Source organism: Triticum urartu, chromosome 2A (genome assembly GCF_056163025.1).
Source record: "Triticum urartu cultivar PI428250 chromosome 2A, HENAU_Tu73, whole genome shotgun sequence".
Classification (NCBI taxonomy): domain Eukaryota; kingdom Viridiplantae; phylum Streptophyta; class Magnoliopsida; order Poales; family Poaceae; genus Triticum; species Triticum urartu.
The window spans coordinates 665,561,062-665,633,150 of record NC_141874.1 but is presented as its reverse complement, the minus strand read 5'-3'; the positions used below and the strand labels follow the sequence as shown (position 1 = coordinate 665,633,150).

At 47.2% G+C, this 72,089-nt stretch overlaps 1 protein-coding gene across 1 annotated transcript; it reads left to right on the top strand.

Moving 5' to 3' along the window:
* Nucleotides 1-50,491: 50,491 nt before the first annotated feature.
* Nucleotides 50,492-62,765, top strand: LOC147986534 (B3 domain-containing protein Os03g0212300-like). The gene is made up of 5 exons (XM_087542043.1): nt 50,492-50,554; nt 51,346-51,452; nt 51,542-51,827; nt 51,908-52,099; nt 62,710-62,765. Exons 2-5 carry the CDS (start codon nt 51,348-51,350, stop codon nt 62,763-62,765), a joined length of 639 nt encoding a protein of 212 aa, XP_087398169.1. The 5' UTR covers nt 50,492-50,554; nt 51,346-51,347.
* Nucleotides 62,766-72,089: the final 9,324 nt, after the last annotated feature.

Sequence of the window (72,089 nt, the reverse complement as noted above, 5' to 3'; positions counted from 1 at the left end):
AAAATGTGAATTTCAAGAAGACGGAGAAGAAGATGAGTGCTGTACCTGAACGATTACGGATCCAATAAAGAGTTCGGAGAATTTGGCAGACGAGTAGACCAACGCTGTCAATTTCGGCGCGTCAATGACCCTGATTTTTGTTGGACCTTCTAGATCTGATACAAGCAATCTCTCAAGGAAAGGCGCATTCTCAATGACCATAATGTGGAACAGCTGGAGTGATCTCTTCCCAATTGATGTCTTGTTGCGGGGCCAGCAAGACACATAAATCCATCAGAGATTCATCGAGGCGATGTGGAGGCTAATGAACCCGTGGATCTGCTCAAGACGAAGGTACTCGAGCGCAGTACAGCTGCGGAGCAGGTGCTCCATAGCCTTCTTCGAGATGACAACATCGAAGAGGTCGAACTGCTTGAGTTGAGGGAGAAGAAGAGCGGGCGCGGCATTAATCTGGGGAAGATAGCAGGAGTTGAAGCTGGCGCGATGCAGCGTTGGCGTGAGGCGGAGCGCGGACGGCGGCAGAGAGCGACATCGTCCAGCTTCAAAGCTGAGCTCCTCGAGCTGATCTAGGGCGGGGGATAAGAACCACTCGTCGAACTTGGGTTGGACCTTGCAGTTGGTACTGAACATGCGGATGTCAAGGCGTTTGGCTGGCCCAGGGTGCGATGAAAGCATCTTGGAGACTGCGGCCATGCGTTTGCAATCCTCGTCGCAGAGGCAGCTGTCGACGGTGAGGTTGAGGGGGACGCAGCGCCAGAGGGGGCGCCACCACCGGGAGAGCAGGGCAGTCCACACGGAAGATTTGGTGGGGAGGAGGCCGATGATGACGAGCGGCGTGTCGTATGGGAGGCTGCTGATGAAGTCCAGGCTCGCCGGATGCGGTTTTGGCTCGAGCCGCTTCCACTTGTTGGCTGCCTCGCCGTCCATCTCAGCTGGCGGCGATGCCGGTGTACACGTGTGCTGGTGTGTGTTGTGTGCTGGGTGTGCGCAAGTGCGTCCTTCTGTGCATGCCGCCGCGGAGTGGTGAATTGTGCGCGAGTGCGTCCTTCACGCGCAAGAAGTTTGTCCTCAATGTGCCCTCAATTTACTAGCATGCGGGGTGCTACCCCGAGAGGTTTCAACTTTGTTTACTTCACCGCGTGTCAGATGGGCCTCTAGTTTACTTATTTTCACCCACTGCCACATGGGCCAGCACATGAAGATACAGAACACGAGCTGACAAGGCAGCATGTGGATTGGTTGACTGGTCAACTAAACAATATACGGAGCTTTACGCTGACACAGTGAGCATATAATCCGTCAGTATAGAGAGTTCGAGTGAGAGGGGAGGCCCATGAGAGATAGCAGAGAGAGAGAGAAAGAGCTACTCCCTCCATTCGATAATGTAGTTCCAACATTTTTTAAGTCAAACTTTTGAAACTTTGACCAAGTTTATAAAGAAATTACTTATATCTACAATACCAAAGATAAATGATAGTATGAAGTAAGTACATGTTGTGATGAATCCAATGATCATTCCAGATGTAAATGTTTTTCTCCACATATACCTGGTCAAACTTTTCTGAGGTTTGACTTTTCAAAACATCCATATGCTTAGGGACGTGACAGAGTCCCTAACAAGAGAGAGAGAGAGAGAGAGTGAAAAAAGTGTGTGTGCGTGTGTGAAAGAGACATGGACAACACACGATAAAAGTAGAGAAAAGGCGTGCGTGTCTTATGCAAACATATCACACATGCATCTTCGACAACGGAGGCAAGGTGAGGAGATAGTGTGTGGTTGTTTGGAACCGGGAGAGCAAGGCCCCTAGCACGTGGCCAAGAGGGGCCTGAGAAACAAGGGAGAGAGGTCGAGAGAGACGCACGGAGAAAATGCAGACATGGGGAGGAGAGAGTGTATGTTTGTCATAGAGAGATACCTTGGAGATCATGATGGGACTACATGGGTGGGAGATCGAGTGACAAGGTGTGTGCGTGATAGAAGATGCCCCGAGAGATATCGATATAGACGTATGGATGGAAGGAGACAATACGTGTGTTCCTGATGGCTAGTAAGATATAATCATACTTAGGCGGGGGGAGTGCTTGCGCCTATGATGGATTGAGGGATTATGGTACTTAGGGGGGTGCGTGTCACATGGAGAGAGAACAAGGGCGAAGAGTGTTGGATGGGTCTATATGTATAGCGCGAGCGAGACATGTGTATGTGTGAACCAGGGAGATATAAGGCCCATTTGGCTTGCGTCCTGAGCATCTTTTTCCTGGCCTGGGGTTGTGGCTGGATTTAATGCACGCTTGTTTGGTTGCTACCCTGTGAAAAAGAATGCCCGCCTGGCCTGGGTTCCATTGCACTTTAATTAGCCTGGCTGAACTCCAGACACTGCAAGTAGCCTGGCCCAGGCGACCGATTTCGAACGCCTTGCCGTGCCTGGTCGTGTGGCCACGAGGCTAACAGCAACATGGATGGATATTAGCATTAAATAATTGATGCATGGATTGATTGATGGCACGTTGATGCTTTGCCTGGCCCAGGCATGAACCAAACAAGGCATGAGGGTCAGGTCACGAACCAAACTGACCAATAAAGTTTGAGAGAGATTGAGGAGTGATACGTCCATTTTGGATCATGCTTTTATATCGATATTTATTGCATTATGGGCTGTTATTTCACGTTATGTCACAATACTTATGGCTATTCTCTCTTATTTTACAAGGTTTACATAAGGAGGGAGAATGGCGGCAGCTGGAATTCTGGGCTGGAAAAGGAGCAAATATTAGAGACCTATTCTGTGCAACTCCAAAAGTCTTGAAACTCCACGGAATATCTTAAAATAAATAAAGAAAAATCCTCGCCAAAGATGAAGTCCAGGGGGGCCACACCCTGCTCACGAGGGTGGGGGGCGCGCCCCCCTCCTAGGGCGCACCCCCTACCTCGTGGGCTCCCTGGTGGGTCTCCGACGTCCATCTTCTGCTATATGAAGTCTTTTGATGAGAAAAAAATCAGAAGGAACTTTTTGGGACGAGACTCCGCCGCCACGAGGCGGAACCTTGGCGGAACCAATCTAGAGCTCCGGCAGAGCTGTTCTGCCGGGGATACTTCCCTCTGGGAGGGGGAAATCATCGCCATCATCATCACCAAACGCTCCTCTCATCGGGAGAGGGAAATCTCCATCAACATCTTCACCAACACCATCTCATCTCCAAACCCTAGTTCATCTCTTGTATCCAATTCTTGTCCTAAAGTCCGGGATTGGTGCTAGTAGGTTGCTAGTAGTGTTGATTACTCTTTGTAGTTGATGCTAGTTGGTTTATTTGGTGGAAGATCATATGTTCAGATCCTATATGCATATTATTACCCCTCTGATTATGAACATGAATATGCTTTGTGAGTAGTTACGTTTGTTCCTGAGGACAAGGGAGAAGTCTTTCTATTATTAGTCATGTGAATTTGGTATTCGTTTGATATTTTGATAAGATGCATGTTCTCTAGCCTCTAGTGGTGTTATGTGAACGTCTACTACATAACACTTCACCATTATTTGGGCCTAGAGGAAGGCATTGGGAAGTAATAAGTAGATGATGGGTTGCTAGAGTGATAGAAGCTTAAACCCTAGTTTATGCGTTGCTTCGTAAGGGGCTGATTTGGATCCACATGTTTCATGCTATGGTTAGGTTTACCTTAATACTTTTGTTGTAGTTGCGGATGCTTGCAATAGAGGTTAATCATAAGTGGGATGCTTGTTCAAGTAAGAACAGCACCCAAGCACCGGTCCACCCACATATCAAATTATCAAAGTACCGAACGCGAATCATATGAACGTGATGAAAACTAGCTTGACGATATTCCCATGTGAGCGCTTTTCCTATTATAAGAGTTTATTCCGGCTTGTCCTTTGCTACAAAAAGGATTGGGCCACCTTGCTGCACCTTATTTACTTTTGTTACTTGTTGCTCGTTACAATTTATGTTGCCACAAAACTATCTGTTACCACTTATTTCAGTACTTGCAGAGAATAGCTTGCTGAAAACCGCTTATCATTTCCTTCTGCTCCTCGTTGGGTTTGACACTCTTACTTATCGAAAGGACTATGATAGATCCCCTATACTTGTGGGTCATCAAGACTCTTGTCTGGCACTGTTGCCGGGGAGTGTAGCGCCTTTGGTAGGTGGAATTTGGTAAGGAAAAATTTGTATAGTGTGCTGAAATTTACTGTCACTTGTTACTATGGAGAGTAATTATCTGAGGGGCTTGTTCGGGGTATCTTCGCCCCGTCCAGTAGAGAAAAGAGTTGCTCCTCAACCTACTGAACCTATTGAAAATGAAACTCCTTTTGAATTTCCTTCGGGTATGATGGAAAGACTGCTAGCTAACCCTTTTACAGGAGATGGAACAAAGCATCCTGATGAGCACTTATTATATGTGGATGAAGTTTGTGGATTATTTAAGCTTGCAGGTGTACCCGATGATGTTGCTAAGAAGAAGGTATTCCCTTTATCTTTGAGGGAATACGCATTGATATGGTATAGGCTATGTGATACGAGATCGTGGGACTATAAAAGATTGAAATTGGAATTTCATCAAAAGTATTACCCTATGCATCTTGTTCATCGTGATCGCAATTATATATATAATTTCTAGCCTCGCAAAGGAGAAAGCATCGCTCAAGGTTGGGGGAGGCTTAAATCAATGTTATATTCATGCCCAAATCATGAGCTCTCGAGAGAAATAATTATGCAAAGTTTTTATGCTCGGCTTTCTGAAAACAATCGCACCATGCTCGATACTTCTTGTGTTGCCTCCTTTATGATGAAGACTATTGAATTCATATGGAATTTATTGGACAGAATTAAATGCAACTCTGAAGATTGGGACCTCGACGAAGGTAAGGAGTCAGGTATGACACCTAAGTTTGATTGTGTTAAATCTTTTATGGATACCGATATTTTCCGTAAGTTTAGCACTAAATATGGACTTGACTCTGAGATAGTAGCTTATTTTGTGAATCTTTTGCTACTTATGTTGATCTCCCTAAGGAGAAGTGGTTTAAATATCATCCTCCTATAGAAGTAAAAGTAGCTGCACCTATTAAAGTTGAAGAAAAGGCTGTCACTTATAATGATCCTATTGTTCCTACTTCTTATGTTGAGAAACCACCTCTCCCTGTTAGAGTAAAGGATCATGCTAAAGCTTCAATTGTTGTTCGTAAAAGAAATATCAGAACTTATGTACCCCCTGAGCAAGTTAAAGTAGAACCTAATATTGATATTGTTAAAGATCTCTTGTCTGATAATATTGATGGGCATGTTATTCAGTTCAATGGTGAAACTGCTAGAATTGCTAAGCCTTGTGATAAAGATAAACATAGACCTGTGGTAGGCGTGCCTGTTATTTCTGTTAAAATAGGAGATCATTGTTATCATGGCTTATGTGATATGGGTGCTAGTGCTAGTGTTATACCTTATGACTTGTATAAAGAAATCAAGCATGAAATTGCACCTACTGAGTTAGAAGAAATTGATGTCACAATTAAACTTGCTAAAAGAGATACTATTTCACCAGTGGGAATTGTTAGAGATGTTGAAGTCTTGTGTGGGAAAACCAAATATCCTGCTGATTTTCTTGTTCTCAGTTCTCCGCAAGATAACTTTTGTCCCATTATATTTGGTAGACCCTTCTTGAACACTGATAATGCTAAGATAGATTGCGAAAAGAATGTTGTTACTATTGGCTTGGATGATATGGTTCATGAGTTTAATTTCTCTAAATATAGTAAACAACATTGTGAGGAAGAATTGCCTAGTAAGGATGATATTATTGGTCTTGCTTCTATTGCTGTACCCCCTAGTGATCCTTTAGAACACTATTTCCTAGACCATGAAAATGATATGTTCATGAATGAAAGAAGGGAAATAGATGAAGTATTCTTTAAACAGGAACCTATTCTGCAACACAATTTACCTATTGAAATTTTAGGGGATCCCCCTCCACCCAAGGGTGATCCCGTGTTTGAGCTTAAACCGTTGCCTGATAATCTTAAATATGCTTATCTCGATGAAAAGAAGATATATCCTGTTATTATAGTGCTAACCTTTCAGAGCATGAAGAAGAAAGATTATTGAAAACATTGACGAAGCATCGTGCTGCTATTGGATATACTCTTGATGATCTTAAGGGCATTAGTCCCACTCTATGTCAACATAAAATAAATTTGGAAGCAGATGCCAAACCAGTTCGTGATCCTCAACGACGTCTGAATCCTAAAATGAAAGAAGTGGTAAGAAAAGAAATACTCAAGCTTCTGGAGGCAGGTATAATTTATCCCGTTGCTGATAGTCAGTGGGTAAGTCCTGTCCATTGTGTCCCTAAGAAGGGAGGTATTACTGTTGTTCCTAATGATAAGGATGAGTTGATCCCACAAAGAATTATTACAGGTTATGTGATGGTAATTGATTTCCACAAATTAAATAAGGCTACTAAGAAAGATCATTACGCCTTACCTTTTATCGATCAAATGCTAGAAAGATTATGCAAACATACACATTACTGCTTTCTAGATGGTTATTCTGGTTTCTCTCAAATACCTGTGTCGGCTAAAGATCAATCAAAAACTACTTTTACATGCCCTTTTGGTACATTTGCTTATAGACGTATGCCTTTTGGTTTATGTAATGCACCTGCTACCTTTCAAAGATGCATGATGGCTATATTCTCTGACTTTTGTGAAAAGATTTGTGAGGTTTTCATGGATGATTTTTCCGCCTATGGTTCCTCTTTTGATGATTGTTTGAGCAATCTTGATCGAGTTTTGTAGAGATGTGAAGAAACTAATCTTGTCTTGAATTGAGAAAAGTGCCACTTTATGGTTAATGAAGGTATTGTTTTGGGGCACAAAGTTTCCGAAAGAGGTATTGAACTTGATAAAGCCAAAGTTGATGCTATTATGCCATGTCCCAAGTACATCAAAGGTATAAGAAGTTTCCTTCGTCATGCTGGATTTCATAGGAGGTTCATTAAGGACTTCTCAAAAATTTCTCGGTCTCTGACTAATTTATTGCAAAAATATATACCATTTGTCTTTGACGATGATTGTGTAGAAGCATTTGAAACACTTAAGAAAGCATTAGTATCTGCACCTGTTGTTCAGCCACCTGATTTGAATTTACCCTTTGAAATTATGTGTGATGCTAGTGATTATGCTGTAGGTGCTGTTCTAGGGCAAAGAGTTGATAAGAAATTAAATGGTATTCATTATGCTAGTAAGACTCTAGACAATGCTCAAAAAAATTTGGCTACTACTGAAAAAGAGATTTTAGCAGTTGTATTTGCTTGTGATAAGTTCAGACCCTATATTGTTGATTCTAAAGTAACTATTCACACTGATCATGCTGCTATTAAATATCTTATGGAAAAGAAAGATGCTAAACCTAGACTTATTAGATGGGTTCTCCTGCTGCAAGAATTTGATTTGCATATCATTGATAGAAAAGGAGCTGAGAACCCCGTAGCAGACAACTTGTCTAGGTTAGAGAATGTTCTTGATGACCCACTACCTATTAATGATAGCTTTCCTGATGAACAATTAAATGTTATAAGCATTGCTCGTAGTACTCCTTGGTATGCTGATTATGCTAATTATACTGTTGTTAAGTTTATACCGCCTAGCTTCACATACCAACAAAAGAAAAAGTTTTTCTATGATTTGTGACATTACTTTTGGGATGACCCACATCTTTATAAAGAAGGAGTAGATGGTGTCATTAGACGCTGTGTACCCGAGCATGAACAGGAACAGATCCTACGCAAGTGTCACTCCGAAGCTTATGGAGGACACCACGCTGGAGATAGAACTGCGCATAAGGTATTGCAATCCGGTTTTTATTGGCCTACTCTCTTCAAGGATGCCCGTAAGTTTGTCTTGTCTTGTGATGAATGTCAAAGAATTGGTAATTTTAGTAGACGTCAAGAAATGCCTATGAATTATTCTCTTGTTATTGAACCGTTTCATGTCTGGGGCTTTGATTATATGGGACCTTTTCCTGCCTCTAATGGATACACACATATTTTAGTTGCTGTTGATTATGTTACTAAGTGGGTAGAAGCTATTCGAACTAGTAGTGCTGATCATAACACTTCTATTAAAATGCTTAAAGAAGTTATTTTTCCGAGGTTTGGAGTCCCTAGATACTTAATGACTGATGGTGGTTCACACTTTATTCATGGTGCTTTCCGTAAAATGCTTGCTAAATATGATGTTAATCATAGAATTGCATCTCCTTCTCACCCTTAGTCTAGTGGTCAAGTAGAATTGAGCAATAGAGAGCTCAAATTAATTTTGCAAAAGACCGTTAATAGGTCTAGAAAGAATTGGTCCAAGAAACTTGATGATGCATTATGGGCTTATAGAACTGCATATAAAAATCCTATGGGTATGTCTCCATATACAATGGTATATGGAAAAGCATGTCACTTACCTCTCGAACTAGAACATAAGGCATATTGGGCTATTAAAGAGCTCAACTATGATTTCAAACTTGCCGGAGAGAAGAGGTTATTTGATATTAGCTCACTTGATGAATGGAGAACCCAAGCTTATGAAAATGCCAAGTTGTTTAAAGAAAAAGTTAAAAGATGGCATGACAAAAGGATACAAAAGCGTGAGTTTAATGTAGGTGATTATGTATTGCTATACAACTCTCGTTTAAGATTTTTTGCAGGAAAACTTCTCTCTAAATGGGAAGGCCCCTATGTTATCGAGGAGGTCTATCGATCCGGTGCCATAAAAATCATCAACTTCGAAGGCACAAATCCGAAGGTGGTAAACGGTCAAAGAATCAAACATTATATCTCAGGTAATCCCATAAATGTTGAAACCAATATTATTGAAACCATAACCCCGGAGGAATACATAAGGGACACTTTCCGGAACGTTTCAGACTCCGAAAAGGAATAGGTATGTGGTACGGTAAGTAAACTGACTCCAAAACAATTTTCAAGGCAATATTTCTCCATTTTGGAATATTTAGAAAAATAGAAAAATAAGTAGCAGTCCGGGAAGGACAAGAGGGCCCCACAAGGGTGGTGGGCTCGCCCTACCCCTCTGGGCGCGCCCCTACCTCGTGAGCACCTCGTGTGCCCTCCGGACTTTGTTTTCTTGCACGATACGTATGTTGGTCGGTAAAAAATCATTATATAACCTCCTGAAGGTTTTGACTCCCGTATCACGCAAATATCCTCTGTTTTTGTTTCAAGCTGTGGTGCTGCAGATTACATCAACATGTAGTCTCAAGATTTAGAGGAGGATTGCCCAGTTTCTTACCAGCCTTTGGATAAGAACATATTCAAGGACACCTACCCATATATATGGTACCCCGATGAGGAAGATGAAGATGAACCAGTTCCCCGTCGTTTCAAGCAAGAAAGCAAAGAGGCATTATGCAAAAGGATAATAAAGCTTGAGATCGAGAATGATGAGTTGAGGATTGATAATTTCACCCTCAGACACAAGTTGGGGAAAGAGAAGGGCAAGCCTGCATCATCGACAACACCTCCATCACCTTGTTCACCGACAAAGGAGACATAATCACATGGGTATGGGCACTCCCCTTGGCAACTGCCAAGCTTGGGGGAGGTGCCCCGGTATCGTATCACAATCACAACTCCTATCTTAACCGTTTTTCTTAGTTTGATCCTATTAGTAGTGTCTTGATCTAGTAGAATAAAGTTTATGGCATGATCTAGTTTTGAGTTTTGCTTTATGATCTCTCTTTGTAATCGAGTCCGTGAGCTACATAGGAAAGATTAGTGTTGATCAAGGGCCTGATTATCTTACCATGATCTTGGGTGAATAAAAGAAAAAAATATAAAAAAAGAAACAAAAAGTTCATATTGATCTTATTGAGAGTAATGACTTCACATGGAAAGAGTATGATGATTAAAAGCTGCTGGGAGTTGGCAGACATAGCTTTGGTCATTGTTGCAATTAATAGGAAGTAATAAGGAAAGAGAGGTTTTCACATATAGATATATTATCATTGACATCTTTTATGATTGGAAGCACTCATTAAAATATGACATGCTAAAGAGTTGATGTTGGACAAGGAAGACAACATAATGAGTTATGTCTTCCTTATATCTGAGATATAGTATGTTGTCATGGATCCTCTAACTTGTTGAGCTTGCCTTTCCCCCTCATGCTAGCCAAATTCTCAGCACTAAGTAGAGATACTACTTGTGCTTCCAAATATCCTTAAACCAGTTTTGCCATGAGAGTCCACCATATCTACCTATGGATTGAGTAAGATCCTTCAAGTAAGTTGTCATCGGTGCAAAGCAATAAAAATTGCTCTAAATATGTATGATGGATTGGTGTGGGAGAAATAAGCTTTATATGATCTTGTGATGTGGAAGTAATAAAAGCGACGGACTGCATAATAATGGTTCACATCACAAGGGGCAATATAAAGTGACGTTCTTTCGCATTGAGATTTTGTGCATCCAACCATAAAAGCGCATGAAAACCTCTGCTTCCCTCTGTGAAGGGCCTATCCTTTATTATTATCTCCTACCTTATGCAAGAGTCATGGTGATCTTCACCTTTCCTTTTTCATTTTATCCTTTGGCAAGCCCAGCATGTTGGAAAGAACATGATATATATATATATCTAATTGGATGTAGGGGAGCATGAACCATTATTGTTGACATTGCCCTTGAGGTAAAAGGTTGTGGGGCAAAACTATAAGCCCCTATCTTTCTCTGTGTCCGATTAAAACTCTGTAACCACAACTATTGCGTGAGTGTTAGCAATTATGAAGGACTAGATGATAGTTGAGTATGTGGACTTGCTTTTAAGCTCGGACATAGACTCTTTCCGATGTTATGATAAATTGCAATTGCTTCAATGACTGAGATTATAGTTTGTTGGAGCCCAACAAGGTTTATGAAACATACTTTTGCATTGTGAAAAGATCATCGCTTGAACATAAGTAATCATATGACAAAATCTATATATGTTGCTGTTATGAGAATAATCATGATGCCTTCATGTCCGTATTTTATTTTTATCGACGCCTCTACCTCTAAATATGAGGACATATTTATTGTTATCGGCTTTTCGCTTGAGGACAAGCAAGGTCTAAGCTTGGGGGGGTTGATACATCCATTTTGCATCATGATTTTATATCGATATTTATTGCATTATGGGCTGTTATTTCACGTTATGTCACAATACTTATGGCTATTCTCTCTTATTTTGCAAGGTTTACATAAGGAGGGAGAATGCCAGCAGCTGGAATTCTGGGCTGGAAAAGGAGCAAATATTAGAGACCAATTCTGCGCAACTCCAAAAGTCCTGAAACTCCACGGAATATCTTAAAATAAATAAAGAAAAATCCTCGCCAAAGATGAAGTCCAGGGGGCCCACACCCTGCTCACGAGGGTGGGAGGCGCGCCCCCCATCCTAGGGCGCGCCCCTACCTCGTGGGCCCCCTGGTGGGTCTCCGACGTCCATCTTCTACTATATGAAGTCTTTCGATGAGAAAAAATCAGAAGGAACTTTTCGGGATGAGACTCCGCCGCCACGAGGCGGAACCTTGGCGGAACCAATCTAGAGCTTCGACAGAGCTGTTGTGCCGGGGATACTTCTGTCGGAGTAATGGGCCACGGGTAGGCTAACCCAAGACCCAGAACCTTTCAAGACATCGGGGCAGGCTTTGCCCCTCAAGAATCCCAAGATGGAAGGGCCGCCTCTGGGAGTCGGCTGCAACATCGCCGACTACCCGCTCATGGCCGAATCCCAGAGACGGCTACGAAATGAGCCGACTCCCAGCTGGCGGCTTCTAGAGAAGCCGACTATGGGGAGTCGGCCCGCGACTTCACCACCCTCTGCCTTCAAGGAGAAGGACGGGACGGGGGATGGCCGCAGTACAGCCCTCCCCCACCCCGATTACCAAGGGCGGGTATGGCTATAGTGCGCCGTACCGAAGGAGATCTCCGTCCGGCGCGACACTGTTGCCATGCCGGCCCTGGCATCCGCCCCAGCGGCGGAACCCTGTTCCCACGTTGGCCCACCTGTACGGCCTGGAGACGGCGGGTCCCGCTGGTCGGCGGGGGGACAAAAGACGACGAGAGCACCATAAGACGGATCCCGTGGGAGTCGGCCTCTGAGAGTCGGCCAGCTCCTCCCACGGGCCCCGCACGCCATTAACCAAACAAGACGGGGAGTGGCGACAGTGATCGCCCGTCAGGCGGCGGCACTATTGCCACGACCCCATGACCAAGCCAACGTCACCAGAAGCACGGCTACAGTGGTCGGGTCAGTCGGCGGGGCCCACCAGGCGACGGGCCCCAGTAGTCGGCGGAGAAGACGGCGGCCTGAGAGACAGACGGCTGGGACCCGCGCCCAGCTGGATTACCATTGTACCCCCGGGGGGTAGGCCTATATAAACCCCCCGGAGCACCCATGCAAAGGGTTCGATCCTTTTAGCACTAGACCAGAGACACAAGAGGGAGAGAGCTAGCCTTGCCCTCTCCTACCTCCAGAAAATAGCTCGAGGAGCAACTTTGTATACACATTGCCATAGAGATCATGCGGAGACCCCGCAGAGCAGCAGTAGGGGTGTTATCACCTCGGAGAGCCTTGAAGCTGGGTAAGATTCGTCGGCGTGCATGTCTACGCCTCATCCCGCTTCCAGGCACCGGCAATGTTCTACTCGCCCCCACCATGATAAGCCATGCTTTGGCATATGTCGCATCCAACCCCCGACATTTGGCGCCCACGGTGGGGCGAGGTGCACCGACGTCCGGAGACCTGTTCTGGACAGGAACCCTTTTCCTCGCTGGCGAGCGCAGCCAGCCCGGCACGCCAGAGGGAGTCTGCGCCGACGCGCTGCACGGCGCTGAGATCGCCTGCGCGGCCAGCTGCCTCGCCGAACTTGTCGGCGAGGTTCGCCTCTCCGACGAGCCTGCATCTGACGCAGGCACCGACGGCCCCGAGAGCCTTCTCGCGGGCCTCCTCGACAAACTCCATGTTGCCGGCGAGCCTGCCGCTGACCTGGAGTCCATAGGCTCCACCGACCCGATGCTGGTCGATTCCGACACCGTGTCGCTCGACGCGTTCCCCACCAACGTTGTAGTCTACGACGAGCCGCTCCCTCGCGCGGAGAGCGGTGGAAGCACCGTCACAGAAGTGCTCGTCATCGGCCATGGCGAGCACTCCGACGGCAGAGCTCACGACCCGCTCGATGCGGCACTACAAGACCTGGATGCACCCATTCCAGAGGACGCTGACGCCGAGACGCTGGAGGCACGCCGCCTCCAGCTCGTCGAAGGTGCAAAGAAGCTGGCAAGCATGAGACGCTTGTCAGAGGCCTACCAGCATGAGATGGATCGCGCTGTGGGCAGCTCGCCGGCCCCAACGGGGCCTACCCGCCTAGGCACGGTCCGGCAACGCGGCGCGGACATCGCCAGCATGTTCGAGGCCAATCGCCCCATATACGCCACGCCCACGCAGAACATCCGAGCCGCCCAGGCGGCAGCAGACGATTTGGACAACCTCGAAGGCGAAGAGCGTCGCCTAATGACGGAGCGAGTCCAGCGACTCCTCGACGTGGCTACCGCGCAGAACGCGGTGGCTGCCATACAGAGGCGCCGCAATGATAGAACGACGACCTACCACCCCGCCGAGACCAAGGCGCGACGTCTCGGACGCCGACTGGCGACGTTCGTGGAAGGAAAGACAAGGATTCGGCTGCTAGCCACAGTCGGACCCACATCACCATCGAGCGCGACCAAGAAGGCCGCCCGCGAGCAGTGGAGCGGCGGGACGACTATCTGCCTCCTACGCCTCGCAGAGAAAGGCGAGTCTCTCCGCCGCCCGTTGAGCATCCGACACTCGGCGGTCGCCTCGGCCGCCGAGAAGGAGTCGGAGAGAATGATGCCCGCCACCGGATCGACCGACTCCACCGATCCCTGGTGCTGGAAGAAGAAGACGAGTTGGGTCCGCCGTGTTTCAGCCCCCGCATCCGAGATGAGCCATTTCCCAAAGGGTTCACTCTCCCCAGAGATACTTCCAAGTACACCGGCTCCGTGAAGCCGGAAGATTGGCTGGTTTACTACGCCACGGCCGTCGACATAGAAAGCGGCAACAAGCGCGTTGCCGTGAAGTACGTTCCACTCATGCTCCAGGGCACGGCGCGGACATGGTTGAACAGCCTGAAACCCCGCAGCATCAACAGCTGGGTCGACTTCACTGAAGCTTTCGTCCGCAACTTCACGAGCACATACAAGCAACCTCCCAAGCCTCGCCAGCTCTCCTTGTGTGTGCAGGGCCCCAACGAGTCGACTCGCGACTACCTCACGCGTTGGGTCGAGCTCCGAAACTCCTGCGAGGGCGTGCACGAGGTGCAGGCCATCGAGTACTTCACCGCCGGGTGCAGAGAAGGCAATCTTCTCAAGCACAAACTCCTCTGCGATGAGCCAGAGACCCTGGACGAGCTGCTGATCATAGCAGACAAGTACGCCACAGCCGACTCCTCCATGAAGACGAAGATCCAAGTTAGTACAACCGGCAAAGTGGCCCCTCAGGCTCCCAGAACTCCGGCTGGAGACGCCAATCGGCGGCAGCAGTAGAGCGACCTCAAGCGCAAGGCCCCGCAGCCGGCTTCCAGTAGCCGGCAGGTGGCGACAGTCGAAGACCAGCAGCCGGAGGGGCAGCCTCCGCCCAAGCGGCAGAAGGGCGGCAAGTCCAACTGGTTGCCGGCTTTCTCCTACGAGCAGACTCTAGATGGCCCATGCAAGTTTCACAGCGGCGCAAAGCCGTCAAATCACACCACCCGAAAGTGTCACTGGCTCACCAGGATTGCCAAGGGAGACGGCCTCCTGCCTGCTCCACCTGCTGGGCAGTCGCAGCCGCCTCCACCCTAGCAGCCGGCTGTCAGGCCAGTCGGCGCAGTACAAGACGAGTACCCAGAAGAGCATGGGGCCTATGTGGTGTTCACCAGTGTGGCAGACGACAAACGCAGCAAGCGGCTGCAGCGGTAAGAAGTGAACGCAGTGGCGTCGGACACCCCAGAATTCATGCACTGGTCCGAGAAGCCTATCAGTTGGAGCAGAGCTGATCACCCAGAGGTGATGCCGAATCCGGGTTCCTATGCCCTGGTCCTGGATGCCACCTTTGCCACGGATAGGCAGGCCGCTCGCTTCTCGCGAGTTCTGATAGACGGAGGCAGCAGCATCAACATCCTGTACAAGGATACCATGGAGAAATTAGGAATCAAGCAAAGACAGCTTCAGAGCAGCCAGACTATATTCCATTGCATTGTCCCTGGCCTTTCCTGCTCCCCAATCGGCAAGATTTTGATAGATGTCCTCTTTGGAGACAAGGCTCATTTCCGCCGAGAGCCAGTTTGGTTTGAAGTGGTGGACCTTGAGAGCCCGTACCATGCGCTGCTTGGCCGACCTGCTTTGGCCAAGTTCATGGCGGTCCCCCACTACGCCTACCTCAAGATGAAGATGCCGAGTTCCAAGGGGATTCTGACTATAGCCGGCGACTACAGAAAGTCGTCTGCTTGCGCGGCCGAGAGCAGTCGGCTGGCCGAGTCCCTGGTTATCGTAGCAGAGAAGCGGCTTCTTGATCGGGTTGTGGCGATGGCTGGCAAGCAGCCAGAGATGTCGCCCAACCCCAAGGAGTCGGAAGCTGAGGGCTCGTTCAAGCCGGCCAAAGAGACTAAGAAGATACCTTTGGACCCAGAGCACCCGGAGAGGTACGCTGTCATAGGTGCAAACCTTGACAGCAAATAGGAAGGCGAGCTCATCGATTTCCTCCGTGAGAATCGGGACATCTTCGCATGGTCCCCCAAAGACATGCCAGGTGTACCGACGGAATTCGCCGAGCACAAGTTACATGTTCGGTATGATGTGAAGCCCGTCAGGCAGCCTTTGCGCCGCCTGTCAGAAGAGAAAAAGAAGAGTTGTTGGAGAGGATATAGCCCGGCTCCTTGCAGCCGGCTTTATCATGGAAGTGTTTTTTCTAGAGTGGCTAGCAAACCAAGTCTTAGTGCTGAAGAAGAACAAGCAGTGGCGGATGTGTATTGACTACACAAGCTTCAACAAAGCTTGCCCCAAGGACCCGTTTGCTTTGCCAAGAATCAATTAGGTGATACACTCCACAGCCGGATGCGAGCTGTTGAGCTTCTTAGATGCCTATTCAGGATATCACCAGATCAAGCTGAACCCGGCAGACAGACTGAAAACCGCATTCATCACGCCGTTTGGAGCCTTCTGCTACTGACCATGACGTTCGGCTTGAGGAATGCCGACGCCACCTTTCAGCGTTGCATGCAGAAGTGCCTCCTCAAGCAACTCGGCAGAAATGCCCACGTCTACGTGGATGATGTGGTGGTGAAGACGGAAAAGCACGGAACTCTGCTGGAAGACCTCAAGGAGACCTTTGAGAACCTGCGCCGATTCCAGATCAATCTTAACCCTGAGAAGTGCGTTTTCGGAGTACCAGCTGGCCAGCTTCTCGGCTTCCTGGTCTCTGAACGCGGCATAGAGTGCAACCCTGTGAAGATCAAGGCCATCAAGAGGATGGAGGTACCCAGCCGACTGTTGGATGTGCAGAAGTTCACCGGCTGCCTGGCGTCCATCAGCCGGTTCATCAGTCGGCTGGGCGAGAAAGCTCTCCCCTTGTACCAGCTCATGAAGAAGACCAATTTTTTCGAGTGGAACCACAAGGCAGACGAGGCTTTTCTCCAGCTGAAGAAGATGTTGGTTACTCCCCCTGTGCTGGCGGCTCCGACTCCCAAAGAGCCCATGCTCCTGTACATCGCCGCCACCAGCCGGGTAGTCAGCACAGTCATTGTAGTTGAGCGCAAGGAGGAAGGCAAGGCACTACCTGTCCAGAGACCGGTATATTACCTGAGCGAAGTGCAGTCAACTTCCAAGCAGAACTACCCCCACTACCAGAAGATGTGCTACGGCGTGCACTTTGCCGCCAAGAAGCTGAAGCCTTACTTCCAAGAGCATCCAATCACTGTGGTCTGCACGGCCCCACTAGCTGAGATCATCGGAAGCCGAGATGCGTCTGGCCGAGTGGCCAAATGGGCCATAGATTTGGCGCCCTACACAATCTACTATCAACCCCGCACTGCCATCAAGTCGCAAGCGCAGGCCCACTTCCTCGTTGACTGGGCCGAGACCCAGTACCTGCCACCAGCGCCCGACTCCACCCATTGGCGGATGCATTTCGATGGCTCCAAGATGCGCACTGGCTTGGGAGCTGGCGTTGTTCTCACTTCTCCTAAAGGCGACAAGCTCAAGTATGTGCTGCAGATCCATTTCGCTGCCTCCAACAACGTCGTTGAATATGAGGCGCTCATTCACGGGCTCTGGCTTGCCAAAGAGCTTGGCATTCGCCGGATCCTGTGTTATGGAGACTCCGACTTGGTGGTCCAGCAGTCATCTGGCGACTGGGACGCCAAGGATGCAAACATGGCAAGCTACTGCTTCCTCATGCAGCAACTCAGCGGATATTTCGAGGGGTGCGAGTTCCTCCACGTGCCAAGAAATGACAATGACCAAGCAGATACTTTGGCATGAATCAACTCCACCCGCCAAGCAATACCATCTGGCGTCGCTCTTCAGCGCTTCCTCAAGCCGTCCATCAAGCCTTCACCAGAGTCAGATTCCATTTTTGTGCCGGCTCCTCCTGAAGAAGTCGGATCGGACTCAAGAGCCTCAGTAGACGGCACAAAAACCCTTGCAAACGACTCCAAGAATGCCGCAGTCAGAGCCGGCCCGGGGACTTCAGAACCCGGCCCGGGGACTGCAGCGACCAGACAGAAGACTCCAGAGCTCGGCCCAGGGACTGCACCAGTCGGCCCGGGGACATCGTTGATCCAGCAAGTGGCCGCGGACTCCAGCCCGCCGCCTCCCAGGCCAGCCGCCCTCGTCCAAGTCGCAGTTCTGGCAGTTGAAGAAATAGCAGGACCTTCATGGGCACAACCTATCCTCAAATTCCTGGTAAACAAGGAGCTGCTGACAGAAGAAACCTTGGGTCGGCAAGTACAAAGCCAGGCGGCAGCATACACCATAGTCGACAGAGAGCTGGTCAGGCGCAGCGTCACTAGTGTCTACCAGCGCTGCGTTGAGCCGGAGCAAGGCCAAGAAATACTCAGAGACATCCATCAAGGCGAGTGCGTCCACCATGCGGCTTCAAGAGCACTCATCGCAAAAGCTTTCCGGCACGGTTTCTTCTGGCCGACTGCCCTAGAAGAGGCCAAGGAATTGGTCCAGAAATGCAAGGGGTGCCAGAAGTTCCGTTCCAAGCCGCATCAGCTGGCTTCTACACTCAAGACTATCCCAATTGCCTGGCCCTTTGCAGTTTGGGGCCTGGATATGGTGGGACCATCTAAGACGGCACGAGGTGGCCTAACTCATCTACTTGTCGCGGTGGACAAGTTCACCAAGTGGATAGAAGTAAAGCCCATCAAGAAGTTGAATGGTCCGACTGCCGTGACTTTCATCTCAGACATCACGATTCGGTATGACATACCGCACAGCATCATCACCGACAACGGCACCAACTTTGCCAAAGGCGCCTTGGCCCGTTTCTGCGCGACACAGGGCATCCGACTGGACTTAGCGTCCGTTGCCCATCCGCAGTCAAACGGCCAGGTGGAGCGGGCGAATGGCCTCATCCTGTCTGGCATCAAGCCTCGGCTGGTCGAACCACTGGAGCGTTCGGCCGGTTGTTGGCTTGACGAGTTGCCAGCCGTCCTCTGGAGTCTGCGCACGACTCCAAACAAGTCAACCGGCTTCACGCCCTTCTTCCTCGTCTACGGTGCTGAAGCCGTCATCCCAACGGATATAGAGTTCGACTCCCCACGAGTCACGATGTACACCGAGGAGGAAGCAGAAGAAGCATGACAAGATGGCGTCGATCTGCTGGAAGAGGGACGGCTGTTGGCACTCAGCCGGTCCAGCATCTACCAGTAGAGTCTGCGTCGATACTACAACAGGAAGGTCAGGCCGAGATCTTACCAAGAGGGTGACCTTGTGCTTCGACTGATTCAGCGAATAGCCGGCCAGCACAAGTTGTTGGTGCCTTGGGAAGGCCCCTTCATCATCAGCAAGGTGCTGGGCAACGACTCCTACTACCTGATCGACGCTCAGAAGCCCCGAGCACACAAGAGGGACAACTCTGGCAAAGAGATGAAGCGACCATGGAACGCAAATCTTCTCCGAAGATTTTATAGTTGATGCAGTATGTACCACGCTCCCCTTTTGTATTGAAGTACCAAGACTCCGGGCCCCCCGAGACGAACTCGGGGACTGCCCCTTTGGTTATCTGTATGATAAGAATTATGCCTCCGAGTACGCTACTCTTTGCTTTGCCGCTTGGCACCGGGCTCGACTAGTCAACCCAGGGACTCGCCGTTTTGCGCTATGAAAACGCTTCCTCGAGTCAGACAAGTAGTGTGTGGCGCCTAAGCCGTCTCCTGTCAAAAGCCACAGCTCGCAGAGAGACTGTCCGGTGGGCAGGAGTAAGGAAGAATGGGCGCCCACATGAAAAATGGCTAAGGACTCAAAGCGTAAACATAGCTTAAGCCGGCTTTCCAGCCGCTCCTCGCAAATCCGACTCCGGAGTAGTCGGCTTGCCGCTTTCTATCCAACTTGCTAAGAAACTCTAGAATGGCTAAGTACTTGCCTTCCCAAAGGAAGCCCAGCATTTGATCCAGCGGCAGTCCGCAGAGCAGCTGTCCGACTGGCAAAGACGACATCTAAAGGAAGGCGGCAAAGGAAAAAGCCAAAAGAGCAATAAGCAAGAAATAACAGAACCTAGATAAATATTTACATAACATAGGCCCTTGGCCGAATCCTCAATCGGAAGTTCAAAATACACCCCGCGGGTGGAATTGTGCGAATTAACAAAGTTCTTCGAGAAACTACTAAAGCAGATAAATAAAGACAAGGCGGCGGCCTACGAAGCAGCAGACGGGTTTGGAGGCTCGGAGGAGATGGCAGTGTCGGACGTTGGGGCGGCCGGCTGAGCAGTCTCGGCTTGACCGCCTCCAGCGGCAGTCGGCTCGGTTGGGTGCGGCTCGTTGCTAGAGGTGCGATCGAGCTGAGGCTGATCGCCCGCTCTGTCTTCTAGCGCCTCCATCTCGCCTCCGACCTCCGCCTCGCCACCCTCCTCGGCACTGGAGCCGATCACCTCCGCCGAGTCCTCGTCGTAGTCCGGGTTCATCCCAAACCACTCCAGCGGTGCCTCCTCGCCGTTGTCAGCTCGCTCAGGAACAAAGACGTTGGTATCGGCGTACTCGGTGATTGCGGCGCACTTGACAAGGGCGTCCTCCATGGCTGCCAGCTCCGGCTCGGCCTCGGCCCGGAGCATGGCCAGCTGGTCCAGGTCCAGGTCTGGATACCACGCCTTGACAAACTCCAAGGCCTCACACGCTCCAGCCTGTGCCGACGAGCCTTTCCAAGCCTCCAGATGGCCTACTGCGACCTCCAGCCAGTCGGCAGTCCGGCTGGGAGTGCGTAGAATCGACATGTCTGGCCACAAGGCAGCAATCGCCTGGGCGCCGACACGTTCAAGCTGGCGCAGCATCCGGTGAGCCGGCCGCAGGCGAGCCTCGATGCTCAGAAGCTGCTCATCAAGGGTCCGGGGGGCATTGGCGGCAACCTCCTCGCCAGCTGCCCTCCGCGCCTCGTGATCGGCCTCGATGGCTTGAGTGGCAGCTTGCGTGTGGCCCGGGAAGAAGTCTGCCGAGACGAAAAAGAAGCAAGTTAGAAAAAGCAAGAGTCAGCCCGACTTGCAGTCAGCAGCTCAAAGAAACAGAGTAAAGAAAACACACCATTGACGATATCCTCAATCTCGTGGAAGCCGGAGGTCAGCATTGCCTCCTTGTCGGTCCAGGAGGAGCGCTCGATCTCGAACTTGGCCAGGAGTTCAGTGTCTTTCTCCTTCACCTCCTCCTGCATCTTCTTGAGTAGCTCCTTCTGCTCCGCCAGTTGCGCAGCCAGCAGGTCGCGCTCTGTGACGAGCTTGCTGCATTCCACCTCCTTGGCGCGCAAGGCGGTGCTGGCTGCGCCCAGCTGCTCCTGAAGACCGGTGTTGGACTCTGAAGAAAAAAGAAAAATGACGTAAGTCGTCAAACAAGAGGGTCGCCAAGAAGATCCGGCCCGACTGCGCAGCAGTCGGCCCGAATCTCAGGGACTACAGCCCACGGGTGCGCCAGCGCACCCCCGCGAAGAAGGAAACTCACTCCGGCTCTCCGACAAATCGGCGGTCCGCTTGCCCAGCTCCTCAACGTTGCGGTTGAAGACGGTGACCCGGAGGTTGTGGTAATCCTGTGATAAGAATTTCAAAACAAGAATAAGCATTTGGAACTCGCCAATAGAGTTCCGACCCGCCTGCTCAGCAGCCGGCCCGGAACTCGGGGACTACACCCAGTGGGTGCGCTAGCGCGCCCCCACGGAGAATAACAAGAAAAAACAAAGTCAGAGGAAGGCATACCCGGACGGCCGCTCGCGACGCCAGATGCGCCTTGGTGCAGTTCTGGATGGCGTCGCCTGGACGTCCAGGAGCGCCTGGTTCAGCGGGCCTGTGCCGCCTCCTCGCACCCACCCGACGGGCGCAGCGCTCGTCGCCTCGACGTCTGGCATGGCCGAGCTGGCTGCGCCGGTCTCCAGAGGGCGTGGCGCTGAGATCGCCTTCTCTAGACGGCGGCGCGTTGGCGAGGTGACTTGGAGGAGCAGATTCGCCATGGCTTCATCTGTAGTCGGCGGCACCGGCGGGTCCGCCGGCTGTTCGCCTCGCGCGCTCCCAGACGGCGGCGGAGGCGGTGGTGGCGGCACGGCCGTGTCCGGCACAGGGGCCTCGCCGCCTTCCCTCTCCACGATGGGATGCTCGCCGCCGACTTCCCCAATCTGCTCCGAGAAATCCGGAGGCGGCCGCACCGAGTTCAGCGGGATGACAAGCAGTGCCGACTGGCGGCGCGCGGCTTCCTCTGCTTGCCGCCTTGCCGTGATAGCGGCTTCGACATCATCCAGTTTCTTTTGGGCAGAGGCGGCCGCCTTCTCGGCCTCCGCCTTCTCTCGGCAGGCGTCTGCGTCCTCGTCGTGCTTCTCCTACGCGTTTCGCTCCGTCGCCTCCCGGAGGTCGGCGGCAGGGTCAATGCGCCGAGTGGTGGCAGACGACTCTGCCGACCCCCTGATGGAGGTGGCGGTGACCCTCCCAAGGGTGAGAGGAGCTCTGGAACAGGGAAAGCGTGTAAAGGATCTGGACAAAATCCACCAGAAGATAAAACAAGACAAAAGACAGAAGCACTTACCTAGAGGATATCGGCGGCTTCTTCACTTCCTTGCGGAAGCGGTTGGCCTTCGCGACCGCCTCTTCCCGCTTGGTCGAAGCGGCCGCCCGCTGGAACTTCTTCTCCCGGCCACCAAGAGAACTCGGCCCGGCCCGGCGCTTCCTCGCACCGCCTAGGGCGGCGGGCGAGCTCGCGCCGTGATGGCCGGCTCTTGATTGGTGGCGCGGGGCGACTTCCCCGTCATCGTCGACGGGCCAGTCGGCGAAGGGGGCCGAGGGCCTGAGGCCGCCTTCCTCTCCTTCGCCGCCTCCGTCGGCGTCGACCTCCATCGCCGCCGCCCCCAGGTCAGGGTCGTCGATGTCGCTCTCCACCCGATCAGGGACAAACTGGCGGGCTGGCCCCGCGGTGCCGGCCGAGGGCTGGATGAGAGGATTCTGATTCAAAAAATAAGATCAGGAGTCGGATTCGGCCGCAAAAGGAAACATAAGAAGAAGAAAGACAACTTACAACCGGCGGGGGGGGGGGGGGTGGGGTTGGCGCGTGAGTACGGCTCCATGCCGAACTGCCAATCCTCCGAGAGGCCGCAGTTCGCGATGAAATTCACCATGTCCGCCACCTCCGCGTGGGGCATGTCCTTGGTGCACATCCGACTGGGGTCCCGGTGGCCGCTCATCTGACAGATCAGATGAGGCCGGCCTTGGAGCGGGAGGACTCGGCGCGCCACGAAGGCGGCCAGCAAGTCGGCCCCAGTTAGACCCTCTGACTGCGTCAGCACTCGGAGTCGCGCGATGGTGGCGGCACCAGCCGGAGTCACCGTCTTGGCTCGGTAGGACCAGCTGGGTTGCCTCCCAGCCGGCGCGCCGGCTTCGTAAGCCGGCAGGTTGACCCAGTCGCCTTCTAGGGCGACGCTCTTCACGTAGAAGTAAGAGCGCTGCCACATCTTCACCGACTTGATTAGCTGGATGGCGGGGAGCGGGTTGTCGGCCACCGTTCTCCGCATCGCGATGAAGGCGCCGCACTGGGCTGGCACGCCGGCGACGTGCATGCCGAGCTTGGACTGAAAGAATTCCCCCCACAGCTCGATGGTGGGGAGAACGCCGAGGAAACCCTCGCACAAAGTGGTGAAGGCCGCCAGCAGCACCACCGTGTTTGGGGTAAGGTGGTGCGGCTGGAGGCCGTGGAACTCCAAAAACGAGCGGAAGAACCCGTTCGCCGGCAGCCCCAGGCCGCGCATGAGGTGCGAGCGGAATACGAGCTGCTCGCCCTCCTCCGGCGCCGGCGTCACCTCCTTCGCCGGCGGGGCATGGGCCCGCACGAGGTTCGCACCGGGGAGGCAACGCGTCTTGCGGAGGAAATCGATGATGTCGTCGTCGATCTCAGAGCCGTCCCACACGCCGGAGTGCACGGCGGCGGGCGCGGCGGCAGAGGATGAGCTCATCGCTGCAAGCGGGGCGTGGTTCGGCACAACAGCGGCGGGAGGAAGAAGAAAGAGGAAGAAGCAAAGGGAAACGAGGGAGAGCGGGGGCGCGTGCTTCGCCGCCCCACTCCCTCCGCCTACTTATAGGCCTGCAGGCTGAGAAGCCGAGGGGGCGTCATGGGATTAACTGCGCCCACGCCCCCACGATCCCCACGATTTACCACACGAGTTACTGCGCTGGAATCCCAACCGCCCGCACGGCTGCAGCAGATCCGTTGAAAGGCCGAGGCGCGGTAGTGGTGGGCCCCGCCAGCGGGCCTATCCCGTTGCGCACGTGGGCTGGCAGACTGGCCCGGCCACGTGGCGCCCCCCGGCAGGTCCGCGGCGGCCGGCGGCCGTGTAGCTTATCAAGCACGCCGTCTGAATCCCACCACGACTTTCAAACTCTTTAAGTAGCAAGATGAACTTCGACGAGTCCGGCTCTCTGTAGTTAGGCTTGGTGGAGCCGGCCCGAGTGAGTTCGCCTCGCAATAGTCGGCTCAAAGGAAGGCGGCGGGCGAGTCCCGGATCCAACCACTGGAAAGAAGAAACTGTTGAGGCTCCTCGACGTATCTCCCTCGGCACCTCACCAGCTTCGGGGACTACTGTCGGAGTAATGGGCCACGGGTAGGCTAACCCGAGACCCAGAACCTTTCAAGACATCGGGGCAGGCTTTGCCCCTCAAGAATGCCAAGACGGAAGGGCCGCCTCTGGGAGTCGGCTGCAGCATCGCCGACTACCCGCTCACGGCCGAATCCCAGAGACGGCTACGAAATGAGCCGACTCCCAGCTGGCGGCTTCTAGAGAAGCCGATTTGGGGAGTCAGCCCATGACTTCACCACCCTATGCCTTCAAGGAGAAGGACGGGACGGGGGATGGCCGTAGTACGGCCCTCCCCCACCCCGATTACCAAGGGCGGGTATGGCTACAGTGCGCCGTACCGAAGGAGATCTCCGTCCGGCGCGACACTGTTGCCATGCCGGCCCTGGCATCCACCCCAGCGGCGGAACCCTGTTCCCACGTTGGCCCGCCTGTACGGCCTGGAGACGGCGGGTCCCGCTGGTCGGCGGGGGGACAAAAGACGACGAGAGCACCATAAGACGGATCCCGTGGGAGTCGGCCTCCGAGAGTCGGCCAGCTCCTCCCATGGGCCCCGCACGCCATTAACCAGACAAGACGGGGAGTGGCGACAGTGATCGCCCATCAGGCGGTGGCACTATTGCCACGACCCCACGACCAAGCCAACGTCACCAGAAGCACGGCTACAGTGCTCGGGTCAGTCGGCGGGGCCCACCAGGCGGCGGGCCCCAGTAGTCGGCGGAGAAGACGGCGGCCTGAGAGACGGACGGCTGGGACCTGCGCCCAGCAGGATTACCATTGTACCCCCGGGGGGTAGGCCTATATAAACCCCCCGGAGCACCCATGCAAAGGGTTCGATCCTTTTAGCACTAGACCAGAGACACAAGAGGGAGAGAGCTAGCCTTGCCCTCTCCTACCTCCAGAAAACAGCTCGAGGAGCAACTTTGTATACACATTGCCATAGAGATCATGCGGAGACCCCGCAGAGCAGAAGTAGGGGTGTTATCTCCTCGGAGAGCCCTGAAGCTGGGTAAGATTCGCCGGTGTGCATGTCTACGCCTCATCCCACTTCCAGGCACCGGCGATGTTCTACTCGCCCCCACCATGATAAGCCATCCTTTGGCATATGTCGCATCCAACCCCCGACAACTTCCCTCTGGGAGGGGGAAATCATCGCCATCACCATCACCAACGCTCCTCTCGTCGGGAGAGGGCAATCTCCATCAACATCTTCACCAGCACCATCTCATCTCCAAACCCTAGTTCATCTCTTGTATCCAATTCTTGTCCCAAAGTCCAGGATTGGTGCTAGTAGGTTGCTAGTAGTGTTGATTACTCTTTGTAGTTGATGCTAGTTGGTTTATTTGGTGGAAGATCATATGTTCAGATCCTATATGCATATTATTACCCCTCTGATTATGAACATGAATATGCTTTGTGAGTAGTTACGTTTGTTCCTGAGGACAAGGGAGAAGTCTTTCTATTATTAGTCATGTGAATTTGGTATTCGTTTGATATTTTGATAAGATGCATGTTGTCTAGCCTCTAGTGGTGTTATGTGAACGTCTACTACATAACACTTCACCATTATTTGGGCCTAGAGGAAGGCATAGGGAAGTAATAAGTAGATGATGGGTTGCTAGAGTGACAGAAGCTTAAACCCTAGTTTATGCGTTGCTTTGTAAGGGGCTGATTTGGATCCACATGTTTCATGCTATGGTTAGGTTTACCTTAATACTTTTGTTGTAGTTGCAGATGCTTGCAATAGAGCTTAATCATAAGTGGGATGCTTGTTCAAGTAAGAACATCACCCAAGCACTGGTCCACCCACATATCAAATTATCAAAGTACCGAACGCGAATCATATGAACGTGATGAAAACTAGCTTGACGATTTGCTACAAAAAGGATTGGGCCACCTTGCTGCACCTTATTTACTTTTGTTAGTTATTGCTCGTTACAATTTATCTTGCCACAAAATTAGCTGTTACCACTTATTTCAGTACTTGCAGAGAATACCTTGCTGAAAACCGCTTATCATTTCCTTCTGCTCCTCGTTGGGTTCGACACTCTTACTTATCGAAAGGACTATGATAGATCCCCTATACTTGTGGGTCATCAAGGAGCCCCGATAAGGCTGAGTGGTGCGTCAGATAGCTGAGAGGGGGAAAGAGATATTCCATCCGCTCGATAATGCAGTGCATGTAAATTTTTTAGAAGTCAAACTTTGGAAACTTTGATCAGGTTTACGCAAATGTTATTTATACTTACAATACCAAAGATACATCATACAAAAACATCTCATGGTGAATCTAATGGTATATGTTTGCCGTACTATATGTAATTCTTTTTCTCCACGTACATTGTCAAACTTTGTGATGTTTCACTTTTCAATAAATCTATATGCTATGGACCTAGGAGAGTGCCTCAGTCGAGATAGGTCAAGTGCGTGTGAAGGAGAATGAGTAAGTGTGCAAAAGAGTATGTGTGTGAAAGAGAAAGTGACAACAAATGATAAATTAGAGAGAGTGTGTGTTTTTTCGTTTCTTATGCGAACATATCACGCATGCATCTCCGAGATGGAAAAGCGAGGCGAGGATATACAAGAAGATAGCTAGTGTGTGATTGTTTGCAACGGAGAGAGACACCCCTGTAGCACATGTCCAATAGAGGTGTGGCCAACAAGGAACAAAGGTCGAGAGGGACACATGGATGGCATGGACGCATGGGGAGGGAGAGAGGGTGTGTTTGTGATAGAGAGATCCCGTCGAGATCGTGAGGGGACTATATGGGTGCGAGATCGAGGGAGTGCGTGCGCGATAGAAAGATGCCCCGAGAGAAATCGAGATAGACCATGCACATGTTTGTGATGGAGACTAATATTAGCTAGTCATATACATATAGGGGGGACTGCGTGTGCCTACAATTGAGTGAGAGACGATCATACTTGGCTAGCTGGGCATGAGATTGTGTGTGTGCGCGTGTGAGATGGAGAGAGAAGGAGGGGGAGAGATAGAGTTTTAGATGGGCGTATTGAGTGCGAGTGAGATATGCATGTGTATGTGTGACCCAGGTGGATGGAGAGTTTGAGAGAGGGGGGAAGAGCTCCGAGACGACATAGTGGTACGTGAGAGAGTTACAGGCAAAGAACCAAGGAATATGTGTGCATACGATGAGTGCACCCAAGATATCTAGCTTGGACTAGCTAGAGTATCATACATAGTGTGCGAGAGAGACCTATAGATGGTGTATATATGCATTCGAACTAGAAAGACCCCCCCCCCACACACACAAAGAGAGAGAGATAGAGAGAGATGGAGAGAAAGGGAGAGGGACGAACAAGGTTTTTGTGTCAGATGCGTGCGACGGGATTGAAGATTGTAGGCGAGAGAGAGAGAGAGAGAGCAGGAGTCCGGGAGAGGGGGAGGTCGCGTTTTATGCATCAAAGAATGATATAAACCATGTTTCAATAAAAACTTGCATTCAAATATTTAAATTGGAGAACATGTTGTCTGCAATCCACACATGAACAGATATATGCGTATATCAAACAAGTTCATTAATTTGACTTTCAACATGTTCATGGAGTACTATAATACTGTACAACATGCTACTCGATTGAGGTGTTCAATTTTGGATTTAGTTCACTATTTTGACCTACTTAACGAGCTATTTCATTGAATCGAGATATTTCATTTTGGGTTTGATTCGCATTTTTGAGTGGGTCAACTATTTGTCATATAGTAAATTGCTAGCAACGAGCATGTAAAAACACATTACTCCCGAGCATCATCTCTCCATCTAAAAAAGAAGTGGCAAGCTAATATTTCAAAATTTGATCTGAATCGACTTGGTAAGGTAGACGTGGATGCTCGTTCTCCCAAAATTTGAACGAACCATTAAACATCCTCTCTGCTCGGTGGAATTCGCCCGAGCAAATAAATTGGAGACGCGAAATTACCGTCCTATGTGGGACACACATCAATTGGCCCGTTGTACATCGAGGGTAGGTTCGTAACTTCATCCAAGCGTGCCTTCTCCTCGGCCAAAATGACATGTGCCGAATAATTCATAAACCATGGTCGGCAAAACACGCTCTCCTCGCCCGAAATAGCTCGCGCCCACTATTTCAAAACACGCGCTCCTCGCCTAAAATCGCTCGCGCCCACTATAGTTCAAAACACGCCCTCCTCGCCCGAAATCGCTCCCGCCCACTATTTGGGGAGAAGCAAAGTTACTCTACTATCCCCGACCCTCAGTACACAGACCCAAGCCGAGAAGCCTATACGCAAGGGTAGAACTGTAACTCCCCCTCACATTTCAAACAAATGCGTCCGCAAGACATGGTTCCACTCCCCTCCCAATTCCCCCCCCCCCCCCCGCCCGCCCCCATTCATACCTCGTGGGCGCCAAATCACCTTCTCCCCGGGAAGCTCCCTTCTCCTGAGCTGCGAAACCTCAGCCCCATCTCCATGGCGCCCCCCACCGCACCAATTTCAGAGCCGCCCTCCTCCCTAATGCCGGAGACACTGTCCATTTGCCGTCGTGCACTAGACCGTGTGCCTCTTACTCCGTGCTACTGTTTCTGCCTCGACGACGACCGCGTGAACCGTACCGGAGCCGATTCACCCCCGCCGTTGTTCACGGCGCCGGAGCGGCTCCAACTTCGGATCTGTCCAGAGTCCTGGCGCTGCTTCAGTGTAGCCGTCGACCGTCACGACATCGCTCTTTCCCTGCCGCCGGTCGCCACCGCAACTGCGCCGGCCTCACCGACTCGGTAGCTGGACCTGCCTACTTTACCATGCCACCAGATAGGTCACACCCTCATCTCAAATCACTTTATTTAGGCGTCATTTGTCTGAATTTTTATTCTGGGCCAATCAATTTGCAATGGAAAGCAGCACCCCTCGAGGTGGCGGAGCTCCAGGCTGCCGGTTGGCTGGTGTCTAACGTAAGGGTGCGGGGCAGCAAGTTCACCACGGAAGCAGCGCTTAGATGGCTATCTTTTAGATTTGCGTGGGTTGAAGGTACTGCCGTCGCCGGATCCGGATGACGGGGAGTCTTTGTGGATTGGCCCGGGGGCGGCGCAACCACGGCAGTGCGGTGGGGTGGGGAGCGGGGTTTTGGCCGAGGCCACGGACGGCGGAGGCAGGCTGCTCTGCCGTTGGTCGCTGGCTCTTCAGGGAAGATTCTGAACAATGTCAGCCGGGAGGCACAAGACGGCCAGCCATCCGGCTTAGATCGGACAGTACCAAAATAAAATAAAATCGTGTGACCCCAATTTAGTCTTCAGTCAACAGACGTGTGACCACTCTCGTACCTTGCTGTTGATCTCTTAGTGTATTTCTTCAGATCAAAGAGATATGTCGTTCTTAACATTATGCGTTATCTGCATCTTAAGACACACCGTCTTCCGACTCACCGCAGCTGCTCGAACAAGGGAAGCATACACCAGAAGAGAGCTATAGTCCCCACTCAACAGTTGCCTGCATCGAATGCGCGTGCCCGACATGCACAGCCACAACAACTGCGGGGCCATCGACAAGTCAGCACATGATTCTCACTCCTATGGATGGCAGCCAGATAGGTTGTACCCTCATCTTGTGTGCAACATTTATGGCTTTGTTATTCATCAAAGCATGGAAAATAGATCATCACATTTCACTGTATATTCATGCTGATCTCTTACAGGTCTTGTTCAGGAGGTAACGCTGTTCCATAGTTGAGCTAAGATACTTGTTCTTTAGGTAACATTGTTCCATAGTTATCATCCATCAGCCTATGCTATCCCACAGGCTCGTGATTATAGTATTATACCACTTCTAGTATTTCCTATGTTTTTCTTTAATACTTTTCTGTGCCATCTAGTTAATCTCGAGTACAAACGATACATATTCCGTAGCTTTCATCTGTGTTCTCCCTTTAGTTTATGAGACCTGTTGCTGCTAGTTAACCCCAGTCCTACTATTTATGTCGTCTCCTACAAGCACTCATTACATAAATCTAACTACTAGTTGTCTTCCATGCATGTCAGATATAATTGCACACACTGATATATCCACAAGAACCTCACGGAGCAATGTAAAGGCCAATAAACTTGATGTCAATGATACCCAATATGATGGAACATGTAAAGGTAGTTCTTCAGAAGACTTGTAGAAAGATGATGAATCCTCTTCACCCCACAAGGTCCTTGCTCTAACTTGGCCTGTGATATGGGTACAACATGCATATAATGTCCTGGAGTGTATCTACTCTGTTGCAATGCCATGTGCTTAGCATGTTGATCATGCATGTAAATATGTCATGCCTTCCTATTTTTCAGTACCTATTCCATTCATGATAACATGTTTTGAAATTCAAGTACTGTCATTCTACTCTATCACAATGCCATCTGCTTAATTTGGACATCATGCTTCTGAATATCTTATGCATTGTTATTCATCAGTATGTACTTCATCTGTCTACCATACCATGTTTTTTACATTGAATTGCTGTTCTAGTGCTCTGTTGCAATGCCATCTTATTTTCCCAATCATACACGTATATGTTGCCTTAGTTATTTCTGTACGTATTCCGCTAGCATACAGTTTTACATTCAACTAGTGTTTTTTTTGTGTTGTCCTGTTGTATCCCTAGCTCTTACACCATACTCCCTCTGTCCGGATTACATGTTGCCGAAATGGATAAAAAAGGATGTATCTAGAACTGAAATACGCCTAGACCCATCCATTTTTTTCCGGATGGAGGGAATACATGTCAATATGTCATGCCTTTCTATTCTTCATTACCTATTCCATCTCTCTGCTGCCGCATGTTTTATAAATAAAGCACCATTCTTCTATACAAGGCATGCAAGGGGAAGACGACTATGTTAGAATCTGAAGGGTTACAAACAAGGCCTTTGCAAAAGATCCAAATGCCAGGAGATAATAAACCAACTCCAGTTTTTATAGATACTGCTCCAGCACAGAGAAACCCAACTCCTACTGATAATAAGCAGATTCAAGTGGCCAAAGAACTAGTCCGCTCCAGTCCAGCAAAAATATGTCAACTCAATTCTAAGAAGCGTGTGCGTATCCTTGCATCATGAAATTTTATAGCATGCTGATCATATTTCTACATGTTTCTTACCCATCTCTCTTTTAGAAAATAAGCTTAACAGATAGAAGATTTTCTGCAATGGTATTGTTTATGAGGAAAGATTCTTGTAGGAATTCTCTGTGCTCCAATGTAGATGTAAGTACCTGTTGTATATCACTATATTTTTACATCAGCATGTATTTTGTTAATCGGTGTGAATCCAACCTTTATCTGATCTAAATTTAGTTGTAGCAAAATGTATGATCAAAGGCCACAATGTTGATTTTTGCAAGGAAAACTGCCTCGTAGTTTGGCATCCTGAGCTGCATGAGTGTACTATCTCATATCAGTGGGTTTGAATACTTTGGTTCTACAGTGGGTTTTTCAGTGTTTTTTTGCTGTGTTGTCCTGTTGTATCCCTAGCTCTTACATCATACTCCCTCCGTCTGGATTAAATGTGGCAAAAATGGATAAAACTGGATGTATCTAGAACTGAAATACGCCTAGACCCATCCATTTATTTCCGGATGGAGTGAATACATGTCAATATGTCATGCCTTTCTATTCTTCAGTACCTATTCCATCTCTGCTGTAGCATGTTTTATAACTGAATCACCATTCTTCTATATAAGGCATGCAAGGGGAAGACGGCTATGTTAGAATCTGAAGGGTTACAAACCAGGTCTTTGCAAAAGATCCAAATGCTAGGAGATAATAAACCAACTCCATTTTTCATAGATACTGCTCCAGCACAGAGAAACCCAACTCCCACTGATAATAAGTAGATTCCAGTGGCCAAAGAACTAGTCCGCTCCAGTACAACAAAATAATGTCAACTCCATTCTAAGAAGCGTGTGCGTATCCTCGCATCATGAAATTTTATAGCATTCTGATCATATTTTCTACATGTTACCCGTCTCTCTTTTAGAAAATAAGGTTAAACGATACAAGACTTCCTCCATTGGGATCGTATTCGAGGAAAATATCTTGCGGGAATTCTCTATGCTCTAGTGCTGATGTAAGTACCTATTGTATGTCACTATATTTTTACATCAACATGTATTTTGTTAATCGGCGTGAATCTAACCTTTGTCTGATCTAAAATTAGTTGTAGCAAAATGTTAAAGGCGCCAATGTTGATTTTTGTAAGGAAAACTGCCTGGTAGTTTTGCATACTGAGCTGCATGAATGTGCTATCTCATATCACGCACATTACTGAATTGTAGTGCTTCTCTAGTTGCCCATTCATTCATTGTGTCAATATTGCTTTCGTATTACCTTACCTGGCTGATGATAGCTGTGCCATATTGTGTTAATTTGGTGTAGGCTAGTTGCCCAAACGTTCGTTGTGTCAATGTCGCTTTCCTATTATCTGACTTGGCCAATGATAGCAATGCTAGTGTGTTAATTTTGTGCAGGCTGTTGAAGATAAGAAGACAAACTCTGAAAACAGCAAGGCAACCCCATTGTTTCTTTCCTATAAATCTAGGCCAGGTAATATGGCAATAACTCATGATTAATCTGTTTGGTTCCCATCCTAATTTATGTTATGATGCAGTTGTCAAGACACTCTGCACTATCAATAATACAAGCCTTCCAAAATCGCCATCTGAATCTGTTCAGTATCCTCTATCTCGAATGCAACGGAATAAATGTATGTTTGTGAACCAATTAATGGCTGAAACAATGATGGAAATGGTGGATGAATCAGAGGTGCAGAGTCGTGGAACACAACAACTGATCAATGTTTTCAGAGACAGTGTGGCAAAGCAGCAAGAACTTTCCCACATGCTTATGGGCGTCATCTGTGCTGAGGTTGTAGATTGTGACGTTGTAGATGGTTAGGTTCTGCTCATTTATTTGCACTGGCATCAATCTTTGATTGCCCAGTGGATGTAATTTCCTGTAATATATTCTGGATGTGCAACATTATTCCCTGTATGCCGTACCTTTGCTCGTCGTAATGGGCTCAAATTATCTAATTTGGCCTAAAGACATGAACGAACTTTAGTGGGCCCATTAAGTTAATGAGCCGTTACTAGGCCGAAAGTTAATGGTCGGCCCTCTTACCTCCCGGGTCGTTAACAGGCCGACATCAAAGCGGGCAACAGGTGGCCCCAATTTATTTCACGGGCCGTTACTAAGTTTGGGCTACATATGGCCCAACTATACTGTAGGCCTTTAGCAGGCTGAAAGAGACAGTGGGCTTGTATTGGACCATGAAGAGCATGGGCCGCTAAGAGACCGAAAGTTAGGTCGTATTGTAAATGGCCCAACTGTGTTGTGGGCCTTTAGCAGGCTGAAAGAGAAACCGGGCTGGTATTGGACCATGAAGGGCATGGGCCGTTAAGAGGCCAAAACTAAGGTCCGACTACAAATGGCCCAACTCATTTATGGTCCGTTAACAGGCTGAAAGGCAGACAGTGCCGGGAATTGGCCCAACACTTAAATGGGTCGCTAAAAGGCCAAAACTTAGGTCCGACTACAATTGGCCCAACTGATTTATGGGCCGTCAACAGGCTGAAAGTGACACCGGGCCAGAAATTGGTCCAACACTTAAATGGGCCGCTAAAAGGCCGAAACTCAGGTCCGACTACAAATGGCCCATCAGATTTATGGGCCGTCAACAGGATGAAAGACACACCGGGCCGGAAATTAGCCCAACATTTAAATGGGTCGCTAAAAGGCCGAAAGATGTACATCCTGAAAATTGGCCCATCCATTAAATGGGCCGTTAACAGGCCGAAATCTCATCGGGCCGATATTGAGCCCAAGTATATAGCGGGCTGTTAACGGGCTCGAACTGACGATGGGCTGCGATGGTGTCAAATGTTTAATGGGCCGAATTGGCACATCTCGTATGGGCCGTGGGCTTAAATGGACCTGACACAAGTAGTCCTTATATGGGCCGGCCTGCTAATTTTTACTGGGCCGACCTTTTTCACCGGAATGGGCCACTGTTGGACCGTGCCACGTGTCGACCAATCATAGACGCCTCCTGTCCAATGAGTGGATGACATCTGTCCCAACGATGAGCTGACACATGTTTCCTCTAGCCAATGATGATTTTACACGTGGAAAATCCCCATTGGTCGGGGCTGTTAACGGGTTATCGGATCCAAAATCCGACCCGATAGCTTAACGGCGTTCTGTTACGGTGGATGCCACGTGTCGGTCACCCTTGACGAAAGCACTTCTGTGACGCGCGATTTATCATCATGGAAGTGGACACTTTCGTGATGATTATTTTGGTAATGTCATGGAACACTTCTACGACAACACAGGTATGACTATCTTGATTCTGTCATAAATTTGTCATGGATGTACATGCATGACAAAAAAAGCGACCTACTGTGACAAACACGTATCATCATGGAAGTGTATTTTTTTGACTATATACTGCAAGGCAACAGCCTCACAGCCCTTTATTAAAAATAATAGGTACGCTGTACAAAATTACAAAGGATAAAGAAAGGCTACTCACAGAGAGGGATTAGGGAAGGGAAGCTATCCAAGAGGTTAGTCTATCTCTATATTTACACTTGATTCTATGAGCTAAAAGAGAAATATCATGAATAAAATTCCTCCTCCAAGATCTGAAAGTGCGCAACTCATTTCTGAAGATCCTTCCATTTCTTTGGGTCCAAATATTCCAAGTAGCCGTAAAGACAACCTTAGTGAAAAAAGGCTGACCAAATTCCTTCCTGGCTGCGCAAGCCATTTCAAAAGTATTCTGGTTAGGGTGAACACTCCATGAGATGCCCAAATAATTCCAGACCCGTTGACTAAAGTTGCAAGCAAAGAAGAGATGAGCTCTATCTTCATGCAAACCTGAGGAGCACATAGCACATGTACCATCCTGAATAATCCAATGTCGTCGCTGCATCATATTCCTAGTGTTTAGACAATCCATCAAAAGGAGCCAGCCAAACACCTTGAGTTTGAGGGTGCAAGAACATTTCCAGATCCACCCAAATATGGGGTCAACCACAACTTCAGAAAAACAAAACTGATAGTAAATCCTGGATCGATAATCCCCAGTCCTTGAAGGCCATTTCCAGACATCATTAACTCCCTCATGCAAATTGATCAGAGGCATTAAAGCCTGGAGCTGGTTGAATTCCTCAAAAGCTTCAACTGATAGAGGCAGGTGAAAATTGTCGGTCGGTTCTGGCAACTCCATCACCTCCTTAATGGTAAGAGTGTCATCAATCACAAAAGAATGAAGCCTCGGGAAACGTTGTTGCATGATAACCACCTCGTTATTAAGTTGCCACCGATCCAGCCAAAAAACCACCGAGTCTCCGGAGCGCACGTGAGGGACAGCCAATTTACAAAATTTATCAAACAGTTTCATCACGTCACGCCACCAAAACGAACCACAACTTCGAGTTACTTGGGGCGGTGCAGCAGCATAATATGTGTCCCAGATAAGAGAAACCCAAGGTACATCCAACTTGTTAAAAAATTTGAAGAGATGCTTGATCAACAAGGCATCATTCTGTATGCCCAGGTCCAGAACCCCAGGTCCTCCATGGCTCTTGGGCCGACATACTAACTCCCAAGCTGCCAATGATTGTCTTGGTGTATCAGAGTTGCCTCGCCACAAACATTGCCGCATTATGCGTTCAATCTGCTTCAAAATTCCTTGAGGTAATGAGAGAGTGCACAAGAAATATATTGGCATCGATGAAAGAACAGATTTCAAGAGTTGTAGCTGGCTGCCCTGGTTCAACAGACAAGAAGAGGCAGACAATCTTCGCTCTATGCGGTCCACTATGGGGAGCAGGTCATAAATTGTGGGTCTACTAGTACCCATTGGCAATCCCAAGTAAGTAAATGGCATGGAGCCAACATCACACCCAAGCAAAGCAGCCACACGTTTACCCTCCTCATCTGACATATTCATTGGGATTAATTAAGATTTACTAAAATTAACCCGCAAACCCGTAGACTTAGCAAAGGTCTCAAGCATATCCTTGAAAGCAATGAGCTGGCTGTCCACGGCAGGAAGGACAATTAAAGTGTCATCAGCGTATTGCACAATCGGATAGTCCCGTGAAGAGGTTGGTATGGGCAGTGTGAGAATGTTTCTTGCACACATCTCATTAACCACAGACTGCAATAAATCCACAGCAATCACAAATAACAAAGGGGATAATGGGTCTCCTTGACGCACACCCGAACGACAGACAAAATGACTACCAGGCACACCATTTAAAAGAACCGAAGAGGATCCAGAGGACAAGATGCTCTCAATCTAACCTGTCCAGCGATCTTCAAAACCCTTACATTTCAGGATCCTGAGAATCAGCTCGTGCTCGATGGTATCAAACGCCTTCGTGAAATCCAACTTGAGTAGGATTATAGGCCTTTTGGATGCCTTGCACTAATGGATATATTCAAAACACCATGCGAGACAATCTTGAATGGATCTACAGCGAAGAAACCCATATTGATTGCGATGAATACATTTTAAGACCACACTTTGTAAACGATTTGCCAAAAGTTTAGTTAAAAACTTGAGGCAAGTATTTGTCAACGAAATGGGCCTAAAATCACCAATATACTCCGGGCTCAACTCCTTGGGAATAAGGGTAATGAGAGATGTATTTAGACACTCCAGGTCACACTTTCCCTCATAAAATTCCTTGACCAACTTCATAAAATCTTGCTTTAGAATATTCCAGCATTTCTTGAGAAAAAGACCAGTAAACCCATCAGGGCCCGGAGCGCGGTCAGAAGGCATGTTCTTAATCACCGTATCCACCTCGGAGTCCGTGAAAGGCAAGGACAAATTCTCCAGGCCATCAATCCGCGTAAGTAATGTGTCAAGGTCAAAACCCATTTGAATACCTTTTGCCTGGCCCATTCTACTATTGAAGTCAGACCAAAACATCCGTGCTAACTGATGATGGTCAGAAATCACCTCCCCATCCACAGATTTGATCGAGGAGATGGTGTTTCTCCGATACCTTTCCGTTGCCATAGCATGGAAGAATTTTGAATTTTCCTCACCAACTTTGATATTTCTGATCGTGCAACGTTGCTTCCAATAAATGAACTGCCAGTGCAAAATATCTTCAAGATGTAATTTGACAATCTTGCGAAAATTGAACTCCAGCCAACTCAAGTGCCTAAATTCCTCAATATTATCGAAAAACATGATTACTTTGTTGCAATCCGAAATGAGAGCCTTGACTGTGGATAGGTTGAGATGCCATTTCTTAAGAGCACAACGAAGGGTTTTGAATTTAGTAGAAATGATTAATGCAGATGAAGATCTATCCACAGGTCTGTTCCAAACCTCAGATACGCAATCCATAAAACCAGGCAGATCAACCCAATAGTTTTCAAAGCGAAAAACTTTTGCCTTAGGAATACAAGTGGCAATGGAAACCACACACGGAACATGATCAGAGGCAGTGCGCGCAAGCGATAGGACCATTGTGTTGGGGTGATCATGTGTCCAGGCCACAGATGTAAATAACCAATCAATTTGTTCTAGCAGAGGTGTGGTTTGCATATTAGACCATGTGTACTGACGACCCTTTATTGGCAGCTCAACAAGACCCAAATGACCAATTATTTCATTAAACAAAAAGATATCATTCACATCACCACCTGGCTGATTTCGGTTCTCAAATGACCGCATAAAGTTAAAATCGCCTAAAAGCAGCCAATTATCCTCAAAATGAATATCCAGATTATATAACCACTGTACAAAATCATCGCGCGCCGGTCCTTGACACGGACCGTAAATTGAGACAAGAGACCAAGTCTCTGATGTAGGCTTAGATTGAAACTTTATAATAATACCAAATGACTTAGCCTCAATTAAATTGCCTGTGAAGAAGGATGAATTCCATATGACCACCATACCAGCTGATGCCCCAACCGATGGCACATAAACAAAGTTATCAAAACGCCGAGGACAGAATTTCCTAATGAAGCGTTGATCAATATGCATGCATTTGGTTTCTTGGAGGCAAACAACAGAGCACCCACTTTCATTGATCTTTTGCCTAACAGCGAGCTGACGCGCTTCAGAATTCAAACCCCTATCATTCCAACAAAGTACTTTCCACTCTCTAAACAAAGTTTGATTCATTACAAACCAAAAGAGCACACAATTAAAAGTAAGCCACGCAATGGCCTACAACCCACTAAACAGACGAAAACAGCAATGTTCCAAACAGATAAGAACAGATAAATGGCGATTATGGTACGCCATGGACCTAAACCCTGGATGAAGCAACTAATCATCTGAACTTGCACTTTTGTTGGAGCGGGTAGGATTAGCTGCAAGCTTATCCGTCGTGATCTTCTCCGGCGCGATACGAAGACGAGTACCAATTCGCTGTAGATCGACTATGGCCATCAGAGGAGGCACTGTAGAGTCTTCGTCAGGCTGGGAAGGCATAGATTTGCGCTTCTTCAGCGTATGCGGCCTCCTAGGAGATGTGCCAGAAGTTACCTGACGATATCCATCACGCATCGCACTAAGACGAGCACTGCGCCTGACCTCAGAATCCACCATAACTCGAGAGGCCTTTGGCTTTCTCCCAAGCTTTAGAGTAGCTTTAGAAACAGTCGTAAACTCAAATGCTTCAGCAACAGGTTCATCAATATCATCAAAACAAAGAGCTCGGGCTACCGGCCGTTTAACAGGTGTCACTTCCATAGACTGAGTCACAGAAACAGGTGCAGGCAGAAGCTGTAATTTTGGGGATGGACTGTTGAAAAGAGTCGCCCAGGACTGCTTGTTCAGAAAAGCACCAAGATCAGATCGGAAGCCAAACTTTGGGATGTCAGAGATCCCCATAAGCGGCAGTACCTTCTCAAAAGTACGTTTCCACTGCATTACAGGGGGCATAACAGGCCCAAAAGTAGTTAGAACTTGTCCGATCATCAGAGGAGGCTGCTGCAGTCCCATTGGGTGTTGGAGAACAACCATTTCAGCAGCATCATTCGCATTGTTAACTGAATCCTCAGACAGCTGGAGCACGATGGATTCCTGAGACTGAACTTCCTCAACATTATCCTGCTGCAGAACTTCCTGAAACTGTGGGGGCTCATTCTGTGGCTGCCCATTGTCAGGTGCAGGCACATCGTTCCAGCCCAGTTCTGGGAACTCAGGCAAGACCCAGTTATGGTTGTTGAACTGCATGTTGCCAGGGAGAGGGTGGGGATTTCCATTAAAGGGCATTGGGTCCTCATCAACAGGTAGGATATCAGCAAAGTCCATAGATAGAATATAAACTGGTGCAGACCAAGAGATCCGAACCCCTCCAAAGTCTGCAAATTCTCTGTATGTGACTGATCTCGGAACCATAGTCGGCGCAGGAAAAGACACATAGACCAATGATCGGACCATCATCGGATCATCCTGGTGCCAATGATGAAAACGGCCAAAACTACTAATAACATCTGCAAGATATTGAGAGCGCCTATAGTCCAAAGGAACGCCTAGTAGCATAACCCATCCCCTTCTAAAACCCTGTGCAGCTCTGTAGTTGATACCTTCATTATGCGGAATAAACCTGACAAATCTATCGTTGCCCAAGTTGAAAGGAGGATGATCAACTAATGCTTGGCGGGCCAGAGCACTACGCAATCTAAACAAACCAACCCCTTGGATCCATGGCTGGGCATCCAACACAGCTCTCTGCAGATTATTGACAACAAAATCACTGACCATGTTCCGGAAGATGGCAACTTCTTCAGGTAGCGGAGCCGGCTCGACAATGGCGATGGCATACTCCTCATGCTGTCTATCCGGAGCCACCGCCGGCGCAAAGAAGGTGCGAGGCAGGCGTAGCTCCCCTCCATCAATAATGTCGAAGCCATGCGGGAGGAAATCCATCGGGTCCAGCGGGAAGTTGGCAATTGCCGGAGCTGGGGAGGGATGATCCAAAGCCGGAGTCGAGACGACTGAAGGCGGTGGTGAGGTGGGCGGCAGAGGCGTTGTGGGCGGTGGCTCAACTGGCAATGGTGGGATGGACGGGGTGGCAGGCTTGATTGGACTGGGCATAGACCCCTCCGGGCTAGCAATGGAAGAAATCGAGGAGTCCCGCTTCGATAAACTAGTAGACCGGTTAGATACGGTGGATTTGCTCCGTGGGAACCACTTGTAAGAGGGAGATAGACTAGAATCGGAACAGCCCTTTGCCCGGTGTCCCAACCGAAAACATCTACGGCACCTAACCTTGCTGTTGCACGCGCTGGATAAATGCCTCATGGACAAACAATTTTGACATTTCCAGACTTTGAAAACCATGTCATCCACCAAATCATTAAATCTGTCATAATCAATAGGTGATTCCGATGCCCTCGGGGTAATAGACTCCTCATTTCCAATAACAGGTGGAGGGGTAGATTGAGATCCAGCTGCAGCTTGGACCAAATCAAACTGGACCGGGGAAACTTCCTGGGGCTGGGTATTAATCTGGGCTGAAGTGGTCACCTGGGCCGCAGCCGGACCAGCCCGTTCCTTCCCATGCACATGCAGATTCACGTCCGAAATGGCTGGATTAGAAATCCTAGCCGAGGAAATAGCTTGGACGTTGACTGTTCCGAAAATAATGGGTGGCTCTGCCACCGTCCATCGGAGTTCAGTCACCGGCGGTGGAGCCACGATGTCTCTCTCACGAGGCAGCAATGCATATCCAGCATCTGAAACCAGATCAACAAGGCCTGGCGAAGCAGGATAAGAGTATCCCCTGCAGGCATCGTACTGTTGGAAAGTAGCGAAAGAAATGTTCCTCGAAGGCCTAGAACCCGAACGTAAGGCAGATTTGGAAGGAGGCTTATGCATAGCAAGCAAACCAATAGAAGCACGCCTCTTAGAGGGCCTGATGATAATCCATTCCGCATCACACTCTTTCTTCCAAATAGTAAATTCACGTTTCCAATTAGGGCCGCCATTTCCCCATAGATGAAAATAACATTTGAATTGCGGACACGCGAAAGAGCGCAAATGGAGAATAAACATGCCAACACGTTTGCAAGATACCATAAATGAGAATACCTTGTCCGCAATGAGTTGCACAGATAGATCGATTGCAGATCCTCCAGTTGCACATTCCAATGCCGCCGCCACCGAATCCTCATCAAGACGGAATCTATGTCTGCTGAAAGACACAACCATAATAAAATGGTTCGTGTCATCCGAGGGATGAATGGTTTTCCCACAAGATCTAAAAACCTCATCCGCAAAAGTCACTCCTTTGGAGAAATCCAGATCCAAGGTGGATCCACCATGAGAACCCATGTGAGATGGGTATAGGGTGGTAGATCAGAGAGCGCCGGAGAAGATGGGTGGAGAGAAAACCAAATTTACTGGCTGAGGAGGAAGATCGCCGGGGAGCCTAGGGCGCCGGAGGGAGGAGAGGTGGGACTCTCATTTTTTCCCTGCTATTGGTTATTGAAGTGTATTTATTTTGTAGTGATTGCTGCCGACTGGTTGGCCGGCAGGCAGCCAGAGGACAACGACGTCGCAATGGAGAACATGGTAGTCGACGATTCGGCGCCAACCCCCTCCTCCCCGCCATCCTCGCCGGTGCATTGCACCATGACCATCGGCGAGGCCCGTGCCCAATATATAGACACGGTGAGGCAGAAGCGTGAGGAGCAGTCCCGGGAGGCGCATGCCGATGCCGCCTACAACCACCATCTCCCCCAGGAGCACCTGCAGGCGGAGGAGCAGATCGCCGCGGAGTGGGCGGAGCAGGAGGCGCTGCTCGACTCGTACCGCTCTGCCCGCGATGGCTGCCTCGAGCGCTGGAGGTACCGCATGCGGGTGGCGGAGGCTGTGGCCGCCTACAAAGAGGGTGATGAAGCGCCCGAGGCGCTGTTTGGCGAGACCGAGGACGAGGCAGAGGACAATGCTGGCTCTGACGAGTCCACGCTCCGATGGCGTCGATGAGGCCCTGCTCCACCGAGGCCCCGCAGCGCCGACAACAAGGCAGAGGACACCGCTGGCTCCGCCGAGGCCCCACCCTGCCGACAATGAGGGGGAGGATTTTCCCCCACTCCGCCGTGGCGCCGCCCACCGGCAACAAGACAGAGGACATCACCGGCTCCGCTGAGGCACCGCCCTGCTGCCAACGAGGCCGTGCCACACGGAAAACGAGGAAGAGTAGAACACGGTAGGTCACCGCCGCTCGGGTCCAAGTAAGGCCACCGCTGCTACCCTCCAGTTGCTGGCACTGAGCTGTACATCATGGAGCAATTCTATGATTACAGGATGATTGAAGAGCGCTCCGTGGTTGAGCATGCTCATGAGATACACTCATTTGCTAGAGAACATGAGCACTTCAGTTGTATGCTACCGGACAAGTTTGTTGCCGGAGGTATCATCACTAAGCTTCCTCCTTCGTGGATCTCATTGGCACTCTTGATCTGGAAGAAAAGGCGAGAGAAAAGGATACACGTGCTCGAGGAATTGAGGGAGGATCTAGTGCCAATCTGCTACAGAAGAAGAACTTCCAGCCCCACAAGTTCAAGAACAAGGGCAAGTTTGATGGTAAAGCAAAGTTTGATGGGAAGAACAAGGCTCTGCAACAAACGAACTTCAAGAAGAAGAATGACAAGAAGAAAGGTGTTTTTCATGTGGGTATCCTGATCATTGGGCTCCTAGTTACCCTAATCGTTATGACAAGCTAGGTGAGTTGACCACTGACAGCCGGTTAGCTTCTTGGCGGCGACGTGGAGTCGGAAAGCTATGTTGGAGAAGGACGCTGCTTCTACTGCAGTTGGCTGACTGACACGTGGGGCCAACAGGCATCTGGGCCACATGTCAATTACACAACTGCACCTGCAGTTAAGTCACTGAAGCTTCTGTTCGGCTCAGCCGGACACAGGTGGGTAGCTTCGTTTAATTAATTATACCTCCAGCACACCCCTTTTTAGTTGAAGAATGTATGAAATGTAATGAAATCCGGCATGTTTATATGAAATCCGATCATGTATGAATGAATTTATTTCGATTAGTTTGAATTCTTGTATCACCGGCATTGGATGAACATGCAAAACAATACGTACTAGCATTATTCCCAGGGTGATCCCCTCGTTTGCAGCAGTTTCACATGTACTCCCTCCGGTCCTTTCTAGTCTGCATCCAAGTTTTGTCTGCAGTCTAAGTATCTCTACTTTGACCAATCTTATAGAAAAAAGTATGCACTTTCATAATGTGCAAAGTAAAAAGGAACAGAAGGAGTACAAAGAGTTTGAGCAGCTTTTTAGCATTCTTGTACATTGCAATCACAGTGATTCACATGTCATAGAGAACATTCAAAACAATCGATGATTCTGCATCTCAGCGATTCACATGTCAGAGCAAATATTTACTTCACAACTAAAGAATAAAGAACAAAATGGATCGACGCTACTGACAGCAAAGGGCGTCCCATTCGAAAATATCAAACGCATGTCTTCTTGCTAAAATCAATGAGCGAAATTTGACAAGGTTTTCCCATTCCAAAATATCAAATGCCTACGATTGTGGAATGGGCAGGGTTTGCCATCAGTTCGGACATTGACATGGCACCTCGTGCTAAATAAACCAGCTGTTCTTTTTGTGCAGTTCCACCAAAATCAACCAAATTCGCACGTAGCTTGTATGATTTCGCCCTTATATGTTGCAACGCCTTGAACTTATCGGCACCTCCTTTCTTGTGGTCGAAATGAATGATTCGATGTATTCATGAACATTTTGTGTACTTCCCATTGAAATCAAGCTGAGCACCCATGTTTGCACAAATACAAAAAATGTGATTAGTATAAAGCAAAATGTACTATGAATTGACATTTTAAACAGCACCTACATGGTCCATGTAGAGCACACTTTTACAAAAATGGAACTCACCGGAAAGAATCCTAGAACAACATTGTACTCGCGCATCACAGCAAGAAAATGGAATTTGTCAGTCCTTCTGAGCTGAAGTTAGTTTGGTCCTGTGGGGGGTAATGTAAGCATCCTTCAACTGCTCCTTCTGATGAGAAGATAGATAGGGCTTCTTCATCCTGGCACAATCGGAACTAGTCACTTCAGGGACTCCATATTCTTCTTCAGAGGAGGATTATCCTGTTGTGCAAAGACAAGATGATAACTAAATGCTAGCATCCCTGTTTGCTTGAAAAAAAGGAAAGGAAATATTTAAAATAGCACAGATGAATCACTTCTCAAGGACAATTCCACTTTTTGATGACAGTATCTAAAGAGTAGCACAACACCAATAGAGATGACAAAGTTCAATCATATGGATGAAATCAGTGGGCGAGTACCAACCTTTGTCAGGAGGCTTATTGTGTAGAGCATACAGATGAAGCACATCTCCGGAACCATCTGTTGCTATCTACTGTGGTGGCCATGCTTACTATATACTCCTTGATTAGATTAATGTTTCCAACATCTTCTTGTGCAGTTCCACTAAAATAAATGGTATGTTCAAAGAAGTTCCCTGTTTGCACAAGTAGAGATAATTATGTATTACATTAAGAGTGGCTTCAAATCAGTGGCAAAACAATTGCTCGTTCCAACCGTAGCAATAAATTAAGATGCAAAACTATATCATTACTTGTGTCATCACAGTTCCAGTTCTTCATCACAGCACTAGGGGTTGATTTTTGTTTTTCTTCCGCTTGTTCTTCCCCTTCATCACTTGGTTCAATAACAGACAAGCTTCGCCTTCAATGTAAGATTTGGCATGTCAATTAGGTTGCACAAGTATAGCGCTAAACAATGACATTAATTTTCTGATGAAAGTGGCAAAATACAGGCCAACAGTTGTGAAATACCCTTATGTTACCTCAATGGGATATTACGATGCACATACAGATTGGAAGTCTTGTCTCCATTTGTGCAGTTCACTAAAATCAAGCAACATTACCGTACAAGTAGCACAACATATGAAAGCACACTTCAGAATCATGTGAAAGAAGGCTAGTACTGACCTCTCATGACGCGGAATTCAAACAACTCACAATAAGAAGATCTAAACCAAATTTGCCAACACAGATAGGAAGTAAGATCTCCTCTTGTGCAGTTCCACTAAGATCAAGCAATCAAGCAATGTTGTCGGCGTGACATTTTAGTTGAACTACACAAAACACTCTTAAGACAAAAGTGTTTTGAGCAGTGCAACAAAAGGTCACAATGGCGACGAGGTGAAGTAGATAACCCTGTTTACATAGAGGTGCAAAGGAAACAACTAGTGGTCAATAAGGGTGGATGACACAGAAGCCAACAAAAAGAAGCATCTACCTTATCTAAATGGGAAAGAAAGCAAGACAGTAGCATTTCTCAAACGGTGGCATTGATTTATATTAACAGAGAGATTATATTAAAAATAAAATTTGTTAAACATGTAATTTGCTTTTAACTGTGGCATTGCATCAATTTTCCAGCGGCATTATTAGAGGGTGTTTGTTTACAGGGACATTTAGGTGGAGGGACTAAACAAACTCCGTGTCGGTCCCATCTAAACGAAACATGAGGGACTTTTAGGGACTATAAGTGGGCATTTGGGACTAAAGAAAGAAGACCCCGAGGGAGAGTATTTTTGGGACTTTTTCCAATAGTTGCCCCTGCCATGCATCGCACCTTGTCACTATTAGTTCACTACTAGGGGTAACATGGTCTTTTAGCATGTCATTTAATAACCTATAGTCCATGTTTAGTCCGTAGAACCAAGTAGGTAGGGACTAGGGAGTTTTTAACCAAACAGGGCCTTAGATTAACAACAGCTAAAGAGGTGCACGGGACAGTGGACGCAGCAGCACCATGTGCATCTACCGATGTACTGGGGTGATGCGCAGTCTGTTGCAACAAAGAACGAACAACCAAGGAGCATATTTGTGTTCGTCCCAGTTTTGTTATCTTTAGACACCTTTCCATATGTGAGCGCAGCAAATCTAGTCCTGATCAAACTCTACAGCCTTGTCCCTCAAAACAAAAGATCAGTTTGTTACAGATGTGCGTACTGCGTTTGTCATTGTTTTCCCTTTTCGACCAATGTAGGTGCTGGATAGCCAGTCTGTACTAGTACTTTCTCCACTTCCTTTCCTCTCTGAACCACGTCCTAGAGTTATGCCATACAACTTTCCCCACTACTTTCCCCCATTCATGTCCTCTTTGAACCACGTCTTAGATTCATGCGATACAACTTTCCCCACTACTTTCCCCCTTCCTTTCCTTTTTGAACCACGTCCTAGATTCATGCTTACAACTTTTCCCACTACTTTCCCCCATTCCTTTCCTCTTTGAACCACGTGCTAGATTCATAGTATACAACTTTCCCCACTACTTTCCTGTTTGATCCAACACCTAGATTCGAGTGCAGAAGCGGAAAAAGCCCACATGCATCTAGAGCAATGCATGTGGAATGAGTAAATTGTACCTTAAGGTTCTTGGGGTGTGGTTCGATGGGCGACCGGAGGCCGTTCGACCCACACTATGTACAGCGGCGAAGAAGAAGGGATCGGAGGCCCTCCCGCACCGCCGCTGGGTGAAAGTGAACAGCTGAGCCGGTAGTGGATTGCCTCCCTCGCCGAGGGCGACGGCGTTAAGCCTCCTTCCCTTCCTGGCAGATGGATCCTGCCGGCTCTTTGACCAACAGTGAGGGGAGAGAGAGAGGCCAATGAAGTCTTGTTTAGATCTAGAGAGGGTGAGAGAGTGTGAAGAGAGCAACTACAAGCAGACCAGCAGTGAGGGGAGAGAGAGAGGCCAACAAAGTCTTGTTTAGATCTGGAGAGGGTGAGAGAGTGTGAAGAAAGCAACTACAAGCGCTGAGGCTCCAGCGTGTATATATATTCTGGAGAGAGTGTGAAAACTGCAAACCCTAGAAAACAAGCACCGAGGTTGCAGCTTATACGTGATGAGGTGATTATACGGTCACTACGAGATCGCATAGCACTGTATCCATCCATTTTGACCAGTCAAAGAATCCTCCTGGCACAAATTATGCTCAAGTGTAGTTACCAAACCCGAGACCTCAAGTTTGATGAGCAAACAGGCTAACCTGCTACACAACCCTCCCGTTATATTCAACGAGAGGAAAATAACCTTTTATACATTCCTGCATTCGTGTGACAAGCATGCCATGTTTTTTTGTGTGTGGGAGTCATTGGGATTTAAATCATAATCGTGTCATGTGGCTTTGGTGGTAAGACTATCCACAGTGGTGCAGAAATAATGCAGCCTTAGTCACCTTACCTCTCTCCACGTAGTACATTGGGTCCCACCAGTCAGAGGGTGAAACAAACAAATTAATAAGAAAAATTAAAAGCGCCAGCGGTGTATCTTACCTCACACATCTCGCTACTGCTCGGGAACACTGTCCAATTGATCCCTTTGTTCGCTCATGTACTATTTTAAGTGAATCATTATTATAACATGCACACAATTTTGGGCACTTGTATTCGACCTAAGTCAATGTGCCACCGTATCTCATACGACTCACTCCATTTAGGTGTAATAAGTCACGTTAGAAGGTGCAGCGGGACCAAGGTGCAAGCAGATTGGAGGATAAGGAGAAACTTGACCGGTCATTCCGCCAATCAAAGCCCTGATTTCTGTCTGTAAATGCAACAATTAATCCAAACAACTAAGAGATGCCGTTTTAGCTACCATGCAGGGCCACGTATTAACTCGCATGCAAGCCGACTTTGATTTCTTGACTGATCAACGTGTAGTTGCGCTCCATGCATTGGGTTTCCGGGGGAGCTAACAAGGCAGAGTAATTAAGGAGCATTTGGTTACATTGCTTAGGCTGGTCATAGTGGTGAGTAACTTGGACTAGTACAACATGCATATGTTACTAGTCTATGTTACTACTACGCGAAGTTTGCCGTCGGAAGCGAGCCGATCTGGCTCTCCTGAGCTAGCAAGGTTTTTCTAGCCCACCCAAGCTAGCTGGCACACAAAAGCTAACATATTTTAATAGTTCCAAATGCCTAACCTTGCCCGGCTATGCTATAAGCTGTTCTTGCTAAGGATCCAAATGCTCCCTAAGTAACAACGCTCGCTAGCAAATAGGGCAGGAGGGGATTGAGATGCGAAGTTAATGGACGACGCCTAAACATTTTGGGAATATCTAATTTCCGTAGGATGACTTAACACCTAGATGGAGGGATTACTACTCCTCAGTCTAGGTTTGATGGAATATTCATCACCTCTTCTCTTCTTGTACGTACTCCATTTGTATCTCACTTCCTGTGGCTTCGCACTTGCATGATTTTCCTATTCTATGAACTTGTGTGTGCGTGTGCGTGTGTGTGTTTAACAGCATGTGTGTGTTAGAGAGAGCGATAGATCGACCTACTCCTACAGAGAGATGGTGTGTATTGTACGATTTTAGCCGCGAGAGTTGGTGCATCCTCTCATTTCCGAGTGTCCGGTAGGGACAGGCGGACAGCTTCCACGCCTGCTCCTGACCATCCTGGCCCACCCAAAGCCCCTCCATTGCCCGTGCGCGCTTCCCTCCTGAAACGGCCAGCGCTGCTCCAAAGAATCAGTACCACATTCATGCCCGGGCATAGCGGACACGACCTCTCACTGGCGCCTGCGTTGAAGGGAGAAGCGGATTCAGGAGTGATGGTTGCTTCGCCCGTCCAACTTACTGCACCCAGCAGGGTCTATGTGATTTGACGGCTCATTGGTCGTTATTACTGAGGTGGTAGGACTGCTGGATGTCCCACGCTTTCGGCGAAAGGAGGTACTACTAGATTACAATTTTCTCCATTCTTATGGCGGAGGAGTGCAAGAGTAGTGAAGACACGCAGGCTCAGTGATTACATGGCCCACCTCACACTATCACCATATTTTCTGGACACCGTGCCACACCTAACTCTTTACATAGTACTTCCTCCATTGCTAAATATAAGTCTTTGTAGAGATTCCACTAGGTGGACTACATACGGAACAAAATGAATGAATCTACACTTAAAATGCATCTATAAACATCCGTATGTGGTTCATGGTGAAATCTCTACAAAGACTTATACTATTTAGGAACGGAGGAAGTACTTGTACAGTACGTACACTACTAGGAAAAGGGCTAAAGATAGGATTTACACTAATGGCGCACCAGAGAAGTGGTGCGCCACTACTATATACTAATGGCGCACCTGGTGGAGATATGCCATTACTTTGGAATACACTAATGGCGCACCAGGCAGAAGGTGCGCCACTAGTAAAAGAATTTTTTTTCCAGTTTTTCAAACATTCTAATGGCGCATCCAGGCAAAGTTCGCCATTAGTAGTTAGAACTACTAATGGCGCACTGGCGACAGAGTGCGCCAGTAATTTTTTATTTTTTAATTTTTGGCAAAAAAACTTTCTAATGGCGCACCGCCGCTCGGTGCGCCATTAGTACGCTTCCCCCCACTCCACCTATTCCCCTCCCTCCCTTCCTCGCCACTCAGTACGCCCCCTCCGCCCCAACCGTACGCCGCCGCCGCGTCCCTGGGCCCCCAAGCCACCTCCATCCCCTGCCGCCGCCGCCCTGACCCTCCAGAAAATAGATCAAGGGCGCCCCTCTTGCTTTACCTCGTCACGCTCTTCCTCCTTCGTCGTCACCAACCGCGGCGCCGGCTCCATCGTCTCTGGGCGCGGGTACAGGGAGTACCGCCTCGGGGAGTACTCCACCTGGCTGCAGCGCCGGGTTGAGAGCGCCAGCAACTGGGCCAAGATCCGCAGATGCCTCCACGACGTCGGCGTCTGCCAGAGGTTCGGCGCTAGGGGGGAGTCGCTGCAGCAGTTCGTCACCAACAACCTCTCCCCGATTCATGTCGATTTCTTCGCTTGTTCTTCACTCTTATGAGGTAGATGTGGTTTAATGCTGGCAATTTTGGGGGTTAATCGAATTGTTATGACCACATTTATTTAGAAATTAAATCCCCACTACTGCTAGTTGGATTTTTGGGGATGTGAATCGATTGGTCTCGCTCCGGGGATGCGAAATTTCATCTCCACTACAAAAAATGTAGGATGATTGGTAGGTCGAACGAGTGGTAGTGCATCTGGAGTTGGTACAGATTGTGTGTTGAGTATTCCACAGGACTGGTGGAAGAATCGTGGGATCCCATCTCCGCAAGGACCACCACACGTGACACTTCAGTTCGCGTGAATAACTGCTCTGCAATTTCCATGCTATGCTACATTGTCAATTAGTGACTTAATTTCTGTACCACTGTCTTCCAGTGTGCTATACTGCTATTGTTTCCCCTCTTTGCTATATTGCACTGATTTCTGAATTCCCATTTTTGCACTGGATCAAGGGTGCCACCCTCAAGAAAATCCATTTTATTTAGCATACCAACATGTCAACCTACCAAGTACAAGAAATGCAAATAGAAACATGACCAAAAAACATTAGCCTTCACCTGACTTGACATTTCCTGCTTGCCCGGGGGCAGTATATTTCTGTTTATGTAATGTAGATCAGGGGATTACCCCAAACTTGATGAAATTGTATGAAGCATACATTTATTAAAAAACAGTGGAAACTAAACTAGCCCTACTTGTTAGCCGGTCTCTCCCATCAACTTTTTATATGTCTGCCAGATCATGATTTCTTCTTATATACAAGGTGTTATTTTAGCTATGAACAACGATATGATTACATGTCCATTGCCATACCACATTCACAATTTGGAATGTATCTCGCTGCTATCTTATCATACAATCAGTTTGAATTATTGGAGGATGACCACGATGAAACTATGATGCATATGGTAGTGATGATGAAGATCACACTGGTCACAATATTGGTGATGATGACGAGTAGTTCTTATTATCTTCTGTGTTCACGTCTCTAGATTTTATCTCATGTGTTCACATCTGTCTTAATACCTTGCCTTGCCTTGTTCGGTTGTAAGGGTACTAATTGGTCTCTTCTGCTGCTTAATTATCAGAGATGGCGGGAAGCAGCCACCGCCGCTCTGCGACACCGCAGTACGAGTTGGATGCTTCCGAGTTCTTCACTATCATACTTGGGACTTCAGTATCATCCATGACGCAGGTATATAAAATGAGAGCTCTCCACTAGCTTCACCCATCTCATTATGATATCTGTTGTTTGCCTACATCACTCATTGTCCCAAACTGCAGAGGCTGCCTGACAGTTTCAAGAACATGCTGATGGGTGAAGATCCACCAAATAATGTGAAGGTGCGACAGGCCGGCAGCGGGTTTCGCAGGCTGTGGGATGTGGAGTTGGTGATCAAGGAGGGCCACATGTACTTGTCTCGTGGGTGGGAGAAGTTCTACCGTGCCTACGACCTGCGGCTGGGGTACTTCCTTCTCTTCAGGTACGACGACGACGCCACCATGCTCATCGTGAAGGTGTTCAACGCGACTATGTGTCACATGCGCTACGCTGAAGATTATGATGCCGGTACGTTCTGCCTCTTCTTATTCCGATACATTTGGCTTTGTCTCACATCGATGTTAACGGTCATTGTTGCATTTGGACAGGTAATGGGAGCAGCAGCAGCGACAATGGCTACAGCCAAAGCAGCAGCGACCATGGCTGTAGCGAAAGCAGCAGTGATTCTGGCTATAGTGAAAGCAGCGATTCTGGCAACAGCATAGACAACAAGAAGGATGATCTGGATTGCAGTGCGGGAGAAGAGGAGCAGAGTGGGGATGAGGAGCTGCAGGATGACGGTGGGCATCAGGTTGAGGATGACCTAGCGCTGGTGGTGGCTGACCAAGGGCAAGAGATGGTGGTGGCTGACCAAGGGAAAGAGATGGTGGTGGCTGACCATGGGCAAGAGATGGAGGTGGCCGAGGATGACCTAGCGATGGTCGTGCCTGAAGGTGGCCTCGCGATGGTGGTGGTGCCTGACAATGACCACGCACCGGTGGTGGCGCCGGAAATCCCACAGCTGGGCGACATGACCACGCCAATTGAGGTAGAAGACTACATCCCACTGCCTCCACCCCCTCCACCGCCTCGCCGCTCTTGGCGCATCAGGCTGAGGAAGGAGAAGGAGAAGAACAATGCATGAGAACTGAACTTTGTCAGGTATGTCAGATCTCCAAAATGATATATATATACTTAGTTACCTATGTTATCTCTAATATGCTTAGTTTCCTATAGGTTAGCTTCATTTTACCTAAGTTGGCTCTAATATGCTAACTTAGAGCTTATATGCTTAGTTTCCTATAGGTTAGCTCCAAAATAACTTATGTTAGCACAAAATGATCAAGTTTACATAATAAGCTTATAGTCTTTTTCTTATTCTTCTTCTTTTCCAAAATGACATAGGTTAGCTTCATTTTACCTAAGTTGGCTCTAATATGCTAACTTAGAGCTTATATGCTTAGTTTCCTATAGGTTAGCTCCAAAATAACTTATGTTAGCACAAAATGATCAAGTTTACATAATAATCTTATAGTCTTTTTCTTATTCTTCTTCTTATCCAAAATGACATAGGTTAGCTTCATTTTACCTAAGTTGGCTCTAATATACTAACTTAGAGCTTATATGCTTAGTTTCCTATAGGTTAGCTCCAAAATAACTTATGTTAGCACAAAATGATCAAGTTTACATAATAAGCTTATAGTCTTCTTCTTATTTCTTTTCCAAAATTCTTCTTATTCTTCTTCTAGTGTTCTTCTTCTTCTAGTCTTCTTCTTTTTCTTCTTCTAACTTCTTGTTTATCATTTTGCAGATTTGATTTAATTCACGGAAGCTTGCATGGATGGAGTGCTTCTTATCCATTTGTGTTTTTATTTTGTATCAATGTGAAACTTTTGTGAATTGATGGATAATGGTGTTGGATGAACAATGTGAAACTTTTGTAATATGTAACGATGGAACTATGTGTTGGCTCTGTATGTATATATGATGGAACTTGTGTGTTGGCTATGTATGTATATATGATGGAACTTGTGTGTTGGCTATGATTGTTATATGGATGCTTGTTGTATATATATGTGTTGGATATCTCATAGGTGAAATAGTGACCTGAGATTAAGAAAAAAAATAAAAAAATTGTTACTAATGGCGCATTACTGTGCGGTGCGCCATTAGTATAGCAGACACTAGTGGCGCACTGTGGGCAAAACTAATGGCGCACTGCCTGGTGCGCCATTAGAAAAAAATTCTAGTGGCGTGATACTAATGGCGCACCAGTGATGCGCCATTAGTAGGCAAAACTGGTGCGCCATTAGTAGCCCTTTTCCCAGTAGTGGTACTGTAATTTATCAGCGAGATAGTACAATGCTATGAAGCTTCCAGCTTCTGTTACATGTATCTTGCGTCCAAGGTTGCTCGTTGCAACATTTCATCAAATACAAAGGAGACTAACATGCATGCTATTGCATCTCAATGATTGACAGATCATAGCAAATATGTACTCCCTCCATTCCAAAATAACTGTCTCAACTTTATGCTACATACGGAGCAAAATGAGTAAATCTACACTCTAAAACACGTCTATATACATCAGTCTTTGGAGTATGTACTAGTAGTTCATATTGAAATCTACTAAAGGACATATATATTCCAAAGAATATGATAATCTCTCTAACCAAGGTAGTAGGAACGAGGAGTAAACGGAGGGAGTAGTAAAATTTTCTCCTCGTCTTGCGAGCCACCGCGCGCGTGGGCGAGGGAGCGGGCGTAAGGCGTACAATACTACTACTACTCATGCAGTCCCTAGCAATTGAAATAGAGACAGCTAAAGAAAAAAACGATCCATGCAGTCCCTAGCCCTTGAACTGTAAACCCTAACCAGGCTTTAATTTGCTGGCAACGTCGACGCTTCCTAAGAAATGAAGTTTGCAAACCTTTGACCACCAGATCATTTTGTGCAGTTTCACCAAAATCGAGCTGAGCATCCCTGTGGCAAAGAAATTGAAGAAGCGTGATTAGAATAAGATTGCTGGGACTAGTTGATGAGACATAAACTCATCACAAATACAGTACGTAGAAGCCAGTAGAGGTATGTGCGGGGCAAAGAAGTAGAGAAATATCCACATGGAGTGATGTGGGCAGCTGGAGCACTGGTGCAAGCTGGCTGTAAAGGGAGTTGTACCTGAGGGATGTCGGGACGTAGCTCAACCTAGAGGAGGGTGGCGGGAGGAGGCAACTACCCACGTCGCGGTAGTGAGCAATGGACGAAGGCAACCTCACCGGCTTTGTGAGAGAGAATGGCGGGGACCCCTGATCGGGACGTGCCGACAGTGGGTTTTCACCATCGGCGACGGCGACCGCATCTACACTAAGAATCCACCCCTTTCCCCGACGGACGTGATCCGCCGGGATGTTAGAGATGTGGCCACAGCGGTTTGTGCGAGAGAGAGTGTGAAAACTGAAGAGAGCAACCCCAACAAGCAACCGTGTAGGCTCGTCCTGCCTATGTATATAGTGGAGCGGTTTCCTTTTCTCTCCATATGAACCTATTTATATTGCGTACGTGCCACTGAAGAAAAAAAACTTTATTTATAAATGACGCGGCACCTACTACTCATTCTCCTATAAACCTTGCGCTTGGCATCTCCAAACTATTAACCTTGCTATTGGCTCTTCGCCTCTTCGGGAAGTTGAGCAATAATGGTACTGCAGTATATATCATTATGGCTATATGAGACCGAATGAATTGCTGCACGTCCACCACGTGGCGAGGGTCGAGGGGCGAGGGAGAGTGCATACTATTACGTCCGTTTCAATATGGACTACATCCGGAGAAAAATGAGTGAATCTACACTCTAAAATGCATCTATATACATCAGTGTTTGGAGTATGTACTAGTAGTTCATATTGAAATCTACTAAAGGACATATATTCCAAACAATATGATAATCTCTCTAACCAATGTAGGGACGAGGAGTAAACAGAGGGAGCACTAGTAAAATTTTCTCCTCGTCCTGCGAGCCACCGTGCGCGTGGGCGAGGGAGCGGGCGTAAGGCGTAGTAAGCAAGCTTCACCTCATCCTGCGAGCCACCGCGCCCGTGGGCAGGGGAGACGACGTACTAAGAAAGATTCTCCTCATTCTGCGAGTTGACGGGACACATCAAAAGTACTCCGGTGTATAGAGCCTTGCCTCTAAGGTAGGCCCCACATGGTTTGCCTCTTTTTTAACATAACACATCAAGTCGCAATTTGTTTGTTCACTCGTGGTAGACGATCCTCCCTCCATCTAGTCGGTAACCAGTACACGTGTCAAGTTACCACGTGGGCTGCCTTTTCATACAGAAATGAGCTCCACCGTGTACCCGCGCGGGTGTGGTTGGCAAAGAGACGGGAGTACGTGCGCCGTGCGTGCACCTCTTCTCTTCGTGCACGTCCCCCACCTATGTGGGTGTGTGTGAGAGATACAAACCTAGACAAATGGCTTGTGCGTTCGTGAGTGTTAACTACAAGAAATATGTCAATTAGTGACCTTATGTCAGTGACCCTGGAAGAAATGGTCATAGATCTATGAACATTTCAGACCAATTGGTCAAAAGCTGTTCGAGGGGCTCCAAGCCCTAAACCATTTCGACCATTTTGGTCAGAAAGGTCGTAATTTCCTTACATGAAATGGCATAAAGCAAACAGTGCTAGTCTGCTGCCTTATATCTAGTTGTTAACAACCAATATAGATGGTCATAGCCTTGTAAATTGTGGTGGGTTGCTATGACTAGCCGCCACCTCATCAGTTTTGCCTATGTGTCATGTCCATGTGGCAGTTTTAGCCCTAGGTTGTGAAGCAACATATATTTCTGTCATTCCCAAAATTCCCAAAAAAATCTCATAAATTCTTTGGGTCATATCTTCGTCAAATATGTAAAAACCTTCCTTGTCTGGTTCAAAAATAATTAAAAATATTCATTTTCCTATTCTGTTCAAAACAACAGTTTGTGAAGGAAGTACCACTTTGGCATGTCCAAATAGTATCCATTTTCTACAGTGCTTTCTTATGCCCAAATAACCATCCTCCACCAAATGCCAGCTCAATCCATTCATTATTTTGAGCCAAGCTTCAACATTCGTATTTATGTCCAGTGTGGTAGTTTGCAAAGCAAGTACCACCTAGGCTCCTCCTTTTGAGCTGAAAATTTGTGAAGACGGTCTTCTTAGTAACTGATCATCCTTAGCCAAAACACAAGCCCATTAGCCATGTACATTTCCTGTACCGCTAATCAAACACTTGGCTGCTAATTCATGTTTGAGCATCGATCCGTCTCCTCGTGAGAATCTTATGTTGTAATTTTCTTCCTAGCACCTACCCGGGGAGTGCCCAACCCACTAGACATGCCTAGGCCGCCCAGAACACATGGCAACGCCACGGTCACGTGGTGACCACGCGGCGGGCATGCGAGTTTACGCGCTTTAGAGTTGGAGCCCTCGGCCACCGTCCAAACCTCGACGTATCGCCACCAAACCATGTATTTATGATTAAATAGGTACTTACGTAACTAGAAATGATTTTTGGAAAAAATAAATAGCAAACTATTGTTGGAAATATGCCCTAGAGGTAATAATAAATTAGTTATTGTTATATTTCCTTGTTCATGATAATCGTTTATTATCCATGCTATAATTGTATTGATAGGAAACTCAGATACATGTGTGGATACATAGACAACACCATGTCCCTAGTGAGCCTCTAGTTAACTAGCTCGTTGATCAATAGATGGTTACGGTTTCCTGACCATGGACATTGGATGTCGTTGATAACGGGATCACATCATTAGGAGAATGATGTGATGGACAAGACCCAATCCTAAGCCTAGCACAAAGATCATGTAGTTCGTATGCTAAAACTTTTCTAATGTCAAGTATCATTGCCTTAGACCATGAGATTGTGCAACTCCCGGATACCGTAGGAGTGCTTTGGGTGTACCAAACGTCACAACGTAACTGGGTGATTATAAAGGTGCACTACAGGTATCTCCGAAAGTGTCTGTTGGGTTGGCACGAATCGAGACTGGGATTTGTCACTCCGTGTAAGTGGAGAGGTATCTCTGGGCCCACTCGGTAGGACATCATCATATGCGCAATGTGACCAAGGAGTTGATCACGACATGATGTGTTACGGAACGAGTAAAGAGACTTGCCGGTAACGAGATTGAACAAGGTATAGGGATACCGACGATCGAATCTCGGGCAAGTACAATACCGCTAGACAAAGGGAATTGTATACGGGATTGATTAAGTCCTTGACATCGTGGTTCATCCGATGAGATCATCGTGGAACAGGTGGGAGCCAACATGGGTATCCAGATCCCGCTGTTGGTTATTGACCGGAGAACGTCTCGGTCATGTCTGCATGTCTCCCGAACCCGTAGGGTCTACACACTTAAGGTTCGATGACGCTAGGGTTATAAAGGAAGTTTGTATGTGGTTACCGAATGTTGTTCGGAGTCCCGGATGAGATCCCGGACGTCACGAGGAGTTCCGGAATGGTCCGGAGGTAAAGATTTATATATGGGAAGTCCTGTTTTGGTCACCGGAAGAGTTTCGGGGTTTATCGGTAACGTACCGGGACCACCGGGAGGGTCCCGGGGGTCCACCAAGTGGGGCCACCTGCCCCGGAGGCTTGCATGGGCCAAGGGTGGTGAGGGACCAGCCCCTAAGTGGGCTGGTGCGCCTCCCACAAGGCCCAAGGGCAGCTAGGAGGAAAAAAGGAGGAAACCCTAGGCTTAGATGGGCCTTAAGGCCCACCCTAGGGGCGCCATCCCTCTCTCCCCCTCTTGGCCGCCACCCTTGATCCCCATCTAGGGCTGCCGCCCCCCTAGGGGTGGGAACCCTAGAGGGGGCGCAGCCCCTCCCCTTCCCCTATATATATGAGGCCTAGGGCTGTCCATAAAATACGTGATTCCATCTCTCGTTGGTGCAGCCCTGCATCTCTTCTTCCTCCTCTTCTGTGGTGCTTGGCGAAGCCCTGCAGGATAGCCACGCTCCTCCACCACCACCACGCTGTTGTGCTGCTGCTGGATGTTGTCTTCCTCAACCTCTCCCTCTCTCCTTGCTGGATCAAGGCATGGGAGACGTCACCGGGCTGTATGTGTGTTGAACCCGGAGGTGCCGTGCTTTCGGCACTTGGTCATCGGTGATTTGAATCACGACGAGTACGACTCCATCAACCCCGTTCACTTGAACAGTTCCGCTTAGGGATCTACAAGGGTATATAGATGCACTCTCCTTCCCCTCGTTGCTGGTCTCTCCATAGATAGATCTTGGTGACACGTAGGAAAATTTTGAATTTCTGCTACGTTCCCCAACAGTGGCATCATGAGCTAGGTCTATGCGTAGTTTCTATGCACGAGTAGAACACAAAGTAGTTGTGGGCGTTGATTTTGTTCAATATGCTTGCCGTTACTAGTCTTATCTTGATTCGGCGGCATCGTGGGATGAAGCGGCCCGGACCGACCTTACACGTACTCTTACGTGAGACTGGTTCCACCGAGAGACATGCACTAGTTGCATAATGTGGCTAGCGGGTGTCTGTCTCTCCCACTTTAGTCGGATCGGATTCGATGCAAAAGGTCCTTATGAAGGGTAAATAGCAATTGGCATATCACGTTGTGGTTTTTGCGTAGGTAAGAAACGTTCTTTCTAGAAACCCATAGCAGCCACGTAAAACATGCAAACAACAATTAGAGGACGTCTAACTTGTTTTTGCAGGGTATGCTATGTGATGTGATATGGCCAAAAGGATGTGATGAATGATATATGTGATGTATGAGATTGATCATGTTCTTGTAATAGGAATCACGACTTGCATGTCGATGAGTATGACAACCGGCAGGAGCCATAGGAGTTGTCTTAATTTATTTATGACCTGCGTGTCAACATAAACGTCATGTAATTACTTTACTTTATTGCTAACCGTTAGCTATAGTAGTAGAAGTAATAGTTGACGAGACAACTTCATGAAGACACGATGATAGAGATCATGATGATGGAGATCATGGTGTCATGCCGGTGACAAGATGATCATGGAGCCCCGAAGATGGAGATCAAAAGGAGCAATATGATATTGGCCATATCATGTCACTATTTGATTGCATGTGATGTTTATCATGTTTATACATCTTATTTGCTTAGAACGACGGTAGTAAATAAGATGATCCCTCATTAAAATTTCAAGAAGTGTTCTCCCCTAACTGTGCACCGTTGCTACAGTTCGTCATTTCGAAGCACCACGTGATGATCGGGTGTGATAGATCCTTACGTTCACATACAACGGGTGTAAGACAGTATTACACATGCAAAACACTTAGGGTTAACTTGACGAGCCTAGCATGTGCATAGACATGGCCTCGGAACACAGAAGACCGAAAGGTCGAGCATGAGTCGTATAGAAGATACGATCAACATGAAGATGTTCACCGATGTTGACTAGTCCCTCTCACGTGATGATCGGACATGGCCTAGTTGACTCGGATCATGTAATCACTTAGATTACTAGAGGGATGTCTATCTGAGTGGGAGTTCATAAGATGAACTTAATTATCCTGAACATAGTCAAAAGGTCTTCGCAAATTATGTCGTAGCTCGCGCTTCTGTTCTACTGTTTAGATATGTTCCTAGAGAAAATTTAGTTGAAAGTTGATAGTAGCAATTATGCGGACTAGGTCCATAAACTGAGGATTGTCCTCATTGCTTCATAGAAGGCTTATGTCCTTAATGCACCACTCAGTGTGCTGAACCTCGAACATTGTCTGTGGATGTTGCGAACATCTGACATACACATTTTGATAACTACATGATAGTTCAGTTAAACGGTTTAGAATTGAGGCACCGAAAACGTTTTTGAAACGTCGCGAAACATATGAGATGTTTCGAGGGCTGAAATTGGGATTTCAGGCTCGTGCCCACGTCAAGAGGTATAAGACCTCTGACGATTTTCTTAGCCTACAAACTAAGGGAGAAAAGCTCAATTGTTGAGCTTGTGCTCAGATTGTCTGAGTACAACAATCATTTGAATCGTGTGGGAGTTGATCTTCCAGATGAGATAGTGATGTTTCTCCGAAGTCATTACCACCAAGCTGCTAGAGCTTCATGATGAACTATAATATATCAAGGACATATATGATGACCCTTGAGATATTCGCGATGTTTGACACCGCGAAAGTAGAAATCAAGAAGGTGCATCAATTGTTGATGGTTGGTGAAACCACTAGTTTCAAGAAGGGCAAGGGAACAAAGGGATACTTCATGAAACGGCAATTCAGCTGCTGCTCTAGTGAAGAAACCCAAGGTTGAATCCAAACCTGAGACTAAGTGCTTCTGTAATAAGGGGAACAGCCACTGGAGCAGAATTACCCTAGATACTTGGTAGATAAGAAGGCTGGCATGGTCGATAGAAGTATATTGGATATACATTGTGTTGATGTGTACTTTACTAGTACTCCTAGTAGCACCAGGGTATGAGATACCGGTTCGGTTGCTAAGTGTTAGTAACTCGAAACAAAAGGCTACGGAATAAACGGAGACTAGCTAAAGGTGAGCTGACGATATGTGTTGGAAGTGTTTCCAATGTTGATATGATCAAGCAACGCACGCTCCCTCTACCATCGAGATTGGTGTTAAACCTAAATAATTGTTATTTGGTGTTTGCGTTGAGCATAGACATGATTGGATTATGTCTATCGCAATACGGTTATTCATTTAAGGGGAATAATGGTTACTCTGTTTATTTGAATAATACCTTCAATGGTCTTACGCCTAAAATGAATGGTTCATTGAATCTCGATCGTAGTGATACACATGTTCATGCCAAAAGATATAAGATAGTAATGATAGTACCACCCACTTGTGGCACTGCCACGTAAGTCATATCGGTATAAAACGCATGAAGAAGCTCCATGTTGATGGATCTTTGGGCTCACTCGTTTTTGAAAAGTTTGAGACATGCGAACCATGTCTGTTTGTATATATGCATGAAGAAACTCCATGCAAATGGACCGTTTTGTACTCACTTGATTTTGAATCACTTGAGACATGCAAATCATACCACATGGGCAAGATGACTGAAAGCCTCGGTTTCAGTAAAATGGAACTAGAAAGCAACTTGTTGGAAGTAATACATTTTGATGTGTGCAGTCCAATGAGTGCTGAGGCATGTAGTGGATATCGTTATGTTCTTACTTCACAGATGATTTGAGTAGATGTTGAGTATATTTACTGGATGAATCACGAGTCTGAATTATTGAAAGGTTCAAGTAATTTCAGGGTGAAGTTGAAAGATCGTCGTGGCAAGAGGATAAAAGATCTATGATATGATCATAGAGATGAATATCTGAGTTACAAGTTTGGCACATAATTAAGACATTGTGGAAATTGTTTCACAACTAATACAGCCTGGAACACCATAGTGTGATGGTGTGTCCGAACATCATAACTGCACCCTATTGGATATGATGCATACCATGATGTCTCTTATCGAATTACCACAATAGTTTATGGGTTAGGTATTAGAGACAACCACATTCACTTTAAAAAGGGGCACCACGTAATTCCGATGAGGTGACACCGTATGAACTATGGTTTAGAGAAACCTAAGCTGTCATTTCTTAAAAGTTTGGGGCTGCGATGCTTATATGGAAAAGTTTCAGGCTGATAAGCTCGAACCCAAAGCGGATAAATGCATCTTCATAGGACACCCAAAACAGTTGGGTATACCTCCTGTCTCAGATCCGAAAGCAATAAGGGATTGTTTCTAGAATCGGGTCCTTTCTCGAGGAAAAGTTTCTCTCGAAAGAATTGAGTGAGAGGATGGTGGAGACTTGATGAGGTTATTAAACCGTTACTTCAACTAGTGTATAGCAGGGCACAAAGAGTTGTTCCTGTGGCACCTACACCAATTGAAGTGGAAGCTTATGATATTGATCATGAGACTTCGGATCAAGTCACTCCCAAACCTCGTAGGATGACAAGGATGCGTACTACTTCAGAGTGGTACGTAATCCTGTCTTGAAAGTCATGTTGCTAGACAACAATGAGCCTACAAGCTATGGAGAAGCGATGGTGGGCCCGGATTCCGATAAATGGCTAGAGGCCATAAAATCCGAGAGAGGATCCATGTATGAAAACAAAGTATAGACTTTGGAAGAACTACTTGATGGTCGTAAGGCTGTTGAGTACAGATGGATTTTAAATGGAAGACGGATAATGATGGTAAGTATCACCATTAAGAAAGCTCGACTTGTCGTTAAGATGTTTTTTCGACAAGTTCAAGGAGTTGACTACGATGAGACTTTCTCACTCGTAGCGATGCTAAGAGTCTGTTGGAATTATATTAGCGATTACTGCATTATTTATGAAATCTTGCAGATAGGATGTCAAAACATAGTTTCCTCGACTATTTTCTGAGGAAAGGTTGTATGTGATACAACCGGAAGGTTTTGTCAATCCTGAAAGATGCTAATAAGTATGCAAAGATCCAGCAATCCTTCTAAGGACTGGAGTAAGCATCTCGGAGTTGGAATGTATGCTTTGATGAGATGATCAAAGATTTTGGGTGTATACAAAGTTTATGAGAAACTTGTATTTCCAAAGAAGTGAGTGGGAGCACTATAGAATTTCTGATGAGTATATGTTGTTAACATATTTTTAATCAGAAATGACGTAGAATTTCTGGAAAGCATATAGGGATATTTGGAAAGTGTTTTTCAATGAAAACCTGGATTAAGCTATTTGAACATTGAGCATCAAGATCTATAAGGATAGATCAAAACGCTTAATGGTACTTTCAAACGAGCACATACCTTGACATGATCTTGAAGGTGTTCAAGATGGATCAGTCAAAGAAGGAGTTCTTGCCTGAGTTGTAAGGTATGAAGTTAAGACTTAAAGCTCGACCACGGCAGAATAGAAAGGACGAAGGTCGTACCCTATGCTTAGGACATAGGCTCTACAGTATGCTATGCTGAGTACCGCACCTGAAGTGTGCCTTGCCATGAGTCAGTCAAGGGGTACAAGAGTGATCCAAGAATGGATCACAGTACAGCGGTCAAAGTTATCCTTAGTAACTAGTGGACTAAGGAAATTTTCTCGATTATGGAGGTGGTAAAAGAGTTCGTCGTAAAGGGTTACGTCGATGCAAGCTAAACACCTATCCGGATAGCTCCGATAGAGATACCGGATACGTATAATGGAGCAACAATTTAGAATAACTCCAAGTAGAACAGTTATTTGGAATAGCTCCAAATAGAACGTGGTAGCTACATCTAGGAGATGACATAGAGATTTGTAAAGCACACACGGATCTGAAAGGTTCAGACCCGTTGACTAAAACCTCTCTCACAAGCAACATGATCAAACCCAGAACTCATTGAGTGTTAATCACATAGTGATGTGAACTAGATTATTGACTCTAGTAAACTCTTTGGATGTTGGTTACATGGCGATGTGACCTGTGAGTGTTAATCACATGGCGATGTGAACTAGATTATTGACTCTAGTGCAAGTGGGAGACTGTTGGAAATATGCCCTAGAGGCAATAATAAATTAGTTATTGTTATATTTCCTTCTTCATGATAATCATTTATTATCCATGCTATAATTGTATTGATAGGAAACTCAGATACATGTGTGGATACATAGACAACACCATGTCCCTAGTGAGCCTCTAGTTGACTAGCTCGTTGATCAATAGATGGTTACGGTTTCCTGACCATGGACATTGGATGTCGTTGATAACGGGATCACATCATTAGGAGAATGATGTGATGGACAAGACCCAATCCTAAGCCTAGCACAAAGATCGTGTAGTTCGTATGCTAAAGCTTTTCTAATGTCAAGTATCATTTCCTTAGACCATGAGATTGTGCTTTGGGTGTACCAAACGTCACAATGTAACTGGGTGATTATAAAGGTGCACTACAGGTATCTCCGAAAGTGTCTGTTGGGTTGGCACGAATCGAGACTGGGATTTGTCACTCCGTGTAAGCGGAGAGGTATCTCTGGGCCCACTCGGTAGGACATCATCATATGCGCAATGTGACCAAGGAGTTGATCACGAGATGATGTATTACGGAACGAGTAAAGAGACTTGCCGGTAACGAGATTGAACAAGGTATAGGGATACCGACGATCGAATCTCGGGCAAGTACAATACCGCTAGACAAAGGGAATTGTATACGCGATTGATTAAGTCCTTGACATCGTGGTTCATCCGATGAGATCATCGTGGAACATGTGGGAGCCAACATGGGTATCCAGATCCCGCTGTTGGTTATTGACTGGAGAACGTCTCGGTCATGTCTGCATGTCTCCCGAACCCGTAGGGTCTACACACTTAAGGTTCGATGACGCTAGGGTTATAAAGGAAGTTTGTATGTGGTTACCGAATGTTGTTCGGAGTCCCGGATGAGATCCTGGACGTTACGAGGAGTTCCGGAATGGTCCGGAGGTAAAGATTTATACATGGGAAGTCCTGTTTTGGTCACCGGAAGAGTTTCGGGGTTTATCGATAACGTACCGGGACCACCGGGAGGGTCCTGGGGGTCCACCAAGTGGGGCAACCTGCCCCGGAGGCTTGCATGGGCCAAGAGTGGTGAGGGACCAGCCCCTAAGTGGGCTGGTGCGCCTCCCACAAAGCCCAAGGGCAGCTAGGAGGAAAAAAGGAGGAAACCCTAGGCTTAGATGGGCCTTAAGGCTCACCCTAGGGGCGCCATCCCTCTCTCCCCCTCTTGGCCGCCACCCTTGATCCCCATCTAGGGCTGCCGCCCCCTAGGGGTGGGAACCCTAGAGGGGGCGCAGCCCCTCCCCTTCCCCTATATATATGAGGCCTAGGGCTGTCCATAAAATATGTGATTCGATCTCTCGTTGGTGCAGCCCTGCATCTCTTCTTCCTCCTCTTCTGTGGTGCTTGGCGAAGCCCTGCAGGATAGGCACGCTCCTCCACCACCACCACGCCGTTGTGCTGCTGCTGGATGGAGTCTTCCTCAACCTCTCCCTCTCTCCTTGCTGGATCAAGGCGTGGGAGACGTCACCGGGCTGTACGTGTGTTGAACGCGGAGGTGCCGTGCGTTCGGCACTTGGTCATCGGTGATTTGAATCACGACGAGTACGACTCCATCAACCCCGTTCACGGCGATCTACAAGGGTATGTAGATGCACTCTCCTTCCCCTCGTTGCTGGTCTCTCCATAGATAGATCTTGGTGACACGTAGGAAAATTTTGAATTTCTGCTACGGTCCCCAACAACTATGAGGCAGCTGCAGTTCAAATTTGACCCGCTTCCACCTGAATCAGCGGAAATTTGTCTTTTTCACGAGAGGTGGATCAAAACTTTTTACACCCAACCATTTTTTAAATTGTGCATTAAATATGTCCTAGTATTTTAGAAAAATGATTTGGTCCAATTTTGCAACAATTATTTTGGAGGTCCTTCACAAAAAAACCTCCTTTTGGGCACTCGAAAAATGGAAAATGGTTTTTTCGTCCAAAGAAAATGAAAACTTCCTTAGGCAACATTGTTTGCCGTTCCAATATGCACCCTTTTGCACAATATGAGATCATTTGAACAAACTATGCCATGAATGTGGCCATAAGATTGATCATTTGGCTTGAAAGCCATTGATCTCCACACGTGATAGCTCGTTTCTCAGAACACCTTTTGAAAATAATTGCAGTATTACAAGTTTGTCATTTTTCCTGGGAACTTGGCCACATATAATGACACAATGCGAAGGTTTCCCAATTTTTTGATTTTTTTTTGAATTTTTTATGCCCGTTTCAGAATGCGGTCAAAACGGCGGGAATGACCGTTCCTAGCTAGTTGTTGAATCTTGGAATTTTTTTGGTGTTTCTCTGATTAAATAGATAATTATGTACCTAGAAATGATTTTTGGAAAAAATAAATAGAAAACTATGAGTCACCTGCAGTTCAAATTTGACCCGCTTCCAACTGAATCGGCGGAAATTTGTCTTTTTCACGAGAGTTGGATCAAAACCTTTTACACCCCAACCATTTTGTCAATTGTGCATTAAATATGGCCTAGTATTTTAGAAAAATGATTTGGTCCAATTTTGCAACAATTATTTGGGAGGTCCTTCACAAAAAAACCTCCTTTTGGGCACTCGAAAAATGGAAAATGGTTTTTTCGTCCAAAGAAAATGAAAACTTCCTTAGGCAACATTGTTTGCATTCCAATATGCACCCTTGTGCACAATATGAGATCATTTGAACAAACTATGCCATGAATGTGGCCATAAGATTGATCATTTGGCTTGAAAGCCATTGATCTCCACACGTGATAGCTCGTTTCTGAGAACACTTTTTAAAATAATTGCTGTATTACAATTTTGTTATTTTTTCTGGGAACTTGGCCACATATAATGACACAACGCGAAAGTTTCCCAATTTTTTGATTTTTTTGAATTTTTTATGCCCATTTCAAAATGCGGTCAAAACGGCGGGAATGACCGTTCCTAGCTAGTGGTTGAATCTTGGAATTTTTTGGTGTTTCTCTGATTAAATAGATACTTATGTAACTAGAAATTATTTTTGGAAAAAATAAATAGCAAACTATGAGGCACCTGCAGTTCAAATTTGACCCGCTTCCAACTAAATCAACGGAAATTTGTCTTTTTCATGAGAGGTGGATCAAATCTTTTTACACCCCAACCATTTTGTCAATTGTGCATTAAATATGGCCTAGTATTTTAGATAAATGATTTGGTCCAATTTTGCAACAATTATTTGGAGGTCCTTCACAAAAAAACCTCCTATTGGCACTCGAAAAATGGAAAATGGTATTTTAGTCCAAAGAAAATGAAAACTTCCTTACGAAAAATTGTTTGCCATTCCAATATGCACCCTTGTGCACAATATGAGATCATTTGAACAAACTATGTCATGAATGTGGCCACAAGATTGATCATTTGGCTTGAAAGCCATGAATCTTCACACTTGATAGCTCGTTTCCGAGAACACTTTTTTAAAATAATTTCCGTATTACAAGTTTATTATTTTTCCTGGTAACTTGGTCACATATGATGATGCAATGCAAAGGTTTTCCATTTTTTTTGATTTTTTTGAATTTTTTATGCCCGTTTCAAAATGTGGTCAAAACGGCGGGCTTGACCGTTCCTAGCTAGTGGTTGAATCTTGGAATTTTTTGGTGTTTCTAGGATTAAATAGATACTTAATTATGTACCTAGAAATGATTTTTGGAAAAAATAAAGAGCAAACTACGAGGTAGCTACAGTTCAAATTTGACCCGTTTCTAGCTGAATCGGCGGAAATTTGTCTTTTTAACCGAAGGTGGATAAAAACATTTGACACCTAACCATTTTGTCAATTGTGCATTAAATATGTCCTAGTATTTTAGAAAATTGATTTGATACAATTTCGCAACAAATATATTATAGGTCCTTCACAAAAAAACTTATTTTGGGCACTCGAAAAATGGAAAATTGATTTTTCGCGCAAAGGAAATAAAAACTCCCTTTGTCAATATTGTTTTAAAATCCACGATGTAAACTTGTGCAAAATATGATATCATTTGAACAAATATTTGATAGGACTTTCACAAAAAAACTCAGTTTGAGCGCTGAAAAATGAAATGAATTTTTTTATCTTGAATTGATCACGACCAATTTATATGGTCATAAGGTCATCAAATGGTTTGATGCGTTCTGATTGGACCATGACCGTATCACGCGGATCACGCATCAACCACCGTCGGATGCTTCCGAATCCAATGGCCCAAACCCACCCGAGCTGAAACCCTAGGTCAGTCCTCATGGACATTTTCCACCCACCCCCCCGCCTCCATTATTTCTCTCCCTCCCTCCCCCGCCTCCACCAGCGAGCCTCTCTGCTCTCCCTCGCTCCGATCTGGTGGAGCCACCGCCCCCAACCTCTCTCTCCGACTTCGATCCGCCGCCGCCTCCAACCGCTCCCACCCCACTCTTCTTCCCCTCCTCCTCGGGCAGCCCAGTCATCGTCGCGACCGAGGACCAGAGACGCGGACCGTCGTTGGCGCCTGCGCTTGGGAGAATTGAGGGCTGGCTCACGCCGACACGGTGCCGTGGCGAGATTCGGCCGGGCGCCACATCGCTGGATCCCTCCTGGCGCGGCAGATCTGGCCAGCTTAGGGTAGGTGTCGGCCCGCCGCCGATCCGCCCCGGCGCCACCGCGGCCAGGCGGCAGCGAGCAGATCTGGGTCGGGTCCCCGCCTAGAGAGGTCGGAGGGGATGGTGCTCTCCGGGATGCGGGGGCTGTCGGTCTTCATCAGCGACATCCGCAACTGCCACAACAAGGAGCAGGAGCGCCTCCGCGTCGACAAGGAGCTCGGCAAGATCCGCACCCGCTTCAAGAACGAAAAGGTACAAGACCCCTCCTCTCCCCACATCCATTTCGCGATCTGGGAGCCGCCCCGCGCTCGCGGAATTCAGGCCTGCTTCCGCCCGACAGGAATTACCCAGCTGCGAATTGGGTCTGACTCTTCATCCTCGTCATACTAGTCTCGAAATGTTTGGTGGATGCTAGCTTCCCTGCATCCAAAACTATCAAAATGCTGTGAAGCTACATCCTACGTCCTCTGCTATTAATCACATATCATAGATAGCGACATAGCCTCCCATCCTATGCACACTAGCGACAAAGTAAAGCTCGACACCATGGTTTTACTTTTATTAGTTGAATGTTTCGTTGAAAAGTGACTATGCTACGTCTGAAACTGCTGCATCACCAAACAATGGTCACATGCCTGATCCACTAAAAAAACAATCGCATGGCCGTGCATCAAGGTGCTGTAATGCATGCTCGTTCATTATGATAAATACTCCTAAGCTAGACTAAGAAATATACTTTATTAACTTGATTAATTCATGTTGGATTACAAAAGGTGTGATGGCCCCCATTACAGAGGCGGGAGTTCTCCCTAAGCATACGGAAACTGCCAAATAATATAGATATTAGTTATTAGTCCCTACTTTCCTAGCAGCATGGTACTCATCCATATACAGATGGACATGAGCATACATCTTGCACATATCAGGTGTTTGTAGAGTCGGATAATAAAGATCTGCCATATTTTTTGACATACCATCTTACTTTGGATTGCAGATTACCAAGGCCGGTGGTGAGAAGTGGAAGTCCTGAATGATGTTGTAAGTTCATGCCGGTCATCGATAGGAAGGTCGGCTACTCCTTCGTCTACCCATTCGGATGGTAGGTACTCCTCCATGAATCCTCTCCTCTGCTCTACTACATACGGATGCATACACTTGGTGATGCTGCTGAATGAATGAATGTGTGGGTGGGTGGGTGAAGGAGGTGTCTGTGCAAGGGCAGGACAAGGTGTACAAGGACGTGATCGAGCCGCTCGAGAGCATCAGCATCAACATGACCCCCACCACCAAGGAAGACATCCGCGACCTCAGCCCGCCTGACCCCGCCGTCCGCGAGTGGACCTCAAGACTGCCATGTACCACGCCGATGACGTCCTCGACGACTTCCTCTATGAGGTGCTGCACCGCCGTGCAACCCAGATCTACCGCCGCTGCTCCATTGCTCGCAAGGTTCATCCTACCATCTCTTCCCACTCCGGTTGGCTCTGTTTGAGAGCTCTGTAAATTCCTATGCACTACAAATAGACTGTATGTAAGTGAATACATTTCTGCTTGTAAGAGGGTGTTTGGTTGGACGATAAACTTGATGTGCAACTGGACCTCATTATTAGTTTGATGACGCCTAATCTCTAGCTGTGCATTATGAAGTATGAGTACTAATGACAATCAAAATTAAAGGATATCAATTGCCTTTGTTGCCTGCTCATTTAATTAATTAAAACTGCATGTGTGCGTGTAAGTATATCAATTTGCTGTTGTTCATCTTCAAAATATATGGATATACCTATTCCTACAATGTTTTGATTTCCTAGGTAGGTCTGTATTAGGCAGTGTTTCTTCTATGAAGAACTGTGCACTAGTGATAATAGTGTGAGATTGTTATTTACCCTTTACTTTTTTGGTGCTGGTTGGTGTGTGTGCGATCTTAAGTGCAGATCGTTTGTCATTCACTGTTATTTACTTATGTGATCGTATCACAAGTAGAAATATCTGATGTTAGACTGTCCTTGTTTGCGTAGATTATGTTGGTTTAATGGTTATGCTGTTTGATGCATAAAAGATGTCTAGGTTATTTATACGATGATCCGTTCTAAATTTGTATATACCAACAGAAATGTGATTTGAGATGCAATGCACCCCTTTATCTAAATTCATTATCCACAATATAATATTTCCTTCAGTTTACAGTATGTTTACTTTGTATTCTGATTATATTAGATTTTAGTTGGTTTCAGAATGTATGTTTCATGGTCTTTTCTGATACTAGAAGAACTTATATGAATCTGATGATTTATATATGTCCCTAGATGTCCTTATGCAATACCTGATATGATAACATGTACTTATGCAATACCTGATATGATGCTTGTGCCTCCCCTCTTCCTCTTCTCTCTTGTTCTCTCCCCCCCCTCCTGACCCCTTATTGTCTCGTCTATGCAGGTTGGCCACGCGGGCAAGCGACCAACACGACGCCTGGAGAGGAGAGGAGGGCCTTCTCCTCATAGTGTAGTCGCCGGCCTTGTCCTGCTCGAGGAGGAGCAGGAGGGGCGCACCCAGCCACCACAGTCATTGCCGTACCACCTGGACCTCGAAATCCACAGCGGCGTCGTCCAGCCACCCAACTCCCCTCCGTCCCCTCTCCCCTCCTTGTTTCATTCGATCTAGCAGCCATGGATTTGGGTTCCTCAAGGCTGCCTAATTACTTTACTTTGTATGGATCCAATAATTTTGTTTGGTACAGAATAGCACCACCCTAGTTTGTCTACAATTTTGTTTACGGTGATGCCCTTGCACAGGATGTGCAGCAAGCCTTCCAATCTGCTTGTTTCGTTTCTGTTAGTGTGTGTATGTGCAAAATGATAGGCGCCTACCTTGTATCTTTCTTTCTAGATAGCATTCTAGTGTGGTAACATATGATTTACAGTTGCCTGTTCATGATGCTATACAAACTCTAAAAATTGGCACTTTAGTCAAGTGTGGTTCCTTTCTGAACAATTGTTTCTACTTCTCCATCCTGGAATCCGATTGCATGCTATCGTAGATGGGTCTGGGTGTGCAGTGTTGCTGTTGTGTTACTACTGCTGTAGTTTATGTTGACTGAAAATGGGCTGCTTTGTTTCAGAGGAGTGCCGCTGATATGATACTGCGGGATCTACAAAATAACCCTGAGATGTGGCTGCAAGTGGTGCACATCCTGTGGAACTCCCAGAACCTCAACACTGAGTTCTTTGCCCTTCAAGTAAGCTTCTGCTCCAGAATGTTTTAATTTTAGTAATTTACAAGGTTGTTCTCAACTGAATGAAGGTTGATCGATGTCGTGGCTGCAGCGGATCTTTGATTAGACCATGCATGTTTTGCATTCAGTACAGCCAGCACTCGCCATTAATTACACTCTATTGTGGTTCACCGGTTATATTAGGAAATGGTGCTGCTAATATTTTTCTTGTCGAACTCGTAACCGGTTTTAAGTGGTTAAAATGCCTAGTTGCTTCGGATCCTACTGGGCCATCTTTGTTTGTGTTTCCATATTTATTTTGTGAGCAAACAGAGTTTGTAAAAGTTTTTCTTTATCACTTTCAGTTTGTCAACAGAATTGCTTGAGGACAAGCAAAGGTTGAAGCTTGGGG

Bases quoted from the DNA above. Each gene is read 5' to 3' on its own strand.
- LOC147986534 (XM_087542043.1), top strand. From the start codon at position 51,348: ATGGCGGGAAGCAGCCACCGCCGCTCTGCGACACCGCAGTACGAGTTG. The intron at 51,453-51,541 runs GTATATAAAATG...CCCAAACTGCAG, and splicing joins CAGTATCATCCATGACGCAG to AGGCTGCCTGACAGTTTCAA. The intron at 51,828-51,907 runs GTACGTTCTGCC...GCATTTGGACAG, and splicing joins CGCTGAAGATTATGATGCCG to GTAATGGGAGCAGCAGCAGC.